Here is a 65,745-nt window from a genome sequence, read left to right on the forward strand (position 1 = left end):
CTATCACAATATGGTAAAAAATACTTGCGTTAAAGAAATGAAATTTATAATGTGTTTATAATAGAATGCTAGACTTTAAATTATCACTAATTATCACTAGCACGGACTCTAGATGACAATATACGCTCCGTGTCACTAGTAAAGAGATTTCAATATACATGCGAAGAAAATTCAATTTGCATAATATGCAGGTTTTTTTCCGCGTTTTTATGATAAAATTTATTAACATTGGCATTCAATGTTAACGAAACGAAAATTTATTGATTGGAAAAGTATATAACCATAACATTTAATTTTTTTATGAATTCCGTTTTTGGCTTTGTTTGATAATTGATTAAATGCACCTCTTACAAGCTGATGAAAAAAAACCTATCCATACCACTAATAATTATTATCAAATTAATAAGTGTTTTATTATTTTTGCAATATCATTTATTAAAGTCTTACTATCAGAAACAATAAGGCAATTTCATTGTTTTGTTTTGTGGGATTGTCAGTATTTAGTATTCCCACCACGTTTACTCTGATGCTTATAACTACATTGTTTTTATGAAGAGGGATCGATATATATATATGTGAATATACATTTATTGGTACTAAATATAATATATTAGCACTATTTTTTTTAAAGATATTCATTTTTATTTCGCATTTGTTATCAAAACATTGACGAAGCAAAAGCCCTTTATACATGCTTTACGTTACTGTAACCAGTGTTTTTGCCCTCCAGTCAATGCGCATGCGCGGAAATATCGAAATGTAAACAATAACAATCAACGTTCGTATACCCTGGTCCGGGAAAACAAACATGTTGACACATTAAATAAACATTTAATTAAATTAAATGCAATAGTTTTCATTTGATTGTTTGCATCACTCTTAAAATCGTTTAAGCCTTTGTATTCCGGTGTTTAATTGCCCCCTTTGTTCTGCCTAATCTGATTATCTCGTTTTGATCAGATATTGTTCAGACCTAATTAACAACATGGTGTCATAAATCACACTAGGTGGCAGATGACAGTCTGGTCATTAAATTGATTATGCCACCATGTCTTCATTCTGGTAGTATTAAGTAACTAGGCATTTGGTTGAATAAATTTACCGCCGACATACTTAACAGTTGCTTAAATTAGATATGTTACATATTGTACAAATTTGAAGTCTATAGATTATCGGAAATTGAACACGGTAAAGATACAAGCCCGTTTTATTTATATAAAAAATAAAGTATTTATGAATTAAAAAATGTAAATAAAAAATATTTAACGTATTTAGCGGGCATTAGTTAATTATAAATACGTCATTCCGTATGAAGATGTGATGTTACGGCAATGCACGAAATACATCATAGAAACACGAAATTACGTTTGACATCAATGGGGGTAAATAATAATGAAACAATATGTATATATTATATTATATATGTATATATATTATGTTGTGTGTGTGTGTATTTGTGTGTGTGTGTTAAATGTTAGATAGTTGTCACTCATACTCGATCACTAGTAACGAGTTTACAATATACATGAATACACAGTTCAATTTGCATCATGTGAGGTTGTGTTTTTCAGTTGTATGTTAATATTCCTCAAGTCATTCTCTGAACAACACCCATCCAAATTAAAATGCCGTCATGAACTTCGCTTTTAATAGGGCTTTGTAGTACGTTTATTTTCAATGAAACACTGACTCATTCTATCACTAATTTTTTATTACTCTAGTTTACGCATGCAATTGATAATTATAATTTTATAATTAGACGTATCATTATTTTTATTGAAGCTTTTCTGCAAATAATTATACGGCTAATGCATAGATCTCTTTGTTGTGCCGAATTGTCTGTCGTTCAGTCTTCAGACAATCTTAATTAATTTGATGCTAATGACGCGTTCTTTTAAAATGCAAATAAATGTGTTAATGCATTCTTTTGTCACTAAATATTATATTTTTAAATATTATTTAGGTGTTGTTTTTTAGTTTCTTTTCGATTTATTGACTAAACAAGTCTCGTTATCCATATGCTTTGCGTTAGCTGTAAGCAATGGTTTTGACTACCAGTGCATTGCGCATGCACGAAAATCAGGAATCAAAACAATAACAATGAACTGGTCTATACCGCGCCAGATTCGATTAATACCATTGGGTTCCATCTCATCTGCGGCTTGTCCTTTAATTGATTGTATTTCAATTGCTGTTCCCAGAATAATGTCTTGCAGCTGTTTGCATTTTCTCTGTACCATGAACTTTCTGTGTCTATAGGATTGTCCAGCAGTTCCATAAAATCCATGCTTTAATCTAAGCTTAATTGCATTCCATTTTTGTCAATTTCATGATTTATCTTTCTTTTCATTTTTGCATTCTCTTGTTCCAGTGTTGTTGTGTATTCCTGGTGTTGCTTGAACCAGGGACATATACAAACTTTGTTTTTGTATAGGTCAAAAAAAAAGTTTGTATATGTCCCTGCTTAAACTTTTGAAATTTCTGATAAGATGTCAGCCTGTTGAAAGGGGTTTGACAGTGCAACCAATCTTTCTTAAGTTAGGGGTGTACACTTTCCGTGTTTTCTCTTGCCTAGAGAGTTGAATGAGTAATGTACGTCGGTAGGTCTGACAACATTTACAACGTTTGTTCTGAACAAGGAGCTGACAGTTTGTTGAAATAATGGTAGACGTTCCAGTGTAACATGTGCGTAGCCCTTTTCGTGATGGACCATCCCTTGCATCCAAGTATGATCCTTCTGGTATGAATGTTTGAAGACCTGGGTCAGGATTTCCGGGGCAGATATTGAACCGACCAACCGATCTTAATATCCTTGACATAGTAGATACTGTGGTGCACACTCTTGGAATGGAACTCCATATTTTGTGGTTGGACAGTAACTTTTTGTCATGTACCTGGATGCTAACACTGAAATGTTCATTCACTGACACAGCTAATTTCATTTTCATTAGATCATCACTGTCATACAACTGCACAAAGCGGACTGACTGACTTTTCTTAAAGCACACATAATCATCATTATCAATATATGAGCACTCTTTCTTGAACTTGCTGAATAGTATATCTTTTCTTTTTTGAACAAATCTATCTAGGTCATCATGCTCATAGTACTGAAATGCATGTTTGTTTATGATCACATAATATGCATCTGCGTAGTCTAAGCTTCCTTCATCAGCTTCTGTCACAGTTTGACTTGAGTCCGATTGTAATGTAGATAAACACTGACTGAAGAAGTTGTCACTGGCGTAAGTGTACTCAGAGATCTGGTCACACATCGTCTCTGGTTTACATTCTGCAAGTATTAAAACAAAGAGAACATTATAGTAAGGACCATTGAGCATGAAATTTTATTTATGGCATTACATTTTTCAAGAAGTAAGATATAAACAAATGGGCCCTCAAAATAAAGCAATGTCTTTAAGTTAGTTTATAAAGTGATTTTTTAAATCGTCTTAGATTCCGCTTTTTCTCTAAATGACGCGAATTCCCTGCTTGAAGGACCCCAACCCCATTCCCCCAAACAAGGTGTGTAAGCCCTGCCTAGATACATGTACCATGGAGATAAACATTCATGATTCTGACCAACTTTGATGAAGCTCAGACAAAATATATATCCAATAAAGTGTGCACCTGCTACATGGCTTTTACTCCCTGAATGGGAAGGGGCCTTAGCCTGCTGAATTGGGAAACAGAAAAGCTGATGTAACTTTGGATTTATGGCAAAAATCAACTGCTTGGTTTTACAGAAGTTAAATTGGGAAGCCACCTTTAAAAGGCCTCTTAATATATAAGGTGAAAAAGCCATGCGTTATAGTGTGGACTGCATGTATGTTTTCTGTAATTCACCTTAAAACCTACTTTTCAAAGTTATGACCGAAGTTTTAACATGTCATAAACAAGGCATTACCTTGAGAAATCTCAATTTTGACTGCAAAGTGTTTGTTGTTGGATTTCTTGCCACGGTTCTTATAATCCCCTTTCCTACTGGACAACCTGGATCTGCCTCGCTTAAGGACAGGCATGAGGATAGTCGGACAGTTAACTTTCAATGCAACTTCAATTGGTCCTGAAATGAAATAAAATATTTGTTACAAATGATTTCCTTGTGTTTTTCATGTTTTTGTTTTGTATTTTCAGTGTCAGAGTTTTATAAGCCTCAAGATTCACCACAAACTGGTACCAAGCCCACTGGTACCAAGTCAACTGTGACACCAAAAAAACTAAACATCTCCATTCCAGATCAAAAGAAAAGACTTCAGAGAAATATTCGCAGAAACAGAGCCGGAATCAATAAACAATGTAGGTGACAACACAATTCATAAGCAGGGCCCTTAATCTATCAAATCTGCGACCGAATTTTGGCCGCAGTCCCCCAACTGAAAAGTATACTTTTTTCCCCCTTTTGGGGAGAAAAATTCCCCCTATATTAAAAAATAAAAATAAAAATATTATTTTTTTAATAAGATGTGTCTCATGATTATTATATCTCAATTCTATTTCAATTAAATTAATACTTAAAGAAGTATTCCGAGATATAACACTTTTGTCGGACACTGATTGAGAAAAACGCTCTAGGCAAAGATGTCGCAGAAGTTAAGTGACGCATGACAATACACAGGGTCGAGTGTGTACACAGTAATCTCGTTTATATCGATATTTCCTGCTGTGCAGGCCCGATTTACAAGCGTTACGCACTCGTAATACTTTTAGAGGTAATTTTTATGTCGGCGGATAAAATAATCGCCATTTGTTTTAGACAATTTTAAGAAATAATAGCCAGTTGGATAAAATAATCGCCATTGGCGATAATGTCTGGCAGCAGCTTGAGCCCTGAATTTAATCTTGTCAAACATACTAAATTATGAAAAAGAAATGAATATAGTGCAAACATGTACAAATGTAATAATGAGAGAGTAAGTAAAAAAATCCCCCCAAAAGGGAAACACCGCGAAAATTCTCCCTCATGAGGGTAGCGACCAGCTTCCCCTAAAATGGATTGAGGGCCCTGATAAGCTAAGTTCTCTGTACATGGCAAAGGAATCACTAAGGTTTCTGAAAAACTCAACAGTAACAGTGAAGTGGTTAAACAATTAATAGAGTTCCTATGTGAGCCTTTCCACAAGATTTTCAACACCACATCTAAAGAAATGAGCTATCGAGAAGCAATCTTTGCCGCCTTCTATGATATGAGAATAGATTCAGTTGACAATGTGAGTAAAATTGTGAAAGGAATTGTTGACTGTGACACGCTTCCAGTGCGACAGTTTTCAGCAACATTACTGCCCCAGATTCTAATTATTTACCTAGAAAAGTGTCTCCCATCAGAGGCGTATTTAGGTGGGGGGCTTGGGGGCTAAAGCCCCCCCCCCAGCTGGCTGGCTAGACACGATTTTTAATAAAAATGAGCCCCTTACTGTTTCAATCCACTTGTGTATTTCCTGTCATATGTCCCTAATTAAGCCATAAACAGCTGTCGATTTGTGTGATTAGCTCCCAGGCATGTGTACAGACCATCTAACCTTCGTCAGCTAAGTGCACGCTTTATTGACTGTAAGTAATAAACTGCGCTTTTGATTGGCTGAAGAAGATACATTCAACTAATGAAATTCATCCATACATTTAGCTAAACATAAATGTTTACAAATTGCTGCCGCATGAGACTTGTGAAAAACAATATTTCAATTTGTAGCAATTAAAGAGTTTAGATGAACGCAATGGACAATCATAATTATTTTTCGGTAATTTCTTTGATGAATTTAATTGGTATTAGCTCTTTAGAGTGATAATCCTTTTGAGTAACAAGTTATTGCCAGTGAAATTCAACTGCACAATTAATGAATGGCAATTTTTATTATTTATTTTTTTTACAAATCGTGCTAACTGCTTTGATGTTCATCCATACTTTTTAAAATTAAAAAAGACTCAAAAATGAAGAATTACTTTGCTATATAAAACTAAATCATTTTCTTAAAGCGTGACAACATCGAGGCAGCTACACCCGAATTAAACTACACAGAAACCTAACGACTCCCTTTGTTAACACTTTTGTGAACGAAATGGACACCCGATGCAGTGATTTGCAGACTAAGGCAGCCATGGGATTGAAGTTTATACCTGAACAAATTTGCGCCTCTCCTGTCAGTGCTAGTGACCTTGAATGGTTCATTGATGATCTCCCTTCCCCTCAGTCCCTCCCTGCCGAGTTGCACTTTATATGGCAGGCTAGGTGGAAAGGTGTACCCAACCCACCTACTACCCTTCAGGGCTCTGTTGCACATTGTGATTCCCAGCTGTACCCCATCATTTACACTGTTTTGTCCATATCATGTGTGTTCCCTGTTACATCATGCGAGTGTGAAAGGAGTATCAGTGCCCAAGGACTTGTTAAGACAAAACTAAGATCATCAATGGGTCAGGACAGGTTGTCCGCTGTGTGCCTGCTTTCCATTCATAGGGACATGGACATAAACATTTTAATGTTGTACCTAAGTTGACCTAGTAGGATATCCAACAAGGTTAAATAGGAGGTCCACCCATCTAACTCTGTTAAAAAAGTTATGGATAAAGATAATGTCTCCCACCACTTTAGTGGTTTGAGAGACATTTGATTTACCCCTGTGTGTCTGTCTGTCCGTGTGTCTGTCACACATGATGTGTGAACTCAAGTTCTTATTTGTTTTACATGCACTTTTATCATGCAAAATGCTGATTAGATAGCAGGAAATCGCATCATTTCAAGGTGCCATTTCAAAAAAAAATCGTCGACGGAAGGGGACACCCCTCCCGCACCCTCCCCTGTTGAGCCTCCCCCCCCCCCCCCCTCTGAAAATTTTCTGGATACGTCTGACCATACGTTTAGAATTTTCACAATTTACCTTCTAAGTTCTGTTCTGATTCTGCAGCGTGAAATATTGACTTCCGCCAAAAGTGAAAACCTCCTTTTTGAAGATTCAAAATTTCCTGCGGCCGTGTGGCTGTGACCAACAACAACAACCATCGAGATTGTCAGAAAATTATGTATTTTGCGAGTTATACTTTATACAATAAGCAATAATATATAAATAAATTAAATCAAACATTTTCAGCCTTGTTTATTGTGTATGCTTATTCTGACAAAGTATCAATTATGACTAGAATTACGTGTTATTTAAAGTGCTATTATTTCGGATTTTATTTTCGGATAAACTAGTCAAGAACCAATAATCTAAGGAAATTAGTCAATATATGTATCTGATATTGCTTATTCATATCAACATACAATTAACTACAACTGAATCAAGGTAAGTGTTTCTTTTAACTACCTGAAGGTTATGACATAGAAAGTAGATTTTTGTGTGAAATAAGGCAAAGCCTCAAAGAGAGCTCGATTAATATTTAATAGAAGAAACTAACAAAAAACTAAAAACAAAATAATAAAGATTATATTTGAATTAAATTATTAAAAGGCACTTCCTAGCAGAAGGACGTGGAGTTCGCAAAGACTAGTATAAAAAATAAGGAAATGAACTTTTAATTATTATGTTAATCAGCAATTAAACGACAAACAGGCCATATGGGGGTCTGGGGGTGGGGTCTTTATCCTGGTCAAAAATACAATTGTTGTCTCAGAAATGAAAAAGTTGCAAACAAACTGTGAAATCCTTTGGTTAAAACTTGAAATATTTGGAGCTCAACCCCTGTACTTGGGATCATACTACAGACCCCACGAACAAGATGAAAATAGCATATTAGAATTACACAAGTTACTACAACTGGTTAACAAACTCAAAGGTAAAGTGTGGCTTACTGGGGACTTTAATTTTCCAAAACTATCCTGGGACAGCCAAGGTATTCCCTTAGTTAAAGATGGTTGCTCCCTTCCAAAACTCTACGATGACTTCCTATCACTTATAAATGACTTCTCTCTCCAACAAATGGTCAGTTTCCCAACAAGGTTAACAAACACTTTAGATCTGTTCTTTATGTCAAACCCCTCTCTCATTAAAAATGTAAAGTTAGTAGCTGGTATCTCTGATCACGACATTGTTCAAATCACTTCCGATATCAAACCCCGACTAAATCGACAAAAGCCCCGCACTGTACACCTATTCCATAAAGCAAATTGGGTCAACTTTCAACAATACATTGTTTCTAGGTCCCCTACCATGTTCACAAATTACCAATCTAAGTCCATCGAAGAGCTATGGACTGAATTCAAGGACCTTCTCCGAGAGGGATCAAACCTCTTTATTCCCTCAAAGAGGTTAGGATCAAAACCCTCTCTTCCCTGGATCACCCAAAGTATCCTAAGACAAATAAGAAAAAGAAATAAATTGTATGTTAAACAAAAAACTGGCAGTCCCAAGGTCAAACAACAGTATAGAAAACTCAGAAATCAGGTTAAAAATAAAATAAATCAGGCCCACAACAGTTACCTTGAATACGTACTCGAAGCGCAGTCCGGTGATCCAGACACCCCCCACATAGGTCAAAATTTCTCCCGTAAGAAGCTCTTCTCCACAATCAAAGATGCTAAACAGGATACCCAAGGTATCGCTTTTCTACTGGAAAATGATAATCTTATCACTGATAGCAAGGGTCAAGCAAACTTCCTCAATCGCCAATTTCAGTCCGTCTTCACCCCAATGAATCCTCTAAAATTAGGTCAACTCTGTTTAATGAAAGCCCAAACCCTGTTTAGAAACACCCCTAAGACAAAATACCCCAAAATGCCCGAAATCTCCATAAGTGTAAGTGGTGTCCAAAAGCTTCTGTCCAACTTGCAGACTGGCAAAGCTTGCAGCCCTGACAATATCAAGCCTATTGTCCTTAAAAATCTAAGCGTACAAATTGCCCCCTTGGTTACCAGAATCTTTCAAAAATCTCTAGACACAGGCACTGTCCCCTCCGACTGGATCAAGGCGAATGTCACCCCCCTTTTCAAAAAAGGCGACAAAAGTAACCCTGCTAACTACAGGCCGATTTCACTGAGATGTGTTCTTTGCAAAGTCATGGAACACATCGTCGCCTCAAACATCACCAAACACTTCCAGGTCAACAACATTCTTTTCCATCTCCAGCATGGCTTTAGGTCAAAACTGTCATGCGAGACACAGCTCATAGGACTTGTAGAGGACTTATCCAGGAACCTTATTCATGGTCAACAAACAGATCTAATACTCCTGGATTTCTCGAAAGCGTTCGACAAGGTCAATCACATGAAGTTACTCTACAAACTGCACCAACACGGCATCCAAGATAGCATATTACAATGGGTCAAATCTTTCCTTATAGGTCGACTTCAGTCTGTCTTGGTAAATGGTGACAATTCAGACGAGGTTCCAGTCACATCAGGTGTCCCCCAGGGCTCTGTTCTCGGCCCTCTTCTCTTCTTGCTCTACATAAACGATTTGCCAGAAAACATAGTGTCACATGTCCGGTTATTTGCTGATGACACTGCTGTCTACATCACGGTCAACAATCCCACTGAACAAAATACCCTGCAAGAAGATCTAGATCGGCTACAAAAATGGGAACACACTTGGGATATGGAATTTAATCCTTCCAAGTGTACGGTTATGAACATCACCAGGTCAAAACGTCCCTACAAATCCACTTACACACTCCACGGTCATATTCTAGAAACAGTTAGTGATGCTAAATACTTGGGTGTTAGCATCACATCTGACCTCAGCTGGAATAAACACATAAACCAGGTTACTGCAACAGCCAGTCAAACACTAAACTTCATCAAACGAAACATTCCCATAAAACACCCACGCATTAGAGAATTTGCCTTCAAAACCCTGGTCCGCCCACAACTTGAGTATAGTAGCTCAGTGTGGAGCCCACACACACAACACAACATAAACAAGATCGAGATGGTCCAACGCAGGGCCGCTCGATGGGTTACAAATGATTACTCATATCACAACAATGTCACACACATGCTAGACAAATTAGGGTGGCGTTCACTTGAGAACAGAAGGTATGACTCCCGGCTACTGATGTTCTATAAAATTGTCCACGGACTGGTTGCTGTACCAATGCCTCCCTATGTCACTCCTCCGACCCGGCTCACTAGACATTTGCACCCTCTTTCATTCAGACAAATCCCTACTCCAAGCAACTACTATAAATTCTCCTTCTATCCAGCCACTATTGTCCTATGGAACTCTCTACCAGCCAATATTGTACAGGCACCTACCCTGGACCAGTTTAGGCTGGGGGTTACCAAACTAGACCACAGTTTCTAAGCAGGTTGGCTGTTTTTAACCTTTTATCTGTATATTCCTTCTTTTAACTAACACTATCACCTTTGTTTCTATGTCTCACAAATACATTATGTATTACTTTTATCTCCTATACACTTCTTCCTTAATTTCTTAGCACTGACACGCACCTGCTTGTATTAATGCTAATTGTTGGCGACTAGCAGTATATATAGATAGATAGATATTGAAGGGTTTCATATGAACTGACCAACGGAACTGTTAGCCCAAAACCCCAACCAAAACAGATTGTTACACTATCAGTTGCAAGCCTTGCAACCACAAGTTTACCTACAAAGGTAAGATCGGGATTCGAACCCGAAACCACCCATGAGCCATCTAATGATACCAGCCTGGGTTGCTCTACCAATCAAGCTATCTGACCTTTTGAAAAATATATAGGTAAACTGCAATGCTGTATAATGGCATGATTACCTTGCTTAGGAAAATTTTACAAAGAATTACATTTAATTGAAATTTTGTTATTATTTAGAACAGTATATTGTCAGTTCAAAAGCTCAGATGAGATAATGTTTGAAAAGCCCACAAAAGCTTCTGTTTGTAAAATGGTGCTTATTTGCCACCTGTGTAGTTTAGATAAAATCACCTTATTTTGCACGAATCTGGTATAAATATATATGGTTCCAATACCAACTGCGGATTAGAGCAACAGAACAGTCCTTGTAACTAAATAACTTCAATATATGACCTATCCTTCAATAATTTTGTATACCTGAAGAGAAGATATATAGGTGAAAGTTGAAATGCATGAAACTATAAACAAATTGTGCAGCAAACAAAGATTGGTATATACCAAGGACATAGATATTAATCTAGTATGTATGTCCTTGTCATTACCTCCTAAAAACACTAAACAATCAACTAGAACATACAATGTAAAAATTTAGAAGAGCCAACTGTTGCGACCTTGTCAATTATAATTTTTAAGTGCACATCATCGTCGCTGGCATCAGCAATGATTTCTCCATGTTGCATACTGTACTTAGATTTCACAAGGGCCAGGCAGCATATTTGTTTTATTTTTATTTTTATTTTTGAGCATTTAAAGTCAAAGTAATTTCAAATTACCATAATTTAGAAGTTAATACAATGAAGGTCAGCGACAATTATGTCACCCACCAAAACATGTTATTTAATACCATTGATATAACACTTTTTTGTAGTAGAATGTTTATGATTTACGAGGTGGTACATGTTGTACCAAATTGAGAACAGTGTCTATTCTCTCAAATTTAGTAAGTGACATTTTCTGTCAAATGAAATGTTGTCAAAATATAAAAAAATTCCAACGATCGGATTGTGGTTTGGTATTAAACAAGCATCGGATTGACAAACCCTTGGTTATTAGCGAAGGTTACGTAAAAGACTGCGCTGATGCTTTGCAAGAGATAAGTGTGAAAGTTACCGCAATAACCAACGCTTACACGTCGATTATTTTGATTCTCACACGATTTCATAAATATGTTATCCGCAATTTAAAGGTTATAAATGAGAATATATTAACCGAAAGTCCTCCACTTTTCCGTGAAAACGTGATGTCACCACAACAATGAAAATCAAATGACGTCGTCTTCATTCATAGTGCGCGGACAATCAAAGTGACGTCATACTTATCTCTAAACATAAACAAATATTTTGATTAAATTAAAAAGGAAATAACCAGATGAGTAATTCTAAATATAGTCACAATAAATACAGAGAAGAATTTTAGAATATTTAAAAGCCCTGCGGATGCTTTGCGAGCTGGCTAATAAATTAATACGGTCCAACATAAATGCACCAAATTATGGCATAGTTTCTTAATGGAGGACCAATAAGATTAAATGTACAAGAAAGATTAAATGTACAAGAAAATTTATGCATTATACTTGAACATATTTTATGTGTACTAAATTATAATCTTTTAGTAGGTGTTTCTTCTGCAAATGTGTCACCATCTCTCAGTTACGTAAATAAATAAAGTTTGTAACAAAGACTGAATGTGAAAATAAAAAGATTAAACACCTCCCACAGGTTAAATTTCCGTACATGCTTACTTGTAAATGGATATCCCTGTAAAATTTGACATGACAAATGTAAACAAAAGCTAAAACAATGCAGTATTGTTATAAATACTTTTTAGAAACAGTTCAAAATGTAAATGCGGAACACTCACAGAAATGTTTTCCTGCAACATATTGTATTCTGTTTTGACAAGATTATATCACATTAAAGTATTGTTTATTTTTTTTTTAAATTTGTCTTAATTCGCCAGAAGAAGTTTTTTTAAATATTTTCAACCATTGACGGTCAATGTATGAGTACATTTCTTTCCACAGGTCATTTAACGGTCCTTCGACGGGGCGCTTGAATTTCGAAAACAGAGTCAGTGGGGCACTTGAACTCTTCTGATCAGTGTATTTTTGCAGCTTCTGCAGCTAGCCATTCTAAAGAATCAAAGCTATAAAAACTTTTGAAAGCCCATTTACGATCCTCTGTCAATAACATGTATTGCTTTACCTAAATAAAGACCGCTTAAAGGCAGAGCGTCATTTTATTGGAAAAACAATATTGACCAATGAGAGCCCACACTTTATGAGCGACAGCACTCGTAGGCATGTAATACCTGCAGTTTAGTTGCAATAGTCCAACTCCCAGATATTGACCCTCCGGGTCACTGGGAGTTGCAACTGGTTACAGCATTTTTCATGTCAAGTCCCCCGCCATAAATCTGGGTGGTACTTTAATTGGTAATATTATCAACATAAACAATTTTCAGGCATAAATAAACACAAACAGATCATATATCACTAATGCGCAAATAAAAACAACTAACCTGATGTGGTGTGCTCGCATAATAATGATATTAATCCAAAGTTTCAAACACATCAACGGTTCTTGAAATTTGAAAGTTTTTGCAATGGAAAAAGTCGAGTATTCCGAAAATTCCTATTTCCTATTCCTATTTCCTATTTCCATCAATTGTCTCTGGAATCCCCTGCGAGATAGATCTCGTGTCTAATCAACCAATCATAATACACTGACTTTCTACAGAACCTTTGTAAGATAGATCAATTCAAAACTTCGACTTTCAGTTTGGTAACGGTTTTTATAAACTTTTAATTTTGAGCATTTATCCACAAACAACACGCAAATTGATATTGATAACAGGTATTGTGTTTGTTACGCTGTTTAAGGTTGATTGAAATGGAATTTATAGACAAACTCGTGACTTAAAGTCACTTATTATTTTGACATTGAATTTGGTTTAATCAGAAAGAACGATGAGCTGTACGTATGTACCCATAAAATCTCAGAGCATGCAAGAAGAACTAACCTGTAGTTAAATCATGCAGACGACTCGTTACATACATTTAATTGCCACAGAAATCCTTGCCAGCTAATTATAAGAATGATGATGGCAACAAGCTGAAATCCTGGTGAAAATTTTCCATTTCATGCATTATACTGTCAAAACATTGTTTCAACTCGTTAAGCGTTTTAACAAGTTAAAGTTGAATTCATTACGAAGCTTTTAATGTTTTGTTGAAATCTCCAATTAGCATAAATACATTTCTTATCTGAAACTCAGTTCAGAATGTTAATGTTAGCGCGACTTTGACTAATTCTAGCTTCAAATAAACAGTGCATATTTATATCCTGTTGAATCTTTGTATCAATAAAAAAGGCGCGAAAATTATGCAGCATGTACAACTTCGTGTCATTTGCATGGAAAGCGTGGGTGTATTGATGGTTGTATAAACATGCACACATCACGCCAAGTGATTTAAACATGTTTAGTGGGAGTAGTTCATCAAATCTTCAAATAGTCACAAATGCCGGAATTCATTTTATACTTTAGGCTTTAGAAAAAAGAGTGTTTACAAAATTCTTGAGCACTTTTATCGTTAATATTTAGCAGAGTTTGCTTTTATAAATAGAATATACAGGATTTTCAGATAATTAAGAGAAACTGGAAAAATAGTAAGTATGCACTTAAAGAGTCGGATTAATACGGATGTATCGGGGAATCGTTAGAGTTGGGATTATAATCTCTTTACGGAAAAGGTTCTAAACCATTAAAAAACAATTTATAAATATATCTTTATCCATGACTATAGTTCTTGTTTTTAAGAGTCATAGCTCACCAAAAGTATATGACGTTACAAGCCCTGCGGCGCCAAATGACGTTATTGGCCTCTAGAAATGTAAAAAAAAGTAAGGAGGGGACAGTCCACCCCACCCTATTGGCCCCGGGTTGTCTGAAAAAATTCCTGGAAAAAGCACTGGATTTTTATTAGCTTGGCTGTTTTCGGAGAAAACCCGAGGTATTGTCATAGCCAGCTTGTTGTGTCGTGTCCGTCGTCGTGTCCGCCGTCCGCGTCGTGCTAAAACCTTAACATTTTGTCAAGGTTTTGAACATTGGCTCTAAAATCAAAGTGCTTCCACCTACAACTTTAAAACTTCATATGTAGCTGCACCTTGCATGATGAGTTCTACACGCCACACCCATATTTGGGTCACTAGGTCAAAGGTCAAGGTCACTGTGACCTCTAAAAAAAAAAATATTAAAATTCTGACAAGCTTTCATTTCTTAAAAAATGCACCCGCAGCCGAGCGTGGCACCCGTTATGTGGTGCTCTTGTTACCATTATTAGTATAGTTGTTTAACATGTCATTAGTCGTTACCAATCTCTATCATATTCATGTTTCAGGCGTGGCTTATGAAAAATGAAAGCAATATCGGCTGGGATTGCTAAGCAATGGGAAAAAGTGTACAAACATGTTGCAAAGGCAGTGGTATTCATTGACAATACTGCAGGAGAGTTGCTACATTGGCAAGGTGGGTTACCTCGACTCTTGAATGCTGGAGCAACTGATGTCAAGGAATTCTCTTCCTTTGAGGTAGGTCTTAAGCATGTCATTTCAGAAAGCAGCATAATTATAGCAGTTACACTGTCCAATTCTACATCTGTGTGTTGATGCAAAATTTCCTGCCTTTTCATTAAAAAAAGGTCCACCATCGTAAGACAATGTGTTGCATGTAGCAACCGTCTCACTAGCTAAATTGTCAAGTTCACAATTAGAGGTCAAAAATAAAAGTTGGCCTTAAAACAGCTTGGAAATTCTTGTCTCAGCAATATTTTTGGCATATATTCATGTACATGTGTATTATAAAATAATAATCCATCATAAGACTACATGATGCATGTAATATTTGTCTTCCTACCACAAAGGTCAAGATCACACTTAGAAATGGAGTTCAAAGGTCAAAATTGGGCTTTATAGATCTTTTTAACTGGATTTTGAAGAAAACAACACTTTGCCATTTTAAAAATGACCAAATAGCAGCTGTTAAAAGAGCTTGTTTTTGTTATGTTAAATGCTTTGTCTTTAAAGAGTGGAGCCGAAGACCAGAAGAAAGGTGTATTCGTTGTGAGCGGCCTCCTGGTCGGAGTGGCCAAGGAGATTATTCGTGACATACTGCAGGCCAGCCATTTTCAGGTGATCTTGCTGTTTGTTTCTGCTGCCTCAGTTATTAAAGCTTTGTTCTGGGAACATTGAGCTTAGTTCAAGTGCGTAAAGTTTTGTCGCAGATTAGCCAGTGCAGTCCACACAGGCTTATCAGGGACGACACTGTCCCCCTAAATTGAATGTTCGCTAAGAATGGATTTCCTTCAAACTAAAAAATACCATAGTGGAAAGTGTCATCCGTGATTGGCCTGTGCTGATTGCATAGGCAAAATCTGGGATTTCTTTTAACACAAATGCTTGAAGTCCAGTTTTTCCAGAACAAGGGCCCATTGTATTCAAAGGATGCTGATTGGTTTCCTGCTGATGTGTCCCTGTAAGCCAGAAGTTTTCATTGGCATGCATGTATGTGTGAGGCTGCTGGTCCCATATCAAGAAATGGCTTTCGTAAGAAAATTTATGGAAAGATTTAAGGGTGTTTTTGCATTTGAAAATCAAATCTTCCTTTTCTAAACAATAATTCCCTAGTAAGTAGTTGAGTCAAAATCACGATAATGGGTACATTTAACATAGGAAATAAATCAAATTATGTTACTGGTACAGACTATTAGAACACCCTTATATTTGTGTATGCTCTTTGTTTTCATTTGCTTTTCATTGATAATGTCTTTAATGTAAATGACAAAATATTCTCCGTAAGTTACATGTGGGTCACCCTTTCATATATAGGGATTTTACATTTGTCTGTCTGACTGTGATTTTTTTCCCCATGAAACCTTGTGAATGGTACAGTTTAAACAACTAGCCAAAAAATCATAAATTGAGCATCGTTATGGAAAAACTGGAATTAATGCATAAGCTTAAAGTGTTGTCTGAGAGTTGCCTTGTCTAGTCCGCACAGGCTAATCAGAGACGACACTCTACGCCTAGACTTGATTTTATGCTTAGTACAGACTCCCTTTAAACGAAAAATTCCATAAAAGTGGAAAATGTTGTTCCTGATTAGCCTGTTTTGACTGCAATGGCTTTTATGGAACAGCACTATGGGCACATGCATTAAGCCCAGTTTTCCCGTTATGCAGCTCAATTATTCATTGTTCTTGTTTCAGTATGTAGTTGTAATTACATGCCAGAGTTCTGCCGTGCACTCATTCAGCCTACAGGATGTCACAGAGGAGAGCGAGCAGTTCTTTACTCAGGTGGAAGACAGGCTGCTGGAATGGATGGGCAACATGGTAGGCCACATTGGAGCCTTGTTCTGGGATAACTGGGCTTAATGCATGGGCAGTTCACACAAGCTCATCAAGGACAACACTTTCCGCCCTAAACTTGATTTTCACTAAGAGGAGACTTCTTTTAAACCATAAATATCAAAAAACAGAACGTGTAGTCCCTGATTAGCCTGTGTGGACTGCACAGGCTAATATGGAAGGACATTTTACACATATGCTTTAAGCCCAGTTTTCCCAGAAGATGCTTATTTAGTGCAATTATAAGTTCAATCCTTTGTTGTTTGACTTTTCTATCAAATATGATTGTTTATTATGATATTTATTTCCATCCGATTTCATAGAATTTCAAATTGAAATACTGTTAAGTTTGTTTTCTGGGAAGAACCCATATGGAAATCTTGTGTTTCCTCCCATAATATGGATTAAACCTGGGACCACCAGATTGAAATACCCCAGAAAAAAGATTGGCATTCACTGAACCAGGTTTTAAAAACTTGTTGGTTCTTTTTTATTTTTGAGATCAGTGCATTTATGAAACAAGGAATGTTCTATTGGTACTGAACTAAAACAAACAAACACTTTACTTCAAATGCATAATGGTAGTGTTCAATTTTAATGTTAGATAATTGTTTTTAATATGAAATATAAAATGCTGAATATTTTACATAAATAAAATGTTACTAGTCAGAGCTTAAAGGTACCGTCAACCACGACGACGAAGAAAAGAAAAGTTGTAAATTACCGTATTTTTTTACAATTACTAGTTTATATTGATTAAAATATCACACTGGTATATTACATTACTTGAAAAAAAGATCATATTTTCAGTATATTTGGTAAAAAAATTTTCGATATGAAATCGAAAGTACATCACGAAAATAGGTGACAATATACGATATACACACAATAAATAACGCAAGTAGATTGATCATTTTATATATAAAATATATACAATTAACTACGCATGCACAATTTGCATTCCTGGGTTTAACACGTGACGATGATGATCTATCGACTTGCGTTATATATAGTTAACTAGTAGTTACCTGGTACACATACCCAGTAAAATTTTATTACTGAATATACTGAAAATATGAAAACTTAACAACTTTTTCAAGTAATGTAATATACCAGTCGTGATATTTTAATCAATCTAAACTAATAATTGTAAAAAAATACAGTATTTTTTAACTTTTCTTTTTTTGTCATTTGTGGTTGATGACCGGTCCCTTTAAGTGATAGATTAATTTGGATCATGTCGGTGGGCAATGCGCTCTTCTTGGATTTAAATGTTTCTTGTTGTTAAGCAAAGTGCCCTAACAAAAACTAAATACTCTGACTTGCATTTTCAAGCTGAGATTTGATGGTACATGTATTGTGTATTTATCAGATAAAGAATGCTACATTTGTTCGTCCCTAGAACTACACAGCTGAGGTGTTCCATGTTCCATTGTCTGCGGTCAATGTGGGTAACTCCATATTCCTCATGCCAGGCCATGCCAAGTTGTTTCCCTTGGTCGGCTCAGATCTTTCCCAGGTGGAGCTCTTGTACAACAACAGACATGCGAAGGTAATGTGCTTGTTGGAGAGAGGGTTAATATTTTTATGCCCCAGGATCGAATGATCGGGGGTATATTGTTTTTGGCCTGTCTGTCATTGTATGTGTGAGTGTGTGTGTCACTGTGTGTGTCACTGTGTGTGTCACTGTGTCCCAAAACTTGAACCAAAGCTTTAACATTGGTCATAACTTTTGCAATATTGATGATAGCAACTTGATATTTGGCATGCATGTGTGTCTCATGGAGCTGCACATTTTGAGTGGTAAAAGGTCAAGGTCATCCTTCAATGTCAAAGGTCAAAAAAACAAATCCAAGGGAAGTAATAAGCTTTAAAAGGGAGATAATTTCTAAACCTTCCAAATGATATATTGAAATTTTATTTCAAAGCGGCGCCAATGGGGGCATTGTGTGTCTGACAAACACATCTCTTGTTCTTGTAAGCTTGAAGTGCAAGTTATTCTATTGTAATATAATGTGAGAGTCTTATCTTTTGTATGAACACAAGATGTTGAACTAGCCCAAACATGGCATGGTTAGGATTCAGGTACAATTGGTGATTCCAGGGAAAATTTGCAAAATATATAACAAAATCATGACTTAATTCTTTGGTTGGCACAAACGTTTAGCGGTCGGAGCTACAGAATTGTTGATAAGTGATTATAAGATGAGCATATTTGTCTTCAGAAAAGATCAACATTGTCTATTGTTTAGTGTAAAATTAACAACATAAAATGAGTAATGAGTGATTACAAAATTTTTGTACGCATGAGTTTTACATTGCATAGTTTGTGATGCTCCATGTGGATGTAATAAAGGTAAATTATTTACATGATGCATACATCGATACTTATTAAAATGTGAATGGTAAATGTTCATGCACTTGGTAGGATGGCATATAGCAGTTGCACTGTCGGGTTTTCTGTCCATCCAGCATCAATTTCCGCAGTTTTTTCTTAAAATTTTTCAGATATTTACCTTATTTTGCATGATTTCATGACTTACAGGTTAAGATGTGTTCTGGTCCATTGATTTTTTCCAAAGTTGTGGGCATTGGACTTATGAATTTTCATTAAAATTCTACTTTTCCCGATTTCTTTCTCAATTGTTCTCAGATACTGACCTTATTTTGTGGTGCTCGAGTCTACATTTATGACTTACACATCAAGTTAAAGTTTAAGTTACATCCATTGATATTTGACAAAGTTGCGGGCCTTGGGCTGAACAATTTTCTCTTAAATAGCATGTTCCCGAAAACAAGTCCGAGATACTTTCATATACTTACCTTATGTGTTGTGTGTGAGTCTACCTACATGACTTACCTATCAAATTGGAGTTTCGTTTGGATTCTTTGATTTTTGACAGAGTTGGATTTCAACGCTGTGTAAATAATTAAATGGTAAAATATAGCCAGCATGAAAATCCTAAACATCTGTTTGCAGCCAGAACATAAAGACTTTGAGTCGCTGAAGAGTATAGATATCTCCTGCCTACCTAAAGATCTGCAAGTTTCCTATAAGGTATTTGTCTTTTGCAATTGAAGTCATAATTTTCATGATTGTCATCTTTCTGTTGTTTTCGTTATTATTGCCTCTCTGATCGTCATCATCATTTATCATCACCATCATCATCATTATCATCACCATCATCATCATTACCACCTCCATCATCTCTGTAATTGTCATCATCATCATCATCATTACCACCTCCATCATCATCGTCTCTGTAATTGTCATCATCATCATCACCATTGCCCTTAAAGCAGCTATAATACTGCTACTAAGACTCCCGACTAAACTTGTGTTGCTATTGGCAACAGAGCCTGGTGTGCAGTCTGAACGGCCTACTGACAGAGCTGGGAGTGCGTGAGGACATCTACAGCCTGGGACTTACCAGCAGCATCCTGGCCACAGAACTGGAGGCCTATCCAGCAGCCAGGCAGCGCAGAAAGGTCGTCTTTCTTTGTTAAGTTTGTCTCTCTTTGTTAATTTTGTCTCCCTTTGTTAAGTTTTGTCTCTCTTTGATAAGTTTGTCTCCCTTTGTTAAGTATTGTCTGCCTTTGTTAAGTTTGTCTCCCTTTGTTAAGTTTGTCTCCCTTTGTTGAGCATTTTCTCCCTTTGTTAAGTTCTTCTCCCTTTGTTATGTTTGTCTCCCATTGTTGAGCATTTTCTCCCTTTGTTAAGTTTGTCTCCCTTTGTTAAGTATTGTCTCCCTTTGTAAAATTTTGTCTCCCTTTGTTAAGTGTGTCTCCCTTGTTTACGTTTTGTCTCCCTTTGTTAAGTTTTGTCTTACTTTGTTAAATGTGTCTCCCTTTATTAAGTTTTGTCTCCCTTTGTTAGGATTATCCCTCTTCAGTTTACCCTTACAAAATCAAATTAAATTAAAGACCTTTGTCACTAGCTTCAAGTTTTAAAGCCTTCATTAGCAACCCTTAGATACTGATGAGCAGCAAACAGCATAAAACCTGAACAGTCTGCCAGTTACTCACTTTCTGTTCTGGTTTTATGCTGGTTTCATGTAGCCATTTCGACTTTGCCTCTGAATGAGGAAGGGTTTAGCAATGCATCAAAACACTGTTGTTTTTAGAGACCATGTTTCTTATGAGTTGATCCCAAGAAATTGGTGGCTTACTATCAGGTAATGCAGAAAGATTCTCTGCCGTAGATAAGATTAAACCATTTTGTATTTATTTTTGTTTTTTATAAAGCCTGTGGTGTTAGAGTAAGTCCCAGTTTGAACCTCTTAAGTTAAGCTATTGATGTGAAATACATTCTTATATAATTAACTTCCCATCCTTATAAAATGGGATCTTTTAGAGAGATCTGTTAAATGCCGTCTTTGTAGGTATTGAAAGTCCAGTAACAGGGAAAGATGTCTGGGAGTTGTTGGCTGGGCTAGGGGAGTGGGTGGAGACATTTGTAAACTCAAGGACTTAACTTTTATGTGCAAGTTTGGATAATCACTGTACCATGATGACTTCAGACTGTCCAAGAGCGTGTCTCGCTCGTTCTTGTTGACCGCACACTTGACCTGGCCTCTGTGACCTCACACAACACGGACAGCCTCCTCGACCGGATACAGCAGCTGTTACCACGGTTACCAGGTCATGTGACAGATGTCAAGGTCAACATGACCCCTCTCTGCAATGCTGACAGGTATTAACGATGCATAAATGTTAACTCATGTTTCTAGGCTCTTTAGTAATACATGTATACAGAACACTAGGTAAGTCTTGATTACAAATAAGTATTTTTAGTGAGCAGTGTTTTTTTCACCATTTTGGGAATGCAGCCAGATCCCTTTGAATTGGGAAAAAATGCTGCATTTTGACTAAAATTTGGAATCAGTGCTGTTGTGCTTTTTGCTAAAAAATGCTTTAAATTTTAGAATAAAAATGTTTTCAATGCTACATTTACTAAGGTGCAACCTTTAGAGCTGGATGGGAAATGAACTAAATGTGGATCTAAAAAAATCAAATTATTTTTGGAAATCTTCACTTGGGTCCCATTTGCAATTTTTTAAATACATTTTTCCATTATGAATTTGAACGAAAAAGCAAACACTGGTGAGCCTTTTTTGCCAGTCAAATAAAGGAGCATTATTTGGGATTCCACACTTGGTACTTTATCCCATATTTGTTCCTTAATCCTAATAGGTTGTTGGAGAATTACAATTATTTTTATGCCCCCGAAGGAGGGCATATAGTGATCGCACTGTCCGTCTGTCTGTCCGTCACACTTTGCGTTTAGGTTTCGAAAAATGCTCATAACTTCTATGTCGCTTCAGATGTAACATTCATATTTGGTATGCATGTGTATATAGACAAGGCCTTTCCATACGCACACAAATTTTTACCCCTTTGGCCTTGAACTTAGGGTCCGCGTTTAGATTTCGAAAAATGCTCATAACTTATATCAAAGCGTTAATCAGGGGCATATGTCATCATATGGAGACAGCTCTTGTTTGTTATTATAATGGAGTTTAACAGTTAGGTGGTTAAAATCAAGCAAGTAAAGCCATTTACCAACACACTTATAAAATGTCCAATTGGGTGAACAAGTCACTGAAACAAAAGGGTCAGGGACCTTACTTTTCTACCCTGATACATATTTTACTAAAAATAAGACCTTTGTTTTTACAGCGAAACAGCTGTGGACATCATAGCGCCTGGTTGCCTAGCAGCCCAATCCGGTTCCCAGGAGCACCTGCAGACTGTGCTTGCTGGGAAACAGAAGGAGGCACTGATGGAGGTGAACAGACAACTCGTGGAGGCTGCTGTCAAGAATGGTCTCCCTTTATCCCTAACTGGCAAACCAACCAGAGTCAGCGCTGAGCAGCTGAATTCCACATTGAAACTGTTTAGGTGAGGTCTAGGATGGTATTTACAAATCTTTAACGGAAATTGTTAAATGAAGTAAAACTTGGTGAAAAATAAGATTAAATTTTCCAATGGGAAATCTAATATTTCCTGCTTTTAAAAGAAAGTTGAAGATAATGTTCATTTTTGTAATGCATCCTTTTTTTTCAGATTTTTTTAAATGTTAATATACATGCACACAAACTATCAAAGACACCCTAGGAATTTTATTATTTTTGAAGGAATTAGTGATTTATATGTTATATATGATTTATATTTGATCCTTCTGTAAAATGACAATATAATATTAATAAAAGTTTGATCTGACATTTATCTTATCTTAAAAAAAAAGTTAAGATTCCATTTAGGAGCTTTGTAAATACTGGCCCAGAATTCAAGGCTTTAAATTTGAGAAACCTGTTTGCAGGATTTCTGGATAATGCTCGAAACCTAAATGTAAAACAACAGAATTTAATAGTTGAGTTCTCTATAAAATTTATTGCAGATCACCTGAATTCAAAATTAAAACTTTAGTTTCCGGTATCTTAAGGTCAGTTTGCAAGCTAACTGAAACCAAGTTATCATAGAGTCACTTAGTTCAATTTTTAAAGTTCACATCAGTAATTTTCTTTTTTAAATTAATTCCTTCACTTAGTGAGCAAAAGCTTATGTTAAAGTATATAAGCAAAATGCATTGATTTAAACCAAATTTTAATGAAAAAAAACGGTTATATGAAAATCTCAGTTTCTATCGAGAACAGTGGTAGTATCACTGGTTTGCATAATTGAATAGTGGAAATGTACAATATAGTATTTTAGAACAAGATAAGTTTATTACAGCTCACAGACTTATTGCGTAGTGAAATCTTTTTGATATGTATTTTAAGTAATTTTTTACAAATTGTTATTTCATGTTATTGATTTCTAATCAAATTCCGATATTTCTTTGAACTAATTTTTATCAGTTGTCTTCTGTTAAATATTCTAACTTTCTGGTTTAAAACTAAAAATGAATATCAAAGGAGATTATAATTATCTCACATGAGCATGAAGTGCTCATGTTGAGCTAATGTTTTCACTTTACATCTATGCAGGACATTGTGAATCATCAACTTTTAGCTTGTTTCCATTCTATGGGCCAAAAATTTAGTCAAAATCAAAGCTGAGACAAGTAATATTACCACTCTAGAAACCCAATTTATATATTGATAAACATTAGTTTGAATGCTAATCTTGACTATATGTAGGCCATGGTCAAATCTGGGTCTACATGTCTAGAGTCAACATTATAAAATTATAATATAGGTAAATTGTTATTAGGTAAAGTCTTCGACAATTGGTGTACCTTGACCTTTGCTGAGTACTTCAGGGCCATCAAGATCCTCCTTTTATTTTAAAACTGTCTTTTTTGCCGTTAAGGTCATTCAAATATGTACATTTTTTGTCTGATGTTTCTTAACTTCTACTTAGTTTTTTTAAACACTCTGTATATGAAAAGACTTACTTTGTTGTATGAAGGGGGCAGTACGACAAAATCAGCCGGCATCTGGATTGGTTGCAAGTTGCCATGGCAACATCGCACAGTCTCAGTAGTCATAGTAACCGACATGTTGATGAGCTGATCAGTGTGGAGAAAGGCTTGCTGCAGTGCCTGGATGATCTAAGTGGCACAGAAGCTTTCACCTATCTTCTGAAGATGGTTAGCAAAAAGGAGGCTGATAAATGGTAAGAAGGTGGCCTAAAAGTAATTAATCTTAATGCCCCAGTTTGTTTCTCCATTTATCCGTTTGTCTGTCCGCCAGAGTTTAACCCAAAATAACATGTTTTGTTTTACATAATAAATTGCTTCAGGCTATGGTTTGATACGCGCATGGATGATGTATTTGAACACTATCAACTCATCAACTTCAAGTGACCCCATTTTATTTTGACATTAACCAACTGTTGTACTTTTTTACAAGGTTCAAATTCTTCGTTAATCTAATATGATGTATTTTATCTAACATCAGTAATTCTTTATGCAAAGCTTTGAAACTTGCAAGGTCTTTGATTACTATGAACACACCCACACCACCTGACCTCATTTTGACCTTGACCTACTTTCAGACTTATTCAGAAGGTCCAAAACCACATTCTACAGAGCTATGATACTTCTGTGGGTTATATTTATGAATACTCTAAACACACCCTGATTATATTTAAATAGGCCAATTAAACAATGCTGCAAAAGCTTTCTCATCGGGGCATATGCGTTTATTGAATGCAGCATCTTTTTACTGCAATAGATTCTGATATGTTTTAAGCTCATTTGGAACTTTTCTTGATAGACATCATTCAGCAAATTTTAGTAAGGATACATTTAAAATAAAGATATTTAATCACCTCTATGATTACTTAATTTCAGGCATTCTATTCATTTTTGTTCAATCTTGTATGTTTTTTATGCTCCCGAAGGGTGGCATATAGTTTTTAGCTCGGCTGTTTTCGGAGAAAACCCGAGGTATTGTCATAGCCAGCTCGTCGTGTCCGCCGTCCGTGTCATGGTTTGAAAAGGTTTTTAACATTGGCTCTAAAATCAAAGTCCTTCCATCTACAACTATGAAGATGCACCTTGAGGAGTTCTACAAGCCACACCCATTTTTGGGTCACTAGGTCAAAGGTCAAGGTCACTGTGACATCTTAAAAAAAAAAATCTGACAAGCTTTCGCAGCTGAGCGTGGCACCTGTTATGTGGTGCTCTTGTTTAACTTTCCATCAGTCCGTCCGTCAGTCTGTCCGTCCGTCTGAAAACTTTAACATTGGTCATAACTTTTGAAATATTGAAGATAGCAACTTGATATTTGGCATGCATGTGTACCTCATGAAGCTGCACATTTTGAGTGGTGAAAGGTCAAGGTCATCATTCAAGGTCAACGGTCAAATATAAACAGTCTTTCCGTTCGTCCGAAAACTTTAACATTGGTCTTAACTTTTGCAATATTGAAGATAGCAACTTGATATTTGGCATGCATGTGTATCTCATGGAGCTGCACATTTTGAGTGGTGAAAGGTCAAGGTCATCCTTCAAGGTCAAAGGTCAAATACATGGCTTCAAAGGGGCACAGAAGGGGGCATTGTGTTTCTGACAAACACATCTCTTGTTTAAGGACATAATATCCTTAAATGATTATTTGTTTGGAGAATCAAGTTCAGTTAAAAGTTTAATTATTTGATATACCTTTAGGGAAAGCAAAGCTATTTTGGACAAAAAAGCTGTCTTATGCCTTTTTAAGAGTATATAGTAAATTATCACTGATTTGATCAAGGATATAGGCGTCTATGGCTTGATTTCAATATTATTTCATATGTGCCTTGTTCTGGGAAAATGGTGCTGAATACATGTGTTAAATGTCCCTTCCCAGATTAGCCTGTGCAGTCTGCACAGGCTTATGAGGGACGACAAGTTCCATTTAAAAAAAAATTAATAGGCGACAAGTGTTGTCCCTGATCTTGGGCGACACTTTATGCATATTCATTAAGCCCTGTTTTCTCAGAGCAAGTATGTGCATGTATTTCACATCGCATTCACAGGGTGTACAGCCTTGATGACATTCTCTGTATGCTGGTCTACATCTACTCCTTGTTGGGTGCAGCTGCTCTAGAACAGGAGGACCTTGAAGAACAGATACAGGTACATATCAGTCCTGTATGAAGTGCCCGCCCCATATTAATTGCCTTTCCAATATGAATTGCCTTTATTCTATGAATTGCCTTTCCAATATGAATTGCCTTTCCAATATGAATTGCCTTTCCTATATGAATTGCCTTTCCAATATGAATTTCCTTTCCAATATGAATTTCCTTTCCTCTATGAATTGCCTTTCCAATATGAATTTCCTTTCCAATATGATTTGTCCAGCTTAATTATATAATATTGGTCATTCTGTGTAAATTACCTACTTTTATATGATACCAGTGTGTATTGTCTTGAACTCATCGTAATCACTTTGTTACAGATGCACACATTGAATTTTAAATGCTTATTTACCAGCGGTACATAAACTGTATGTTGCACAGAGATATGTCAATGACTTAATACAAGGTACTTCTCATCATTTTTTGGCAGGAAGCTTTGTTGGACAGAATACTAGCTGAGAAAGACTTGCCTTCTCTGACACAAGCGATTGGTATGTTGCTTCATCATAAGATGTGACGTTTGTCTACTCCTGCAAATGGAGTTACAGAGGGTTTTATTGGAGCCACCCTATTCATTTGTCAGTCAGTGATTTGACCTTTTAGTCTCTCATTATTACCCTTTTACCAGTTTGTAGAGGGAACTATGTTTTTTCTTTTACATTTCTCAAGCAATTTAATTAAAACTTTGAAATATTTCTTAATTCTGAATTACAGATGTGTAAGAGACTTTCATGTCAAATCATCCACAGTTTCTTTAGTCATGTGAAATGTAAGTTAAAGGAGCCAGCTACTTCCATTTCAAAAGCTATTGAATTGAAGCTGAAGTGTACATGCGCAAGACATGACCCTTTTTCATGACCAAGCATCCACATGTTCCTGACTTATTTGATTTTTAGCATAAGTGACATATTAGTGTGAATTATTAACCACGGAAGAGGCAAAGCTGTATAGTATGCATTTACAAAATTTTCAAAACTGATTGGTCCAAATTATTTCCTTATCTTAGATCATGGTAAAGTCCCTACTTGGTTTTGTTTACCAAATAATTGCTAGCTTGTGCTATGCATACATGTTAGTTCACTAACAGGACTCTAGTATTGTGTGTAGTACACTGTCAAAATTTTGTCATCATTTGAAGCAAACCTAGAAGCAGCCATCTAATATTCTAAATTGATACCCATGCTGATAATACTGGCAGGAATGGAACGGGCTAATCAGGGATGACACTTTCTGCTTATATGATATTTTTTGTTTAAAGAAAGTCTCTTCTTTGCAATTATCTAGAGTTATGCGGAAAGTGTTGTCCCTGATTAGCTTGCGTGAACTGCACAGACTAATCTGGGACAACACTTAACACACATGCATTAAACCCCCTTTTCACTGAGCCTGGCTCATATCTTTTTTTTGCCCCCTTCAGTTGGTAGTGCAGGCTCATTGAGTGATCGATCCATCCTCACTGATATAGTGGACAACATTTGGGAGAAACTGGTGGCCATTGCAGACAGCCGAAGTCATCTGCAACTATTCAGGTAAAGGCTGCAGAAAAGGTTTTACGCTTAAGGGTTACTGATAGCAACTCCCTATAACCTTTTGGTGTTCATAATTATTGTATTCCCATTTATTGTTTGCAAAATCTTTGTGCATGTATTTTGTAAGACAATTATAAGCCAATTAAACACTTTGAAGGCATTTACAAAAAAGAAACTGGATAGTTTTTCTATGAGTTTGATATTACATAAAAACAAAAAACAAAAAGTATTTAGGCACACAATCTTTTCCTAAACTCTAATTTTAAAATAATGAGTACTGAGAACGATCTTTCAAAGCAAAATATAGTTGAATAACTTTCTACCACTTTTGCAATTACAAGTTTTTCTTCATAAAACCCAGTAAACTATCAAAAAGTAACATTCATACATAATTTTGTAAATTTGGCTAAAAAAAATCTTAGCCAGGAAGAGCCTGTATTTCCTTACAATTGATTGATATACCATGTTAACATTTCTAGGACTATTCTTGATCCCGGTTCTGCTGTCAGTCCCGCTACCCATAATCCTCTACTGCGGCAGCTGGTAGCAGCCATCTTGGAACCCAGCAAACCAGACCTTGTTGATGTGGAAAACAAGTCATCTGGACTGAAGGACATCCTAAAGTCAGGCTTTGGGTGAGTACTTTAATATGAGCCTCATTTTGGGAAAATGGTGCTTATTGCAAATACGTAAAGTGTCATCCCAGATTAGCCTAAGCAATCTGCGCAGGTTACACGGGGACGACACTTTCCGCATGAACGGGATTTTCGCTAAGGAGAGACTTCCTTTAAACAAAAAATTCCATAGAAGCTTAAAGTTTTGTCCCTGATCAGCCAGTGCAGTCTGCACATTTATCACTGTTTTCACAGACACATTTATCACTGTTTTCACAGACACATTTATCACTGTTTTCACAGACACATTTATCACTGTTTTCACAGACACATTTATCACTGTTTTCACAGACACATTTATCACTGTTTTCACAGACACATTTATCACTGTTTTCACAGACACATTTATCACTGTTTTCACAGACACATTTATCACTGTTTTCACAGACACATTTATCACTGTTTTCACAGACACATTTATCACTGTTTTCACAGACACATTTATCACTGTTTTCACAGACACATTTATCACTGTTTTCACAGACACATTTATCACTGTTTTCACAGAGTGTGGCTCAGATGTGTTTGGTAATTACTGTAGCATATAGTTTGTTTTTTTTAAGTTCAGTAAAGCCCTTAAGAGGGTCATCATCATGCTTCCTGGTTAGAAAGTTGAAGATTTAGCCAGCAAAACTCTTCACTTGTGAATCATTAATTAAACATCTTCATTCCTGGTCCATGTCTGAACAAAAACGTAATCAGTGATTTTTGTGTTAATTGGTCATACAATTCAAATGAACTATTCACTGGTAACAAACATGCACTAAAAGCATCAACTTAAAGACTGGCCTAATTTTAGGACCACCCCAATAATGTGAGCTCATTTTAAAAGACCTGATTGTTGGCCAATATGCTTCAATGGTCTCAAACACAGATCATTTGGGTACCACACAAACACTAATCCCATACCTAAATTATGAAATAAAACATAAAGTGACTCAAATATCACGACCAACAATGTTTGGTTTTTGACAAACAGCATTTGAGTTGAAGACCTATATAGTTCATAAAATACACTGCTTTGCGTTATAAAAAAAGGCGATGTGTGTAAACAAAGCATCTTATGTTTTGGTAGCGAATAAGCATATTTACTGTGTATAAGATGAATTAATTAATCTGAGTGTTTGCTGAGACACATGCAGCTACTTTTTATACTTGTTTTATTTGTTTATTTACAACTTCCTTAATTTGTTAGAATTTTGGCAAAATTTTGTCTGATATATGACATATACTTTTTTTGTAGACTGTTGAATATTTAGTGGATTTTTCTGTGTCCAAACATGAAGCATGTGGGCATCAGTGTCTGTGACAAATTTCTTTTATAACTAACTCTTTCAGTACTGGAACCGAATTTTGAAGGCCTTTGCAAACAGTTTGGATCCAGATGAGACGCCACAGAACGTCAGGATCCAAACTGTTTGCTATTTTGATAGTATTCTTTAAAAAGATTGAAGAAAATGCTTATTTTAGAAATTCAGCAGACGACATTTTAGCAGACGATAAATTTCCCAGCATGCAAAGGGTTAAACCCTCAAGTGGTGATATTATCAGAGTTTTTATGTGCAATAAACTTTGACTGAAGGATAAACCAAGGAATTTTATAGGGAATGTAATTTCTTTCAATAATGGTGTGTGCAATTGCAGATTGTTTCGTGGCGTGAGCAAGTCGAGGCCAAGTGATCACCCCTTGTTGATACTCTTTGTTGTTGGAGGTGTAAATTGTACAGAGGTGAAGCAGATCAGAGACCTTGTCAACCAAATGAAACCTGCCATACAGGTGAGTCTTCGACTGGTAATTATAATCATCATCATAAGAATTTCTTAAATTTACATGGAAAAAGAAGTAAAACTGATGATTTGTGTTTGAAAAACTTTGCTAAGGAACAAATGAATTTAAAAAATTAAAATTGATTTTTAAGCTCACCTGAGCACAAAATGATCATGGTGAGGCTATTGTGGTACCCTATGTCTGTCTTTGTGCATTGTCACGGTTTAGCTTGTGAATACATTTTTCATCCAATCTTGATGAAAGATAAACAGAATGTTTATCTTGACAATATCTAGGCCGAATTCAAATCTGGGTCATGTGCGTACAAACACTAGGTCATCAGATCAAATCATAGAGAATATTTTCACCACTCTAGATGCCACATTAATGACTCAATCTTGGTAAGAATGTTTATTATGCCCCCAAGCGAGGAAGAGGGGGTATATTGTTTTGCTGAATGTCGGTGGGTCGGTCGGTCTATTGGTAGACCAGTTTTTTCCGATCAATAACTCATCGCGGAATGGACAGATTGGCTTGATACTTAACATGTCTATTTGCCTTGAACAGTAGATGGCCCCTACTGAAATTGGGGTCACTAGGTCAAAGGTCAAGGTCATGTCACAATAAGTGTGAAAATTGTTTCCAATCAACAACTTGTCAATGAGTTAACAGATTGGCTTGATACTTCACATGTGCATTGGCCTTGGACAGTAGATGACCAACATTGAAATAAGGGTCACTAGGTCAAAGGTCAATGTCACTATAAGTGTGAAAATTGTTTCTGATCAATAATTCATCAACAAATTGATCGATTGGCTTTATACTTTCCCATGTGCATAGGCCTTGGAAAGTAGATGACCAATATTGAAATAAGGGTCACTAGGTCAAAGGTCAATGTCACTATCAGTGTGAAAATTGTTTCTGATCAATAAGTCATCAACAAATTGATCGATTGGCTTAATACTTTCCCATGTGCGTAGGCCTTGGACAGTAGATGACCGCTTTTGAAATTGGGGTCACTAGTTCAAAGCACTGTTGTTGTTTTTTTTGGGGGGGGGAGGGGGCATAGGTCTCCGAATGCGGAACTCTTGTTTTATCTTGACAGTATCTTGGTCAAGTTCTTATCTGGTTCATGTGTGTATAAAACTAGGTCAGAATTCAGATCCTTGGTACGACTCTAGAAGCCACATTTATGACTCAATCTTGATGATATTTGTCAGACTGTTTAGTTGCATAACATCAAGGTCTGACTTTTGGTAAAATAGTATCAAAAACTAGATCACCAGGGCAAGTCATCAAGAATTGATGTACTGTGAACTCAGGTGAGTGCATTAGGACAATCCTTGCCCTCTGTTGAAACATATTGCAATTTTCAATGTGAGTTCTATACCGCAAAAAATAATTTTTTTAATCTTTAGAATTAGTGATACCATATCAGAATTTAAAGAATCAAAATAATTCTCATTCTTCTGTTCCAGGTTGTGGTAGGAAGCACAAGACTGGTCACTCCTGCTGAAGTGGTTCAATCAATTCTCTGCAAGAATAATGTCACTATTGAAAACCAGTCCTAAAACAGTGGAATGTAGCCAATCTTGAAATAGTAAAACATTGACATGGTGGAAAGTAACCAGTTTTGACATGTTGGATTGTAACCAGCATTTTGATGATGTAATGTTACTATCATTTACATTGTCACCAACATTGACTTGGTGGAATGAAACCTATATTGACATGGTGGGAATTAACCATTTTAGAAATGGTGGAATGTAGCCAGCATGGGCATTACAAAAATTAACAATGAATGAATATATTTGTATTGACATGGTGGAATGTATGAATTTGTATTGATATGGGGACGTTGAAATGATTGTATACTGGTACTTGATGCTATTTTATAGAGACCAACTTTGTGTTGAGTTATTCATAACTTTTTCAAGTCTTTATTCTCAATAAGTGAGCGCATTTACATGATAAATTGTATAATTTTTAATACATGTTTTGTGTTGTTAATAATATATGGTATACAAAGGGTGTTCTGAAATTCACTTCACATCCCAATTTATTGATATATATTGTGCTCAATTTAATACAATGTTATTGATAAATACTGCGTTATTCTTAGCGAGGCTGTTTTCGGAGAAAACCCGAGCTATTGTCATAGCCAGCTCGTCCGCTGTCCGCCGTAGGCGTCGTGCTAAAACCTTAACATTGGCTCTAAAATCAAAGTGCTTCCACCTACAACTTTGAAACTTCATATGTAGATGCACCTTGATGAGTTCTACATGCCACACCCATTTTTGGGTCACTAGGTCAAAGGTAAAGGTCACTGTGACCTCTAATGTCAAACTTTAACATAGGCTCTAAAATCAAAGTGATTCCACCTACAACTTTGAAACCTCATATGTAGTTGCACCTTGATGAGTTCTACATGCAACACCCATTTTTGGGTCACTAGGTCAAAGGTCAAGATCACTGTGACCTCTAATATAAAACTTTAACAAAAACCTTATCATTGCCTCTAAAATCAAAGTGCTTCCACCTACAACTTTGAAACTTCATATGTAGATGCACCTTGATGAGTTCTACACGCCACACCCATTTTGGGTGTCACTAGGTCACAGGTCAAGGTCACTGTGACCTCTTAAAAAAAAAAAAAAAAATCTGACAAGCTTTCGCAGCCAAGCGTGGCACCCGTTATGCGGTGCTCTTGTTTATTTAAATAATGAAATTGATCATGTTGGTTTAAATGGAGATGTTGATGTTAATTTATTAAATTGTACATAAATGAGTCACATTGCAATGGAAAATATTTATGTTGGTAATAAATGAATAAAGTGCCTGTTTGTTACCTGTATTGATGTGTTCGTGGAGTGTGTGTTCCACCATGATATTCTTTGATCTGATTTCAAATAAACAAACTAATTGCTTCTAAAACTCCATTTATAGCAACACAAAAATGATTCCAAACATGTTATAATATTATAGTAGCTCTGTTGTTATGACAAGTGTAAGATCAGGTAACAATAGAAATTGTAATTCGGATTATTACTGTTAGTCGACCAATATAGAACTCATTGTTCTGATAATTGACTTAAACCAGGGGTATGAACATGTGTATGCTTGTATTTTGAAGTTATTTAATGGTCCACCAGCCTCCGCGTAGAGTGCATCTATGGGGTAGATATTTCACTGTGAACTTTCAGGGGGATTTTTTAGCTCACCTGATTGCTCAGGTGAGCTTTTGTGACCAGTCTTTGTCCGTCCGTCCACATTTGTTCTAGAGAAACCTTGTAAACACACTAGAAGTCACAATTTTTGCCCAACCATCATAAAAGTTGGACAAAACATTGGTTTTATTGATATCTCGGACGAGTTCGAAAATGGTCCAGATCGGTGAAAAACATGGCCGCCAGTGGGCGGGGCATATTTCTGTATATGTATATAGTGAAAACATGTGAACACTCTAGAAGTCACATTTTTGGCCCTATTTTCATGAAATTTGGTCTGAACATTTGTTTCCTTGATACGAGAGTTGAGTTAAACATGGTTCCGGTCAGTTGAATAACATGGCTGCCTGGGGGGGGGGGGCAGTTTTCTTAAATTTATATAGTAAAAAAAGCTTTTGAACTCTCTAGAAGTCACATTTTTTGCCCTATCATCATTAAACTTGGTGATATTGGTTTTATATATATCTCAGATGAGTTCGCAAATGGTCCTGATCGGTCAAAAAACATGGCCGCCAGGGGGGGGGGGGCAGTTTTCCTTATGTGACTAGAGAGAAACCTTGTGATCGAACACTATAGAAGTCTCATTTTTTGCCTAATCATCGTGAAACTTAGTCAATACATTGGTTTTATTGATTTCTCGGACAAGTTGGAAAATGGCTCAGATCGGTGAAACACACTTTTTAGCTGAGCTGATTGCTCAGGTGAGGTTTAAGAATTGGTCTTTGTCCGCCGTCCGTTCGTCCACATTTGGTTTATAAACACTCTAGCCTTCACACTTCTCAAGCATTCTTTATGAAAGTTGCTGAAAGATTTCAGTCAAGTTTGATAATGAGCAATATCACATAATTAATGCCATAATTATTGCCCTTAGATTGTCCAAATTTTCATTATATTATACAAAATCCTTGTAAACACTCTAGAGGTCACAATTTTGTTTCAGATTTTATGAATCTTGGTCAAAATATTTATTTTTGTAAGCAAAGTTTGATGTTTGGTAAGGGGGGTCAACTCAAAATATAGGTCACCAGGTAAAATCTTACAAAAACAAAAACACTCCATACGCCAGAGTTTTGGTTCAATAATGATGAAACTTGACCAGGATGTTTGTCTGGACAATATCTAGGTCAAGTTTGACGTTTGGTGAAGATTAAATGAACCTACTCCTCTCAGGTGAGCGAACTAGGGCCATCTTGGCCCTCTTGTTTTATTTTAAAATGGTCCAAATTGACCCCGACTAACCGGGACTCGCTAAACATCCCGTAATGTGCAAGTGGTCTATACACACACAGGTCACTGCTTTAACTACTGGGTCTATAGAAAACTTGGTGTTGAAAGTTGACGCAGAAATAAGTCGAAATAATGGTTTACGTGCCGATAAACAAGTACAAATCGAACATTACTTCGTCATTAAATCGCGAAACGCGTGGACGTTCAATATTAATATTAAGTACAGAAGAATCCTGACTAAGTGTTTGATCACAGATGCACGAAAAACGTAGAAGATATTTTTTTCGGTCTTAAATCGATTTTAATTTAAGCCTAGTGTTGAGATAAATCAAGACAACACATTTTATTTGTATTCAATGATTTTTCACCGTTTGTTTTCAAACAGAAATACAATTGTTTGAGTTGTACAATGCACATCGTCAACAACACAACACAGACAGCATATCAACTTGAGAGGAACAAGAAACAATATACGGTAATAAATGAATATATAAACATATACATGCAAAAGTAATGTTTAATCAACCAAGCGGCGTAAAGGTAACATTACTATGCAATTAATGAAAAACTATATTCAGAATAAATGATGGTTTGTAAGTGATTATTTTACTTTCATAACCCGAATTCAAAATACAGTTAAATAAGTAATATATAGTATTTTTTTTATTATTTGAATTCCATAACTAGGATTTTCTTTGTAAAACAAAACAATTCCGCCGCTTATCGTTCAGTATTTCTATGCTGAAATTTACGAGAAAATATTTTTTATCCACTCAGTTTAATACTACTTTTAGAGTCGCATCAAGGTTCATGTGAAAAACGATTGTCGTATTTTAAAAACATATTTACAAAGTAAGTTTGTTTACAATTCAAAAGGGTTATACTAGATACTTTCGCGGTAAAATTAACGTATTGAGGTCAACAAAATAATTTCTTAGTTAAACGGTGATAAATATCGATTATTTGTACTGTTATTTTTCACTTTATAAAAGAGTGATTAAACATTTATCATTCCATATCAACCACAGAAAAGAATAGAATAAATTACATAAATATATTTGTAAAGCAAAACAATGCTGAAAAAATATTATTTAGATTTATATATCATGTACATTTATTCGAAGATAAAATTAAACTGTAACCGACACAATTCGTATGTTCAAAAAATAAAACAAAAACGCGCGTTATAAAAAGAGACCCACCATTAAGAATCTACCGATGTGTTAACTTTAAATTCAAATTGTTTGCACATAACACGCTGTTGTTTTTTTTGTAATTTCTTATACATATTTGAAGTATGCGTATCTCACCAAGGCGTGGATTGCTTATTAGTTAGTTCAAAGTATACGACTACATTGTATATCGATTTGCTTATTACAAGTATTTGAGGAGTGTACATTCATTGTTTTATTTTTGAGATTCGCTAAGATACTGAAATACAAAGTGACCTCATTTTACCACCTTAGGTGACCTCTTTTAAACGCTTTAATTATGTTATAGTCACACTGAAAGTATCCGATTACTAATGTGTGCGCGATTAATTGTTTTAAGTGAAATGATACAGGTACAATCGTATTTATGTTAACCGTGTTTAAAATATACATTTGAATTAATATGCTTAAAATAGCCAGTTGACATATAAACAAAGTATGGAATTTTATGTATGATAAAGTGTATTGCCATTTCTTACTTATGGAAGTTTTTTTACTCTTAAAAGTGCTTTTATGAGAACAACCTGGTTTTCTTCTGTATAAACAAGGAGTGTGGCACACGACTGAAAACTAATTAACACGAAGTTTTAATTGATTTAATACACCGTGGTTTCAAACCTTGAATAATCAAATTATTTTAACGAATTAACATTTTATAGTACTAGACGTCAATGAAAGAAATATAATTCAAACGAAATGTTCGAACAATTTTAAAATATTATACATATTTGCTTGTGGTCGAAAACAATTCACAATTGATTGACTTTAATGGTAAATGGATGTAAATGGCAATGTATTTCCATTTTTATTATGCGTTAACGGCGAATACCTTATGATGGTGTTTGCTGCAAACAATACATTCCTAGTAAATGTGCAGTAAACAATAGAACTGGAAGCACGTAAAGTGCCAGCTACAGCGATGAATTCGTCCGGCATATCAGAAATTTCGTCGCCACGGGCAAAACGGGTTTCATTTCGCGAACAGACACAAGACTCTTTTTTGCCAAAAATTACCGGCGGCGTAGAAATATCGGAACTATTTCCAAGCATGGAAACGAAGTCCATACTACGGAAGGCGACGCGTCCCACATCATTAAAATCCGACACCGCCGAAATATTACGTAACAAGAAAAGACACAAATACAAAAATGTAACAGAACTTAAACCTCCAGAAAAACCCTCACGACAGTTGATACCCGACAAGGCCCCGACGGAAACTCTGGCGCATGCACTATTGAGAATTATGACCCACAAAGAACCAGTGAAACGATTCCGGAAATTGGCTCTTCCTAAAGTGATGCTTATTACAGATGCAGACCGGACGTCAGACGATGATCGCTCGTCCACCAGAAGTCGCTTCTCCACGCAGTCGTCACCGACGCGCAGATTTCCGTCACTCGTAACCAGAAGTTACGACTCCAACCTTTCGCAATCATTTGAAAAAGAACGGACGCCATCATACCGACTTCCGGAGATCGTAAGCACACCGCGCTCTGACGTCTCCGTAATACACTACGACAGGATTTGTGGCTATTGCAAAAGGACGTCAATCAATCATAGAGTCCGGAAACCAGCCGCTGGCTTCTGCAAGTTTTGCGAGGAGTATTTATGCGCCGACTGCGTGCATAACCATCGCGGGCGGTTAACCAGGCTACATCCGGTAGTGGTGTTTTACTGCGTCATCTGCAAGGAAATGAACATTCTGTCGCGGCGGGGGTCTGGATACTGCGTGAAGTGCCGCCACCTCTACTGCTCCGTCTGCGTCCTACAGGTTACATTATACAAAATAATCGAGTCATGTAGGGTGTAGGGCTGTACTCTATAAATAAATCAAAATGTTTTACTTCGAGGCATGTTTTACAGTTAAGATAGTTGTTCTGGTTTTACCTTTTGAAGATATTGATAGGATAGGCATAGGTGTTCACTACGAAATCGCTGAAATATAACAAAGCTCGAGACAATAGTAATGCGCTGAAACGGGTTACATTTCATTAGAAAACGGAAGAAAAAATGTGTCTTAATTAAATCAGCTTAAAATGCTCTTTTAGAAAAGTATGGTTATGTGGGCCTCTATGTGATTTTTTTTCCGCTTATAGTTGTCGCCTTTACATAGAGGAAAATATTTAGTATATTGTGACTTAATTACAGCACTGCATGGAGACGCAGCATGACGTGTTGGAAGGAGAAGACCTCGTCGACGTCACGGAAATGATGATCGGCAAGTGACGGAAACATCGTTGACGTTACGAAAATGATGATCGACAAGTGAAGGAAACGTGTGTTTGTATATCAAAGTGTATTAGGTTTATGAGGTCCCTCCGAACCAGAGGCTACATTATGTGTGGTCCCGGATTACGCCCCGGCACACCTACCTAATCATCTTACTAGACTCACGAACGCTGGGACGAACTTTAAATTAAAGCTAGATTTACCAGCTATTTGGTTGTTACTGACGGATATTTCAATTTGGTGTGGGGATGCCGGAGTACCCGGAGGAAACCCCTCCTGGCCGGTATGGTGCCCACCAACCAAACTCACATGCTGTCGGAAACGGTATTTGAACCCGGGTCGCCTAGGTGAGAATTGAGTGTACCGAAAACTGTGTTTGCCCTAGCCGGACAGCCAAAAAGACGGAAACACGAGGGGTGATCAAGTAATACCCGGGATGTCTTATCTCGTCCTGAGATGGGGAAACACATTATTAGGGATGGCCCATGAACTCCCGGATCGTCCCTCTTAAGCACATATGGTTTATTGCAATAAAAAGAAAATGTTCTCAAACGAAATCTTTCTGGTGTAAACATAACCATTTCAAGTTTTTAACGGAATATGTGTTGTGTCATGGAGCATTGCATATCATGTGAAATGTATTCAAACTGTTCTTTTACCAAGCATTTGTAAAAAATATTACAAATACGTACATTTCCAGAAAGGACCCCGTTTTCGGGTCATTTTGAGTTGAATACCTTTTTATACATGTATATATATATATATATATATATATAATGATTTTTTTCAGAGAAGTTGATTTTTCGTTACAATTTGATTATTTTTTATTCAAAAAGATGTTTTTACTAATTAATATCATAGCCACACGCTAACCACATGAGGTTTTAAATGGCGCATTGTCGTTAAAACTGATGTTTTGTTCTGTGTTAAATACTATTTTATTTATGTATTTTCATACACGTTTTGATGAGACATACATCGTTTTGTTATTTTCCCTAAAACACTTTTTATTTTGTTATTATAAAATAGTTATTATTTGCATATTTGATTGACCAATACACGTGGACACGATTACCCACGCGATCTGTTAGATCATGTTTATGTTGTACTTGTTTATCTATTTGGTAATTTATTACAAAAATTTAAATACCATAATAATTGTGTATGTTTTCTTTTAAGAACAGAACCGACCATGCAGACAAATGTTTTACTTCTATATATGTACACCTCAACAATATTGTCCTGGTACCTGTGAACTACATTAGCATAAATCATAAGCTTGGACTTTTTTCCATTCGGTTTTGTTCGTGCAAATTTTGCCCGAGTTTAACCTGGTCATAACAGTATGCTTGGTAAAGTAAGCTTGAATAAATTTAAATCGGGTCCAGTACGGAAAAAAATGTATTCAGGGTAACGGTATTATAATATAATGAATAGAAGTCAGAATCGTGCTAATATTGACGCGATATACATTATCCTAAATACATACATTTTTAGACAAAGTAGGATTATTATTCATTGAGCGTAAACTTGATTTCATATTTCATTTTTTTGGATATCACTCAGAAGTTCGTCATTGTAACCGGTACAGGTTCCATCTTCTACAAACCATCCATCACCACCACAGAGAACAACAACTTTAGAATGTGTGGTATTTGTTTAAATCATATATATATATATATGTGGATACCACACATGCTGATAAACAAAAACAAACACGCACTTTGACTTTGAACTAAAACTAAAGGAAACACAATTGACGCTTGCAAATCTGTCAATCATATTAATAAGCCATGCTCTAGGAGAACGGGGCTTAATGCATGTTTTAAGTGCATTAAGCCACATTTTCCTACAGCGAGACTCAAATGCAAGGCCTTTGTATATCTATTATGAAAGAGATGAAAAAGCTATACAAACAATGTGTTTAGTCAACTAAGAAAGCGATATGTACAAATATGGAGTCGAAAAATTAAGCAAATTTGATTCACAATCTGTCAAAAACCTTCACTAGTATCAAAACAAATAGGTTAAATACAATGACAGTATAGTCAAAATGATACAAACCAGCATGAAATATAAGAGCTTTTGAATACAGGGGTATACATGATTTGTCATCACTAAGCAAAAACATAGCTGTATAAATTATTTGCCAATACTTTAAGTTTAAGCAAAAACATAGCTGTATAAATAAGTTGCCAATAGTTTAAGTTTAAGCAAAAACATAGCTGTTTAAATTGGTTACCAATACTTTTAAGTTTAAGCAAAAACATACCTGTTTAAATTAGTTGCCAATACTTTAAGGCTGTATAAATAAGTTACCAATAGTTTAATCAAAAAGCATAGCCGTATAAATTGATTGCCAATCCTTTAAGCTAATGTCCATATTAAGGCAATACTGTGCTAAAATTGCAGAGCATTTAACAAACAGCTATTATATTCTGTCCCAACATTCTTTACACAGAAAGAATACATACATTAATGTACACATTCAATATACTATAGTAAAACAAGACTATTGCCAAGCAATATATGTCCCCTACCGGCTCCATTATTGTCAGAAATTCCACCATTGTCAGGCTAATTTTTTATATATATTTGTTGCCATAGCAACCAGAATTTTTGACGTAGGAACAAAATGAAATGACATGCATAATGTCCATATTGCCATCTATCCATGTTACAAGTTTCATGACATATTAAGAACTTTTAAAGTTATGGCAGGATCCAGAAAACCACCATTTTCAGCAGTATTTGTTGGCATAGCAACCATAATTCTTGACAAAAAAGGAACAAAATGAAACCAGTAGGGGACAAAAAACAGCATGCTGAAACACATGTTCCTGTTATCATTTCCATACATATTCTGGACTTTTTTTTAAAAACTGATATATTAAGTGCTTCTGTATTACATTTGAATAAAAACTGAATAGTTGCTGTCAGTGAAAATAAGCTCAGATCCCATTGACAATAATATCTCACCACAGTGCAGACATACTTCGCACTCATGGCGGGCATATTTTCAGATGTGAGCTCCAAGTAAGATGTCAATCTAGTTTTCTGATCAACTTAATGCCTCATACTTGCTCATTTCCCACACAAATATGAGCATATCCTGAACGTTAATTCTTTAAAGAGTATCTTTTAACTCATTTTCCAAACAAAGACGAGAATGTTCTAGATTTCCCAGTCTTATCCCCACGTAGTATTTTCTGGAAGGTCTCAAGAGAGGGCAGCGTGGCAACGTCACCATACGCTGCCACGGACGGTTTTGAGGCCAGCATTCTGTTCGCTATACGCTTCATGTCTGCAGCAGTGACAGCTCCTATAACAGTTTTACCCATTAACGCCTAGTGGATTCTCCCATCCTTCTAACCGGATCAATTTATTTCCAAAATTAGGGATGTCTAGTATATTTATTTCTATATTTAGAATATTTCTTACAGAAATTCCTTTAAGAAAACAGCGCAGACCCTGATGATCATCATGCGGCGTCTCATCTGGGTCTACGCTGTTTGCAAAGGCCTTTTCTCTAGACGCTAGGCATAAATGGGTTTATAAAATGCAATGAAACATATATTATTAATTGGACACTCATTTTTGTGGATGTTTGTGGATTTGCTAAACCATGAAATCAAATGATTGACAAATGTTTACGTGCAAAGTCATTCATCACACGCTTGAAAGAGAGTTCATATTTGGATTATATCAGTGTTCTCGAGAAGAATTTGAACAGTTATATTTTCAAAGTAGCCAGCGACTAGACAATTAAACAGGTGTATTTGCACCATTTTAATTGATAATTTAGGGAAAGTAGCCGGCATCTAGATTGAATGTAACCGGTGAAGTTGCCAGCTGTTGGTGTTTCTGGAAAACACTGATTATATGGTAATTGTACCGGTAAGATCCCAAAATATGCCCATTCTTATGTTCAGCAATATCTTTTTGTTAATTTAATAGTTCAATCAAGTGACTTGACTGACCTGTAACCTCAGCATTTTGGAACTGCTGCTAGAAATAATCTCAGTAAATCAAATGACATACACACATCCCAATCCAATTGAGATCCACCCCACTACAACAATTTTAACATAATTGAAAACTCTAAATATGTTCTACATGTCAATCAATTTATAAAAGAATCACAACCTTTTTATAACAACAAGTTTATGAGTAGTTGATGCTGAAGTCCTTGATTCAACAAGCATCATTCAACCTTATCTTGAAAAACCTTTGCATATTGATCATCCATATTTCCTATGTCTTTCAGAAACTAAGTTATATTGTTCTCAACACACTGCCAATTTATGTGTCAAAAAGGAGAGAAACTCTTTAAGAATTATTTCTCCCATTTCTAATAACAACCGTATAGTGTATTTTGATATATAATTTGCTTGCCAAAAGAAATAAATGTTTAACCCTTTCCCACTCAGGGGGAAAGTGAAAATGGCTAAGTGCAAACAGCATAAAACCAGAACAGCCTGAGAGTAACTTGCAGTCTGTTCAGGTTTTATGCTGTTTGCTGCTCATCAATACCGGTATGAAAGGTTGGAGATGAAGCCTTAAAAACTTGAATCTAGTAAGAAAGGTCTTTAATTAAATTAAACTTTCTAAGCGACTACATATGCGTAAAATACGTATCAAAGGGGTAAAGGTATAACTGCGGAAAAACTCGACTATGATCACTTACAGCCCTGCAATAGCATGCAGGTGTAACTGTCACATACCAATAGCGTCATAATAATGCTGTGGTGGCTTGCGGTGGCCCGTGGAGAGCACCTGCCGCCCGATGTCCTCAAACTCAGCTGGGCGCTGCTCCAGGTTCATCATCAGCATCGACTGCAGCTGCACCTTGGCACGCTCCAGCTCTTCCTGATAATTCCATGAACATGTTTTTTTTTTGTAAATAGTATTTTAAAGTCAATAAAAGCTTTTGCTCCCCTTGGGTACCTGATTTTGATCCCAGGGGTGTGATTTGATTGGTAAAGTACCATTTTACAATGGTACATTTCAAATACCGTTATTAAACCATAAAGCTTTGTTTTTTTAAGAGAAGAAATTTGTTACATCTTTTTTGCTTATAAAAAAATCAGTATAAACAAGACTATTGCCAAGCAATATATGTCCCCTACCGGCTCCACCATTGTCAGAATTTTTATATATATATTTGTTGCCATAGCAACCAGAATTTTTGACGTAGGAGCAAAATGAAATGACGTGCATAATCTACATATTGCAATCTGTCAATGTTTCAAGTTTCATGAAAAAATTCAAAGCTGAGGGCTAAGTGGTTTCAGATCAGATTTTAAAAAGTCATTTGCTCTATAGTTTATATAAAACATTTATAGGTAAGTATTGAATACAGATTTGTCCATTAGTGTTAAATACAGATCAGTTTATTAGTGTTGAATACAGATAAGTTTATAAGTGCTGAATACAGATAAGTTTGTGTTGAATACGAATAAGTTTATTAGTGTTGAATACAGATAATTTTATTAGTGTTGAATACAGATAATTTTATTAGTGTTGAGATAAGTTTATGATTGTTGAACAAATAAGTTTATTAGTGTTGAATACAGATAAGTTTATGAGTGTTGAATACAGATAAGTTTATTAGTGCTGAATACATATAAGTTTATTAGTGTTGAATACAGATAAGTTTATTAGTGTTGAATACAGATAAGATTATTAGCGTTGAATACAGATAAGTTTATTTGTGTGGAGTACATATAAGTTTATGAGTGTTGAATACAAATAAGTTTATGAGTGTTGAATACAGAAAAGTCGATAAGCGTTGAATACAGATAAGTTTATGAGTGTTGAACACAGATAAGTCTATTAGTGTTTAAAACAGATAAGTTTATTTAGCATGGGTTAGAGAACCTACACCACAACCATGTCTTCATTTTGTAAGAGACCGAAAGAACACATGTAGTAAACTCAGTAATGCTGGTATGATGATAAAATAGTTTCCTGTTCAACCATAATTATTAAATTAGAAGATGCTTATAATTGTTGACTTTGAAAGACTTTTACATACCAACTATTTGACATAGTCTTCAGATCGCCTGTTTCATACAAAACTGGACAAGCATGCCATGTAAATACGCATTAATGTCTGCACATACAAACTACTACAAGCAACATCATCTTAAGTTGATGTAAACTCTTTCATGTGTTACTACTAAAACATCAACATTCTGAATCCACAAAAACTAGTTTAAATCCTACATTTTAATTAATGCCACTGTTCACAGACAATGGCGTTATAATATAAATGTAATCTAGTCCCATAAATAGTTTGTCTTTAACAGACAAAAATGCTTGACTTACTCGATTCATTTTGCCGGCAGTGTTTACCAGCTCTCCACCAATCACCTGCGCAAGATCATGGATCTGACAACAAAGGAAACAAAAACTCCAATCTATGATATCACATCACATGAGCCTTGTTCTGGGAAAACTGGGCTTAATGCATGCTAGGTAAGTGTCATCGCAGATTATACGGTGCAGTCTGACAGACAAATCAGGGACAACACTTTCCACTTTTATGGAATTTTTTGTTTAAAGGAAATTTCTTGTAACGGAAAATCCAGTTGCACCGGCAAGTATTGTCCTGATTATCCTGTGCGGACTGCACAGGCTAATCTGGGTGACACTTAATGCACATTAAGCCTAGTTTTCGCAGACTGAGACTCACTGGACAGACGGTAGGGAAAGATGAAGTATAACATGCAAATTCGTTGAATTGATATCCCCCGCCAATATGCTTCTGGACACAAAAGTGTTATATTTGACACTCAAAAAAAGCATTTTTTCAAGATACACAGGGCCATAACTACGTAATAAACAGATGGTGTACAATGCCATTTGGCATGCATCATCCTCTTATTCATATATATATACTCAAACCAAGTTTCAATGAAATCAGCCAAAGCACTTCCAAGGTACGGCTCCAGACACAAAAGTGCCAGACGGACGGAAAGACGAAAACGGAAAGACGGATGGACTGACAACGCCAAAATAGGCAGGAGATAACAAGGTATACACTGCTCAGACGGTACATATTGTATTGAAAGCTGTATGCATATTAAGACACTATCACATCCATTTCCTGGGTTGAACCAGTACTTGGTGTGGATTGAAATAAGAAACATAAAAGAAGAGACCAAAAAGTCAAAAGATTAATAGTGCATTTGCAAAAAGAGCGAATTTAAGCTGTAACTTAAAATGTTTACAGCCAATATTTTTTTTTAAGTGTTCTCTCTTACCTTTGAAGGATGTGAGCTACCGTACACGTAGAACAGGCCAGTGTCATCAAACACCTGATTGAAAGCTGTCGCATTCTCTATCCAGTGATGCCTGCAAATAAACAGTTTGAAGCATAAGGTTGTTTTTTCCTAATCTGCACTGGGTTTATGACGTAGATGTACTTTGTAAACTCATAGCATTACGACTGTCCAATTAATTGAACACTAATGCATGTCATGCATTAAGTAATACCAACCACAGTTGAAACGCGATTGCCTGAACTCGCTTGGCCCGAATTTCCGTTTGGCTCAAACTCTCCTCACACCTTGGACACACCTTTCTGATTAACTTTTATCAACAACATTAACCCATTTATGCCTAGTGGGCTCTCCCATCTTTCTAAATTGGATCAATTTATTTCCAAAATTAGGGATGTCTAGTATATTTATTTCTATATTTAGAATATTTCTTACAGAAATTCCTTTAAGCAAACAGCGCAGACCCTGATGAGACGCCGCATCATGCAGCGTCTGATCTGGGTCTACGCTGTTTGCAAAGGCCTTTTTTCTAAACGCAAGGCATAAATGCATTAAGATTTGAGACTGGAGGAACCTGACATGTCCACCTAAGTAACCAACAGATACAAACATTTGACTGCCAAACTACCTATTGCGCACGTTGAGATACAAACATTTGACTGCCAAACTACCTATTGAGTACGTTGAGATACAAACATTTGACTGCCAAACTACCTATTGAGCACGTTGAGATACAAACATTTGACTGCCAAACTACCTTTGAGCACGTTAAGATACAAACGTTTGACTGCCAAACTACCTATTGCGCATGTTGAGATAAAAACATTTGACTGCCAAACTACCTATTGAGCACGTTCAGATTTAAACATTTGACTGCCAAACTACCTATTGTGCACGTTGAGATACAAACATTTGACTGCCAAACTACCTATTGAGTACGTTGAGATACAAACATTTGACTGCCAAACTACCTATTGAGTACGTTGAGATACAGTCTGGAGTACATCCCCTTGCCTGGGCCGCCCGCGGAGAAGGATCCCCCGCCGCCCAGCAGCATGTTCAGGACGCAGAACGGAACAAAGTCTGCGTCATTAGGCGAGCAGCTCTCCAACCCGATCACCAGGTGAGCTAGATCCGGCATTTCTGACGCCGACAGGTTCAGCTGTGAGAGGTCCGCTTGCTCCTGGGTACAAGGAATTGAGAAATGTTAACCCTTTACCACTTAGATACGATTTAAACCCTTTACCACTTAGAAACGAATTTAACCCTTTACCACTTAAAAACATATTTAACCCTTTACCACTTAGATACGTATTTTGACGCATTTGCAGTCCATTGGGTACTTAAATTTAATTAAAGACCTTTCTTACTAGATTCAAGTTTTGAAAGGCTTCATTTCCAACCCTTAGATACTGATGAGCAGCAAACAGCATAAAACCTGAACAGACTGAGACTTACTCGCAGGCTGTTCTGGTATTATACTGTTTGCAAATAGACGTTTTCACTTTGCTTCCGAGTGGGAAAGGGTTAAACTGGCTTTCAGCTTGCCATTCTTAACACTTGCCAGCTCAGATACACACTTTGACACATCTGTAGTCCCTAATGATATCTAATTCAATTTAAGACCTTTTTTATACCTGATTTAAGTTTTAAAGGCTTCATTTCCAACCATAAGATATTGACCAGCAATGAACAGCATAAAACCTGGACAGCATGCAAGTTACTTGCAGGTTGTTCTGGTTAAATGCTGGTTCAATAGCCATTTTCACTTTGCTTCTGAGTGGGAACGGGTTAAAGTGTGGACAAAACTAAACTGATGTCTATATATTCAGTGGGACTTGTTTGGCAACACCATTTTATACAACAAATATTGTCTCCAATTCCTTTCAAATTTTTATCATAATAAAGCATTGAAAAAAGAAATTTAGCTTGGAGTGGCACTTTGTCTGTAGTTCTTTGTAAAAAGAAGTAACTCTGAATGGTTGGTTGATATATTTTGGATAGGTAATTACTACCTATCAATAAACCTGTTCATAACACAATTCTGTTGTATATCTTCGACAGTTACACATTTAAATGAGCATATTTAAATATATATTGATCTTTCCTCAGTTTCCATTTCGCGACCGTAATTCGTACATTGTTTATATAAGTTTGTAAGCTTGTTTATTTAAGGAAAACTGCCACTGGAACCATTTTGGAACTAATCTAAGTAATCATCTGTACACATGTTCTGACCAAGTTTCATGAAGATTGGAAAATAAATGTGGCCATTTATAGTGGTAAAAAGGTAAAAGTTTAGGACGCATAATGGATGACGCACGACAGACAAATGGCAATCACAAAAGCCATATAAATACTGTGTAAAAAATTGCACAATAAACATGTCCAACCACCTACTGTAACGATTCCACCAGTGTATTGCGCAATGGAGTTGTCCCTCCCTTTGTCCGCCTCATACAGGCTAGGATTCTCTACCCATATTGGCTTCTTCTCCACAAAATGTTTGCGGACCTTGAACAAGCAGATACAGATCTTGGATATAGATTGTATTATTCACACCAAGACAACATACTGCAGATGAAGTGACATCACTTTGGCAAATATACACAAGCAGATGTACAGTTTTCACAATGACTTTTTACAAAGTACTAATACGCCCTCATTCAATTACTTGGTTTGTTTGTTAAATTTTTGCTGTTTTAATAAGTATGTCATATCATGGCAGTAAGTTCATCAACTGGAACTGTCCAGGGTGAGCTGATGTACCAGTACTAAGTGCACATACATATAGCAGTTAATGAAAACTGCCCTACTGGAGTATGAGATAAGGAGAGAATGCTGCAGACAGGATTCTAGGACCAATCTCACACAAGATCTTACCAGGGATGGATTCCCTGGTTTGTAGTCCAGTGGCCTATCAACTGAGCCAGCCAGCCCAGTTTCCACTATTCATTAACACTATGAAGAAAATCTTAATCGCTATGATATAAAGAAGCAACATTTATTTTGCGTAATTAGAGGATAATCAGACTTAATTGCTGGTACCACTTGCAGCTTAATTTAAAGGTTTCACAATTGCCTGTTCTCACCAATCCATTCGTTAGAGCTCGAAATGAAGATTGGAAAAGAAACAAATACGGTTTGATTGCAATTATGCTTTATGGCAATTATAAACAAGGGCTGTTTGTAAAACATGCATGCCCCCCATATGTGCTGTCAGTTGTAGTGGAGCCATTGTGTGAAAACGTTTTGTGTCACTGTGACCTTGACTTTTGACCTAGTGACCTGAAAATCAATAAGGGTCATCTGCCAGTCATGATCAATGTGCGTGCATCATCCTCTTATCCATATATATACTCATACCAAGTTTCAATGAAATCCGCCAAAGCATTTCCAAGATATGTATATACTCATACCAAGTTTCAATGAAATCCGCAAAAGCTCTTCTAAGTTATCATCCGGAAACCATTTTACTGTTTCGAGTCACTGTGACCTTGACCTTTGACCTAGTGACCTGAAAATCAATAGGGGTCATCTGCCAGTCATGATCAATGTACCTATGAAGTATCACGATCCTAGGTTTAAGCGTTCTTGAGTTATCATCCGGAAACCATTTTACTGTGTCGAGTCACCGTGACCTTGACCTTTAACCTAGTGACCTGAAAATCAATAGGGGTCATCTGCGAGTCATGATCAATGTACCTATGAAGTTTCATGATCCTAGGCGTAAGCGTTCTTGAGTTATCATCTGGAAACCATTTTTCAGTGTCGAGTCACCGTGACCTTTGACCTTGTGACCTAAAAATCAATAGGGGTCATCTGCCAGTCATGATCAATCTACCTATGAAGTTTCATGATCCTAGGCCTAAGCGTTCTTGAGTTATCATCTGGAAACCATTTTACTATTTCGAGTCACTGTGACCTTGACTTTGACATAGTGACCTGAAAATCAATAGGGGTCATCTGCCAGTCATGATCAATGTACCTATGAAGTTTCATGATCCTAGGCGTAAGCGTTCTTGAGTTACCATCTGGAAACCATTTTTCTGTGTTGAGTCACCGTGACCTTGACCTTTCTTTTTCATCAGACCAGGTTGTGTCTACGATTCTATCAACCAATAGACACATGTCCATGGTGCACCCGATATTGGTCAATTTACTTCCTATATAAGTGTCGTGCAAAAGTTAGAAATCAATAAAATCTATAATATGCAATTCTAAAATTTACAGCACTGTCCTAAAGTAGCAACATCTTGTGAAGATGTTCCGTATTTCAGATTCATATGTCCAGCAATGACATGGATGAAAATGGGTAAAGTAATATGCCAAGAATAAATAAGCCACCTTGATTTTGATTAAATTGATTTTTATGTAAAAATGGGCTAAGACATGCGCAGATAAATTGATGTTTTTGTGTAATAAAGCAAATTGTTAAGAAACGTTAATTTCAAAATACCAAATCTTTCTTTTTTGTCACTATAATTAAACTTTGGGTTATTGATTTTACAACTTTACTTCCGGGACTGGCTTGGTGAATGCGAGACTAGGTAACGTTTGTAAATCAGGCTTGACAAATATGAAACATAACGATTGACTGAATCTGAGCTTGAACAGTGGTGCCTCTTATATGGGAAAACTGAGCTTAATGCATGAGAGCAAAGTTCTTATAGGCTAATCAGGAAAAAACATCACGGACATCACAGGCTAATCTGGGATGACACTTTCCGCACGTGCTTTAAGCCCAGTTTTCCCAGAACAAGGCTCATTATATTGTTAGACTACCATCCTTACCAGGTCTACCAGAGACTGGTGATCTGTCCCAACGGCAGCCACAACCATCCGTGACGGGTCATAGAAGCTGTTGAGATACGTGTAGAGGGTCCGTGGAGTTATACGATCAATGTTCTCCTTGGGGCACAGCTTCGGCAGGCCCGCTGTGTTGTTCCTGTATGCTGCCTGGAGAATTAATATTGAATATTAGGATATTGTTGAATACAAATAAGTTTTTTGTTGTTGAAAAACTTCAAAAACTTGTACATTGAGCCTAGCCTATTGGTTCACATTTGCATGCCAAACAAATAACGTGTATTTGACGCTTACCTATTTATCCAATTTGTTCTTCATTTTCAGTCTTCCTTTGGAAAGCAAACAATGAAAATGTCTGACCTTGTCAGACAAATGCTAAACATGAAGTCGTAAAAAAATCAATAATTATCCCCCGCCATAGGCGCAGCGATATTGTTTTGGCGTTGTCCATCCGTCCGTCTTTCCGTCCGGAGCCATATCTTGGAAGTGCTTTCTCAGATTTCATTGAAACTTGGTATGAGTATATATGGATAACAGGATGATGCACGCCAAATTGCATTGTACACCATCCGTTAATAACGGAGTTATGGCCCTTTTTATCTTGAAAAAATGCTTTTTTTGTGTGTCCGGAGCCATATCTTGGAAGAGCTTTGGCAGATTTCAATGAAACTTGGTATGAGTATATATATATATATATATATATATATATATATATATATATATATATATATATATATATAAAAGATGATGCACGCCAACTGGCATTGTACACCATCTGTTAATAACGGCCCTTTGTATCTAGAAAAAATGCTTTTTTTAGTGTCAAATATAACATTTTTGTGTCCAGAAGCATATTGGCGGGGGATTTAAATCACAGGTGAAGGGCGCGTGGCCAAGTCACTTTAACACTATCAATTTGTCATAAAACAACATTTTTTATCATATTGACCAAAAAAAAAAAAAAATTTTTTTTTCCTGATATGTTAAATATTATTATTTTTTATTTTTTTGGTCAATATGATAAAAAATGTTGTTTTATGACAAATTGATAGTGTTAAAGTGACTTGGCCACGCGCCCTTCACCTGTGATTTAAATTCAACGAATTTGCTTGTTTTTTGTGCATTACAGCTTTATCCAATACAAAGGTGAAATATATGAATATTTAATCCTCATGGGGTTGTAATGACAATGCATATCCGATATGAAAAACATTTCTAATTGTTAATAGCATTTAGAAAGCATACCAATTGAATTAAACGGAACAATGGCCTCAATGGTAAACTTGTGTAAAAAAACAATCCCAATACTGTAAATGAAACGACTCACTGAATAAAATGTAATATAATCTAAGATTTTTGGATGGGAAATAATGACATGCAACTGCAAAATCACAACCTTCCTTCACAGAGTTGTTGTTTGAGCAGAGACTTAAAAAATTGAAGATATCACATTTATGAGAATCCCTTGAGTTTTGCTTTATTAAAAATCTTTTATATTGATACATGTATGGTAGAGCACGACATAGAAAAGTTAAGCAGATCCCACCGTTCTCTAGCAATTCTGTCAAGTGTGTACCAAATTTCCATAGAGGATATGCATTGAGTTTGGTGAATGATAGAGATTTATATCAGCAGCCTTTGTAAAAAAAAGTTTCTTGAAATGCCAACTGAGCTGGCAAAGGTTGAAACTATTCTATCCCAACATGGAGAAGTAAAATAGATTACAATCTGTTCGCAACCTTCCGCTCTCCTCAGTAGGTTATTTATACTTACAGCAAAGACCATTTCATTCATGAGAACATCAGGGGTTAACACCATCCTCAGCGATTGTAACTCGAACTCCACCGCCTGTCTCACTCTCTCAAGCTGCAAAGAGATGATCTCTACTTCATAATAAACTAGAATTTGTAACATTATTGACAAAGAATACACTTTAATGGCCCATGTTCATGTAGTGATATGCAGCGAAAGGGGCAGAACTTTTGTAACTTTTTGACTTAGAATGGTAAAAATAGCACTTCACAACTTTATATCAAAACTTTGAATGTCTGAAAGTTTGCATGTGGCACATTGAAAAGTGAAAGAGAATGGCTTTGGACAAGTCCACAAAAACCTCTTTTTACTTCATAACAATGTGTCATAATTAATAAATCACAAGGGTTGTGAACTCACTTTGCAGTAATAGCTGTTTAAAAAGATATGTAACATAACACTATTCTTTTTTTACGCATTGCTACACAACACAAATATATTACTTTGCTATAAATGCTACTTATTTTACCCTCAATATTGGTTTAGTGGAAACTCGAACTTTGTGATTTTTTGTCCAAATTTAGTCAAATTTTGTCAAAATATGGTAAACATATATACCTTTTGAGCTCTTGAACAGGGCCAAATTTTGGCAAAAATTAAGCCTAAAAAAGTCACTGTAGTACAAAAACATAATTAAAAACTCACATCCTTTTCTTCTATTATTGGTCTGTTCACAGTTTCTGAGAGAATCCTTAGGGCTGTGGATATGCCTGTGACATCCACTGTGGTGGCATAAATAGAAACATCCCTGAAAACAGAGGAAAATATCAGTCAGAGATGACAGACGGACAGACGTGTGATATGAGACAGACTGTGGGTAGGCCTCTGACAAAAACTGTGGTGGTGTTAAAACCAGCATCCCTGAAAACATTCGAAAAATAAGTGCACAGCTTTTTTTTACCGTTACTTGCTATGACCTTTTTGCCCTCACTTTTCCCTAGAAAGAGAATCATATTTGGCATTTTCCCTAGAAAGAGAATCATATTTGGCATTTTCCCTAGAAAGAGAATCATATCTGGATATTCCCTAGAAAGAGAATCATATTTGGCATTTTCCCTAGAAAGAGTATTTGGTATTTTGGGGCAAAATTGACATGTCTAAAGAATGTTCATACATTGAATATAACCATACAAAAAGAAACATTTACAACTTAATAACATAAGGAACAGTGCAAGTACATTGAAAGTACTTTTTCAGACAAATGTGTGTCAGCAGACAGATGGCATGACAAATGAACAGACGTCTGCGGTCACTGCAGCACACTCACTATCCAATATACATTTACATACAGACATTTATCATACAGGGCTAAAACATGTGTCACTATTGTAGCATAGAGTGTCTTGAGCATAACAAGGTGAATAAGATTATATTTCAAAACGGCTTTTTTATTTAATAATTATATGCCAAAATAAGCAAATGATTAAATATTAACTTACTTTGATCAACTCTATTTGGATTGTTGCCATAAAACCCAATAAAATAACAATATTTGAGATAGAGCTTTCAAAGAAAGATACAATTGGCTTTAAAAAATGACGAATCCAGGTTTCATTATAACAAGTAAAATACATTCGTTTCATAACTATTTTTTAAAAATGTTCTATTTTTATTTAACAGGCAACATACCTTTGACCTACTGTAAAACAATCTGCATAATCCAACAATTGCCAGTTGTAAGTGTACCAAGTTTTCTCCAAGTATCTTAGCACTGTATTTTAGAAATTGCATACAAGTTTTAGCATGAACGGACTGAAGGTCATATGGAGGGAAAACCAAATCCACGTGTATAAAACACCGGTTGGGGACTAATGGCACTTCCCATGAGTCCTGATCTTGCAAAGGGAACTTAATGCATATGCCTAAAGTATCGTCCCAAACTAGCCTGTGCAGTCAACACACGCTAATTATCAACTGCGCATATTGCACAGGCTTATCTGGGACGACACTTTACGCACATGCATCAAGCCCAGTTTTCACAGAGCGAGGCTCCAACATATGTACCTGGTGGTCTGGCAGTCCATGATACCTCCCACCTGTTCCAGCGCCTGGGCCACAGCATCTCGACTGGAAAACTCTGAGCTCCTCTGGAATTCACATGGCGTATTCACTGGATTATCAACTTAGCATAGTCATCATTACATAACAAGGCAAACATGCTGGCCATAATGCTTTGTACTGCCATTTCAAGTTTATCAATTTGTCATATACCAGCAGTGGTTCCTTTAGTCTATTTATATTTCTTATACTAAAAATAGCAATTTTTTGTCATTTGTCATTATACAACCAGGGTGTATTACACTTGTTTTTAAGATGTGGTGTGATATTTGAGGTCAGGCTGGGGGATAATACTGTAGCACGGTGAAGCAATATGTTTTTTTCCTATACATCTTCCCATTCAACTGATTCTACAACTAACCACTGTAACCAGTCGATAGAAATCCATTAATCATCCATCAGTTGTTTTTCCAACCTATGGCAGTAAATGGATTGGATTTTGCGAACATCTGAATTGTTAACCACTGAAATATAAACCCATTTACAAGTATCTCCTGTTAAATTAAAATGTTCACTGATGGTGGAATGTGCAACTTGTGAATGCAAAAAAACATTTTTATTCCAGTTATGTTAGTTTTGTATTCAACTCTTAAATGTGCTCAACATTAAATGAGCAGAAAGCTTTAATATACCAACTATGATATCTTACCTGAAAAGCAAGTTTTTCTAAGAAATGGTTTATTCCACTAGGATAGTTCACCTCAAATCTGGAACCTGATTCAATAAGAACTGGAAGAAGAAGGACACTTTTTGTCACACTTTTCTCCTTAATAATTGAAGGGACACAAGTTTTATTTTAACACTGATAATGATACAAATGTTAAACAAGTTGTTTAAACATGTCATAGTTTTACTTGACTTAAGTATGTATTGGTCTGTATATGAACTTTTGTTTTACTTGTTCTCGACTTTAGGCAAGTGCATTTTTTCAATGACTGTATGTTATGTGCTAAGATACTTGTTCTCGACTTTAGGCAAGTGCATTTTTTCAATGACTGTATGTTATGTGCTAAGATACACATCATGGGTCGTTTACATACAGTACTGAGTATTTATGTACTTTATTATATGTATTCATATTCAAACTTTACTGACAAACCTCCTAAGGTGCAGGATGTCCCAAACTTTTCTAACGATGCTACTCTTAGTCCATTTTCTAGGGTTGTAATCTGATTTAATAGAACATTCATTTCAATGATTTATATGCAATACTCTTAATGATAAATATGCTTATAAATATGCTCATGTAAGCAACTTTAAAATAATGTTTAAACTTTGAGACATTTGATCATCCGATAACATCTGCAGCTTACCAGTTACTCAAGGCGATAAAAATACATGTATGATGCTTGTTAACAATGAAAGGAAAGCTTTTTACACAAATCAGTTCATCAGATAAAATCATAGAAAAAACCTTGAAATTAGCAAATAAGCATAAGCAGATATACCTGTGTTTCATGATTAACACTTTCTTTCGTTGCATATTTTGGCGGCACGAAATTTGGAAGAGGCTGGCTTAAAGGAACTCTATTATCTGACAGTGTTGTCTTTGTGGAGCTAAAACTTTTACATCCGAGTCTCCTGCAATGATAAAACTTTCATCATGCCAATAGTGAATATGTATTGTTGATTCAGTAGCTCATTTTAATGTATTGGGACTCACTGAAAGATAATGGTGTTAAAGTGTTACCCAACCACCAACATGGTTCAGTACTGCAGTCAGAAGCATATAACATTCATCCTCATAAGCAAGAAATGTGGGTAGCCACTTGTAAATCTTGCAGTGTACCTTATTTAAGAGCATGGTTTGATTAACAGTCTAAGTATACCTATGATTTTGTGTGATTTAAGTTCCTAGGCATGGTAACTAATGGAAAACTTTGAGAACAGGGTCTGTGTTCATCAACAAAATATTAGACTTATGTACACAAGAATTATCAAATGGGAAAAGGTAACCTAGCACTGGCAATAAATATGGGGCTCATTTACAGGTCAGATTTGGAATCTCTGCTGTAAAATGAGATTTTAAGTGAATTTTTAATTTAAAACAAATATTTGAAACAAAATATGAATTTGATTTAATGTTGAATTGCTTAAAATTAACAAGGAAGTAAAAAGATTCTGAAAATTACAGGTTTGTTACAATTGAAGTTTATTTGATACATAGGGACCAATCACAAAAAAAATAAAAAATCATATGATATATAATATATCATATCATTTTTTTTGTGACAGGTCCCTATGATTTGATACACCTGTTCAGGAAAAAAAAATAATTAAAAGCACCATCATTATCAACAATCAATGAGAAATAAGAAATTGTAGGTCACAAATTGTACACTTAATATTTCTTTTTGTTTAAAACAAGTGAAGAGTTCAGGGCTCGAATTTAACTTTTTTTTTCTACTTGCAAAACATTGCGAGCAGCTTTAATACCAACTCGCAAAATCAAAAACATTATCGCAAATTTTGCTGGAAACATAATTTAATTTCTTTTTTTTTTTATTCAACAGTCAACTTTGCTTTATCTTTCGTATTGTTATTTCCATCTGTGGGCAAATAGAAACTAGTTATTTTTCGCTTCGACGCCATGTCTGTTCAAGTTCAATGAACACATGTAAATTAGTCAGGACTCGACACTAACGGTGGTCCGTTGACCTGGGGTCAGTAAAAAATAGGGAGGACCAGTGAAACAAGAAATTTGGTTGATCCGTCGGACCAGTTATATTGTGAAATACTGGTGGAAAGCCGTTTTCATCAATAAAAGAAGTTTATATGTTCATAATGAACCGATAATTTCATCATTATTTAATGGGCCGACTCGAGACCGGGATGAAAAATAGCAACATATTGGAAACTCCAATTTTTCTAGATGCCCGGATGACAAAAACCTGTTGTCGGATCAAAAAATCGATTTACATTCCGCAAATGTCTCCGGACTTCGCCGTGATCTATCCCAAATTAACATAAAATTCGAAGCGTTCGGATTTAGAAATTAACAAAATGGTATTTACTATTTTGAAAAAGCAGCAATGATCAACATTTTATCGATCTTAGGACCATCAGAATATACTTTGTTTACGGTGTGAATTTACACTGGACAGCGCCGAATAATGTTTTGATATTGCCGGAGAGTAAACGTGCGTATTTTCAAGATAGCAAGTTTTCACGATGTGGAATTTCATTCCGGGGGTGATTGAACCTGTTACCTCCGCCTAAAAACCCTAAAACTAATGAAGAGAAGCTTGAAGTACAGCAAATATGAAAAGGACGAAAGATAGTTCAGTAGATAGTATAGTTTTCTTTTTATAAATGCACAATACATTGTGGATAGTCCGGAAAGTTATTTGAAATTTAGGTAAAATAACATAGATATTGTCGGACCATTTAAAATCTTGGACGACCAGTAATTTCTGAAAGCTGGTGGTCCATTGGGTCAGTAGGTAAAAAAGTAAGTGTCAAGCCCTGTTAGTCGACTGTTTAACGTTCTTTGTACCAATACCATCCTGGTATCTGTACTATAAGTATACTAGTCTATATACAAGGTGCGCGCTTCCGCATACGGGTATGAGGATGTTTTATGACCTATGGTTTAGCGTTCAGGACGTCAAATGCATTTAGCAATATTACTTTTTTTTTTCACTATTTCTTTACTCGCAAAAAATTACTAGTGGCTTAAAACTTAACTTGCAATTGGTATTTTTCACTCACATTTTGCGAGTGTGCGAGTGTTAATTTCGAGCCCTGGAGTTGATTGAACGCTGAACAGAAAACACTTATCCTTTAAGTTGACACAAAATATACATAAAACTAAGATCTATGACGCAAATGTACCATTTCTCCCAAAGATGTTACCAATTCTACCTAATTTGGCTTTAGGGAGAAGTCAATTTTCCCTAAATTTTGAGCCTAGCTAGACACCTGTATTATGTAGAGTATTTTTCATAAAAATCCCTATGGTTAAGTTGTGCAGTCAGAAAATATAAACAGCGACATTTAATCAACTGTTACGGAAGTCAGGCGTTTTTAAGTTCAAAATATAGGCGTTTCATGAAGCATTTCTGGGGTTTAAAAATCTGCAATATTTTACAGATAATAAAATACATTAAAGTTAAAATCCCAGCTTGCATCATGCGCAATATCACTACATCGCGAAAATACATAATAATCAAGTTTATTTCTTATGAAATACACAGTTTGAATTGATTATGCTGCACAAAGTATAAAACTGAGAAAAGCAATATAATACAGCTTTTATATAGTGCTGACAAATAATAAAAACATATAAACCTTGCAGGCTTTCTGCAACCTTGACTAACAAATTTCCTGACAATGGACGTCGCCATTTTTACACTGTTGTATGCGGTTACAAACAACTAACAGCAATTAATCACAGTGGTCGTTCCTTCAAGACCTACCACAATTTTTCAAGCAGGATCGCTCTTACTTTCAATATTGAAATGATAACATTTAACCACGAGCATTAGGCTGCAGGTATCTTATATGTATGAATTTCGAAGGTTATGGGGTCCTGCCGCGTCTGGTGCTGCATTATGTGAGGACCAGTTGGGAAAAAATAAGATGTTTGTAAAGCTGCCCAGTTAGCACAGTGGTTTGTACACCCGCCACTCAGCTGGGTGTCCGGCTTTAATTACCACACTTTTAGGCTTGGTTTGTGGTCACCAATCCGGAAATGCGTTTTTTATGAGTACTCATATTTCACAAAAAGCAAAGGAAAATCAGGAACAGAATTCCCGCTGTTATGGAATTTAGCTTTTAAAGGGGTTCTCTTTTTATATTTATATCCAGTGTAAGCAGAAAGTGTTGTGCATTAAACCCAGTTTTCCCAGAACGAGGCTCATAGCTGCATCCACATTCGACCGTCATGGAGTCCACTCATTCTGCGTACTGATACATTAAATATTTGATTGAACTGGTAAAAAGCTTACATTTAATTAAATCATTTTCTGTCTAGAACTATAACAGAGCAATCCAGTGAGCGCATTTAAGACAAACGGATACAACTGTTCAAGCAGTTCAAGTTTAACTTTAACAAGAAATATCATTAAAAAAGATATACGGCGTTGATTGTGGTTGTGGTTGATGAAAGATAAAGAGTTATATCAATGAGACAGTAAATGCCTCTTTCTGAACAGTTCTTAGCAGAATCACATGCAAATCAATTACGTTGCGCCAGAGTTCGTGGTTTATTTCGCATTCAATATTAGATATTATTAACCATATATCTATAGATATAGAACAGAAATACACAAGGAGAATGGAATTTAAATGAAAATAAACGAGAAAATATATGGCTCTCACACACATCAACCGTACATATTTGAAATATTAATAAGCGCGTTCTTCGAACAGACATGTTGTAGTAGTTTTCCGGACATAGTTATTTGATTTGATTGTTATAGTATCGTGAATCATCGCGCTCATGCTTAATAAATTGGTCGCTATGGTGGAATAATTCTTAATAATCAAAACTTGTTCTTGTCATGGAATTATTGAAAACAAGAAATATCTTTTAAAAAAGATATACTGCGTTGATTATGGTTGGATTTGGTGAAAGGTAAAGAGTTCAATGATTGAGATCAAAGATAGCGAATGTCTTTTTCTTTGCAGTTCTTAGCTGCATTACACGCAGTGCGGGATGTTACGCGGAGTTTTCGCGACTTATTTTACATTATTACATATTGCTGGTCATAAACCTATAGATACAAAACAGAAAACCAAAAGAAGAATAGAAGTGAAATTAAAACATACGAGTCAACCGGCCACACGCGAAGTATCCGTACATATTTTAAACATTTATACGCGCGTTCTTCGAACAAACCTGTTTTAGTGGTTTGTCGGGCATTGCTTTTTGATCCGATTATTAATAGTGTCGAGAATCTTCGCGCTCATGCTTAATACATAAGTCAATATGGTGGAGTATTTCTTGTTAAATTAATCCAGGGTGCACGCGTATACAGGAGCTTCCGCGTTTAAGTGAGGAAGTTGTTGCAAAACTTCAAAGATGGCGTCGTTTGTTGGATTTTCTTAAAGGAAGGGAGGATATTTTTACCCGGTAAGCCCCTTTGTATTTATACTTATTTTAAATGAATACGCCGTTTCGGCTCTCCGGTGTGTGTGCTTCCCTCGGTTTTTTGTTTTAAGATCGTAGACGTCGGGATAAAAAAGTTATTGAAGGAAAACCGTCTACTTACGGGACGTTCGAGAAATTGGATGTACACATATCATTTTCTCTTATAATACACAGTATTGACACACGTGAACAGTAAAATATACATAAAATCATGATTATTTCATTTTACCGACGCCGTTTTATCACTGATAATTAATTTATTGGCAAACATTATTGGTTTAACCCCCTTATTTGGAACTGACTTCCTTTTAAGCACATTTTGGGACCTGACTTTCAAATGACAAACAGCTCTTTCATATGTAAAAGAGCTTGACATGATATACCTACCCATCTTAAATAAAGTGTATATGTGTACTTCAATATTATAGTTTTATAGCATGCTACGTGGTGCAATATAAGTGTTTTCTTAATCACGTTACTTACTGTAAAATAATAATAATGCTGTTCGAAAAACCTGCCGACCAATTGAATCAATTCACCCATTTTCAAGAAGATGGGTTGTGTGGTGGCTGATGTACGAGATAATAGAACGTTTATCTGTCAGTAATATTATAATTAATTCCATGTATTTTATGACGTGTCGACCTTATTCTGCTATGAACTTTTTTAACCATTCTTTTACTGTCTTTTCAGATGATGAAGGTTAAAGGGCGAAAATAAGTGCATCTTTCGTTGCAGTATATGTAATGAGGAATTTTACATCAGGGGAGGATTGAGATATCATGCCCCATTCATGGACCACATGAGTTTAAATGTAGAATATGCAAGAAAGAATCCTTCAACAGAGCCAGACTAAAACAGCAAATAAAAAACACGAACATAACAAAACATGAACAGCTGATGTTTGTAGTGTTTTTGTTTTATTTATAAAGTCTAGATAGACACGTCTGACATATAATTGCTATGAATGCTACTTACTTACACGTTTTATTCCGTATATGTCATGATGCTAGTTTCTCAATTTGTTATGAAAATAAACCATTATCTGTGTTACGTCATTTCTTCCTACGATGTCTCTGCATAAATTTTCAATTGTATTCAGCACTTAAATTCATGATAAAAAAAGATTTGGGTCGGATTTAATTCGTTATGCATTTGACATATTAACATTACTAACGATTAGAAGGCAATGTTTGGAACACACGAAATAATCTTTCTAAGTGAACCAATACTGTATTCCCTCAATACAACAGTCATAAATAATATTTATTCACATAGATATAAAAGAGAAAAAAAACATACATGTATAAAAATTATATTGATCACTTTCTACTGAAATCATATCGTGTATTGCATTTGCACAAATCTTTCTATCCACTACAAATTCACTTTTGCGATTATAATATAGTGACCAACTCAGAACTGGTTTAAAGGGATCTTTTCACGCTTTGGTAAATTGACAAAATTGAAAAAAGTTGTTTCAGATTCGCAAATTTTCGTTTTAGTTATGATATAAGTGAGGAAACAGTAATACTGAACATTTACCATGCTTCAATATAGCCATTATATGCATCTTTTGACGATTTTAAAACCTAAAAATTATAAAGCGTTGCAACGCGAAACGATTGAATAATTTGGAGAGTTCTGTTTTTGTCGTTAAATTTTGTGCAACTACGAAGATTGCTTATATAAGGTATAAAATACGTCACGTATGTGGACTCGGCGGAATAGCTCAGTAGGCTAAAGCGTTTTTACTTCAGGACTCTGGCAGGACTCCAGGGGTCGCCGGTTCGAAACCTGCTCCGGGCAATGTTCTTTTCCTTTTTTTAAATTTTATTCTTGATTATTTACTGGAGCTTTTACGATCCAATGTTTTCATTTATCAATATAAAGCATTTAATGAATAAGTTAAACAATGCCAAAATCTGTGAAAAGGCCCCTTTAAACGAAGGTCGTCCAAAATGTGTCACATCAAAGTCACATACATGTATCAGTATCGTCATGGTAAAACGCGTCAAATGTCATTGTATTAAATAAACAATTCATATTTAAGTATCATAAAAAAAACATCCACCGATATGCATCTTCTAAGCAGATGTCAGGTACTAGTATTCCAAATTGCTCCATGTATTCATAATCGCAACAATGGCAGTATTTGGTTACATCAACCTTATACTAGTATCAAACCGGCTTTACCCTCTTCTGTTTTTCATTACACTTTTATTGCACGTATATGTGATTGTTTGGCAAGGTACTTCGACGTAATATTTTTGTTTGATTGGAGGGTTTTCATGTACCTATCGCATTCTAGAGCGGTACACACTTCGTTACGCCGTCTTTTTAAATCTTGGCATCCTCAACATATATAACTGGCGTCTAGATATCTGGAAATAGTAAGCATAGTATTCCTTTGGATGCATATTCAAACATAAGTATGTCCATATGTGTTAAAATAAACAGGTAAAAGTTACACTGTGTTTATAATACCGTCGAATGTCTTATATTACACACACTAAATGTTAGCGTTAAGTACGCGATAAAACATATAATAATACAAATTAATAATAAAACAATTAATAGAAAAAAGAAAACTCTTGATTTCTTCAAGTGAAAATGTTTACCAAGACATTCGCACCAATGCGGAATTCATTCACGAAAGTTATTTCGCATAAAACCTTGTGACATGGGAAAGAGCTGTTTATTATTTGGAAGTCAGGTCCCAAAATCTGCTTAAAAGGAAGTTTAGTTCCAAAAATGGGGGTTAACCCGTTATAATTCGGCATTAAATGAATTAATAGACATAACAACGCGTCGAGATAATAAAATATTCGTGATTTATGTTATATTTTACTGTACACATGCACAGATACTGTTTATTATGAGAGAAAATGATATTCGAACATCCAACATTTCGAAGGTCAAGAAATTAAACAACAAATTTGTCGACGGTTTTGCTTCAATAACTTTTTTATTCCGACGTCTATGGTTTTGAAACAAAAAACCGAGGGGATCACAAACACCGTAGAGCCGAAAGGGCTTATTCATTTAAAAGAAATATAAAAATAAACTGGCTTACCGGGTGAAAATATCCGCTACTCCTTCACGAAAAACACTGAAACGACGCCATCTTTGAAGTTTTGCAACAACTTTCTCACTTAAACGCGGTAAGCTCCCGTATACGCGTGCCCCCCTGTCAATCAAAAATAATATTTATCATGGTATTGTTGAAAACACGTTAAGAATCTATTATTGACATACCATAATTATATCGCTGAATATCTTCATTTAACATATTTCTGGTCTAAAGACAATTCCAGTTCACCTAGTTCACGCGATAGCGTCTATATTATATAACGATTATTTTACTGGCCGCGAACTGACCCTGATACCTTGAGGGTTGGAATGCAATGTATTAAAGTGATGCCACGCTTTCACTGCCGGAACGACGGCTTGTTTAAAACTGTATACTTTTACATGTTAAATGTTCAATTTCGAAAACAATTTTAAATGGTTTGTCCAAAACGAATATCAGGATAGGGAAAAACGATATTTGTATGAACTTAAATATACTAGTACACAGACAGGAATATGGAAGTAATTACTAAATATGAGAACATAGCCTTTAAGTACAAACGCTCTGGCGCTTGCAATCCTCTGAAAATAAAAGGTGCACGCACACACTGAATTGATGACAAGAGTTGAGCGTAAAACTGTTCTATCTATCAAGCCTTTTCATTAGAGATAAAATTGTTTCATGCTGAACACGCAGTATAACAGTGTTACAAAGACGCGTTCATGTTTCCAATGTTCTGGTGGTATTCTCAAATCAGCCAATGGAATAAATGAAGTGTATTCATTCGTGTCTAGCCGCGGGAAAGGTCAGGTAAGGTCAAAAGTGACGTTAAACAGCTACGCCGAACAAACACTGATGAACTTACCTCTCGCGCGTGGCTTTTGTTGTTATCTGGTATCGAAGTGCCATCTGTTATCAAAGTATCCGCATACTCAGCGCGGTTCAAGAGGCTTTAGGTTATGATTCAATGATTTGAAAGATAATGTACACTCCAGTTATTTAGGTATACGCTGTATGGAAAGTACAGGCAATGGTATTACCATTCTACCATTTGGTATGGGGTTAGCCTCTAGATAACCTTGCTCAAAGATCTATAAATATATAGTCTATTTATAGATAAAGAATGAAAAGGGATTAGGCTACGGTATCTCGATCTCGATTATTTATTAAAAATAATCAAAGAAAAACGCCTTTTGGGTCTTAAACCCAATACAGAAATTGAAATATTGGTTATAAATATATTTTTTATTCCAGGAATTTGGAATAATTTAAGATTAAATATATTACGTACTGAAGTGAATCTTGTTACTGCGGGTTTATTTGTATAACCTGTGAAATGTACAATAGATTCATAATAAGTTCTTCTTGAATGCTCTGAGTTTTTATAAGTACATACGTACAGCTCCCAGCGACAAGGAGAGTCAAATAGCTGGGAGTTGTATTATTGCAACTAGATTCATAATTTTGAAAACCCTATGGATTTGTTTGTAGTTTAATTAGATTTAGGTATGCAATACCAATTAAATGCAATAAACAATAATTTTAAACAGAACAGGGTTTCATTCAATCATTTATGTATTTTTTTATGTATTTATGTATTTATTCAATTATGTATTTATTTTAGGGATGGCAAACCTAGGCAAATCCGTAACCGGTTAACCTGTTTCGATATTCGAGCGGTTAACCGGTCAACCGACTGTCTTTGTACCACATAAATAAATAAAAACATCCGAAAAACGTATACGTTTACAAAGACCTATACAATATGTATTTTATAGGTCTTTGACGATTATAAACAATAACATGTATATGCAAATATTCTCTGTCTTGTTGATTGTCTTGCAACCTAATTACTTGTGCGTTGTGAGAAAACCAGGCATGTGCGTACAGTGTCGCCCAAGTTTAGCCTGCGCAGTCCGCAAAGGCTTATCAGGGACGAAATTTCAACATACACTGGGTTTTCGTTAAGCAGATACTTTTCATTGATTTTTGTTTATAAATTGTGTCTTTGTTTTTATATCGGAGCTTTGTAGCACCTGTTCAAATCTAGCTATTAAAGGCTTTTAATGACACACTTCCAATAATGTGAACATCTGCGAACACGTCCCTTTTTGACGATGCTGCGAAGCAACTCGTTTAAGTTATCATACCATGAAAACATTCTTCACAATGGCAACCTATGTAAAAGACCGAGCCAGTCCGATTA

General features: G+C 35.9%; 4 protein-coding genes across 7 annotated transcripts; 2 read left to right on the forward strand and 2 right to left on the reverse strand.

Moving 5' to 3' along the window:
- Positions 1-1,693: 1,693 nt before the first annotated feature.
- Positions 1,694-6,954, reverse strand: LOC127837777 (uncharacterized). Its single transcript, XM_052365148.1, has 3 exons — positions 6,876-6,954; positions 3,908-4,066; positions 1,694-3,292 (listed from the first exon to the last, which is right to left on the reverse strand). The coding sequence occupies exons 2-3, from the start codon at positions 4,020-4,022 to the stop codon at positions 2,493-2,495; spliced, it is 915 nt and encodes a 304-aa protein (XP_052221108.1). The 5' UTR covers positions 4,023-4,066; positions 6,876-6,954; the 3' UTR covers positions 1,694-2,492.
- LOC127837776 (sec1 family domain-containing protein 2-like) lies at positions 6,927-33,352 on the forward strand. Of its 4 annotated transcripts, none has more exons than XM_052365144.1 (16): positions 6,927-7,017; positions 14,966-15,155; positions 15,651-15,755; positions 16,832-16,957; positions 18,375-18,524; positions 19,953-20,030; positions 20,330-20,461; positions 21,493-21,665; positions 22,652-22,873; positions 24,386-24,592; positions 26,438-26,537; positions 26,973-27,033; positions 27,960-28,071; positions 28,551-28,706; positions 30,390-30,522; positions 31,992-33,352. In XM_052365144.1, exons 2-16 carry the CDS (start codon positions 14,982-14,984, stop codon positions 32,082-32,084), a joined length of 2,022 nt encoding a protein of 673 aa, XP_052221104.1. In that variant the 5' UTR covers positions 6,927-7,017; positions 14,966-14,981; the 3' UTR covers positions 32,085-33,352. The 4 variants fall into 4 exon arrangements, with proteins under 4 accessions (XP_052221104.1, XP_052221106.1, XP_052221107.1 ...); XM_052365146.1 differs by having other exon boundaries at positions 6,931-7,013; XM_052365147.1 differs by having other exon boundaries at positions 6,952-7,004.
- Positions 33,353-37,222: 3,870 nt separating this feature from the next.
- LOC127838209 (uncharacterized) lies at positions 37,223-38,791 on the forward strand. The gene is made up of 2 exons (XM_052365800.1): positions 37,223-37,949; positions 38,327-38,791. The coding sequence occupies exons 1-2, from the start codon at positions 37,227-37,229 to the stop codon at positions 38,402-38,404; spliced, it is 801 nt and encodes a 266-aa protein (XP_052221760.1). The 5' UTR covers positions 37,223-37,226; the 3' UTR covers positions 38,405-38,791.
- Positions 38,792-40,045: 1,254 nt separating this feature from the next.
- Positions 40,046-58,740, reverse strand: LOC127838208 (mitochondrial-processing peptidase subunit alpha-like). The gene is made up of 14 exons (XM_052365799.1): positions 58,663-58,740; positions 55,821-55,953; positions 55,472-55,541; positions 55,022-55,101; positions 54,319-54,401; positions 52,960-53,062; positions 52,276-52,368; positions 50,488-50,652; positions 48,094-48,207; positions 46,665-46,876; positions 45,676-45,766; positions 44,738-44,800; positions 43,132-43,276; positions 40,046-41,729 (listed from the first exon to the last, which is right to left on the reverse strand). The coding sequence occupies exons 1-14, from the start codon at positions 58,716-58,718 to the stop codon at positions 41,554-41,556; spliced, it is 1,584 nt and encodes a 527-aa protein (XP_052221759.1). The 5' UTR covers positions 58,719-58,740; the 3' UTR covers positions 40,046-41,553.
- Positions 58,741-65,745: the final 7,005 nt, after the last annotated feature.

This window comes from Dreissena polymorpha, chromosome 7, assembly GCF_020536995.1.
Source record: "Dreissena polymorpha isolate Duluth1 chromosome 7, UMN_Dpol_1.0, whole genome shotgun sequence".
Taxonomy (NCBI): Eukaryota; Metazoa; Mollusca; class Bivalvia; order Myida; family Dreissenidae; genus Dreissena; species Dreissena polymorpha.

Bases quoted from the DNA above. Each gene is read 5' to 3' on its own strand.
- LOC127837777 (XM_052365148.1), bottom strand. From the start codon at position 4,022: ATGCCTGTCCTTAAGCGAGGCAGATCCAGGTTGTCCAGTAGGAAAGGG. The intron at 3,293-3,907 runs GTAATGCCTTGT...TAATACTTGCAG, and splicing joins CAAAATTGAGATTTCTCAAG to AATGTAAACCAGAGACGATG.
- LOC127837776 (XM_052365144.1), top strand. From the start codon at position 14,982: ATGAAAGCAATATCGGCTGGGATTGCTAAGCAATGGGAAAAAGTGTAC. The intron at 15,756-16,831 runs GTGATCTTGCTG...TTCTTGTTTCAG, and splicing joins TGCAGGCCAGCCATTTTCAG to TATGTAGTTGTAATTACATG. The intron at 18,525-19,952 runs GTAATGTGCTTG...ATCTGTTTGCAG, and splicing joins ACAACAACAGACATGCGAAG to CCAGAACATAAAGACTTTGA.
- LOC127838209 (XM_052365800.1), top strand. From the start codon at position 37,227: ATGGAAACGAAGTCCATACTACGGAAGGCGACGCGTCCCACATCATTA. The intron at 37,950-38,326 runs GTTACATTATAC...ACTTAATTACAG, and splicing joins GCTCCGTCTGCGTCCTACAG to CACTGCATGGAGACGCAGCA.
- LOC127838208 (XM_052365799.1), bottom strand. From the start codon at position 58,718: ATGGCGACGTCCATTGTCAGGAAATTTGTTAGTCAAGGTTGCAGAAAG. The intron at 54,402-55,021 runs GTAAGATATCAT...TGTGAATTCCAG, and splicing joins TAGAAAAACTTGCTTTTCAG to AGGAGCTCAGAGTTTTCCAG. The intron at 43,277-44,737 runs GTAAGTCAAGCA...TGGAATTATCAG, and splicing joins CTGCCGGCAAAATGAATCGA to GAAGAGCTGGAGCGTGCCAA.